The sequence below is a fragment of the Rutidosis leptorrhynchoides genome, chromosome 7 (assembly GCF_046630445.1).
Source record: "Rutidosis leptorrhynchoides isolate AG116_Rl617_1_P2 chromosome 7, CSIRO_AGI_Rlap_v1, whole genome shotgun sequence".
NCBI classification, from domain to species: domain Eukaryota; kingdom Viridiplantae; phylum Streptophyta; class Magnoliopsida; order Asterales; family Asteraceae; genus Rutidosis; species Rutidosis leptorrhynchoides.
This window is the reverse complement of record NC_092339.1, coordinates 28,039,440-28,111,528: the sequence shown is the minus strand read 5'-3', so window position 1 is coordinate 28,111,528 and position 72,089 is coordinate 28,039,440. Positions and strand designations below refer to the sequence as shown.

The 72,089-nt window shown below is 35.3% G+C and overlaps 3 protein-coding genes across 8 annotated transcripts in view; all 3 read right to left on the bottom strand.

The window, feature by feature from the left end:
* Positions 1 to 38,209: 38,209 nt before the first annotated feature.
* Positions 38,210 to 39,224, bottom strand: LOC139858178 ((+)-cis,trans-nepetalactol synthase NEPS1-like). The gene has a single exon (XM_071847035.1). The coding sequence runs from the start codon at positions 39,195 to 39,197 to the stop codon at positions 38,376 to 38,378; it is 822 nt and encodes a 273-aa protein (XP_071703136.1). The 5' UTR covers positions 39,198 to 39,224; the 3' UTR covers positions 38,210 to 38,375.
* A 20,399-nt stretch (positions 39,225 to 59,623) lies between these two features.
* On the bottom strand, positions 59,624 to 63,528 carry LOC139858102 (plasma membrane ATPase 2-like). 4 transcript variants are annotated; one of them, XM_071846955.1, is made up of 5 exons: positions 63,226 to 63,528; positions 62,065 to 62,249; positions 60,346 to 60,509; positions 60,198 to 60,230; positions 59,624 to 60,116 (listed from the first exon to the last, which is right to left on the bottom strand). In XM_071846955.1, exons 2-5 carry the CDS (start codon positions 62,084 to 62,086, stop codon positions 60,060 to 60,062), a joined length of 276 nt encoding a protein of 91 aa, XP_071703056.1. In that variant the 5' UTR covers positions 62,087 to 62,249; positions 63,226 to 63,528; the 3' UTR covers positions 59,624 to 60,059. The 4 variants fall into 4 exon arrangements, with proteins under 4 accessions (XP_071703056.1, XP_071703055.1, XP_071703057.1 ...); XM_071846954.1 differs by having other exon boundaries at positions 62,065 to 63,528; XM_071846956.1 differs by having other exon boundaries at positions 62,142 to 63,528.
* Positions 63,529 to 67,333: 3,805 nt separating this feature from the next.
* The window catches only part of LOC139858248 (plasma membrane ATPase 1), a 6,103-nt gene continuing 1,347 nt past the window's right edge, over positions 67,334 to 72,089 (bottom strand). For 2 of the 3 annotated variants that reach the window (XM_071847111.1, XM_071847112.1), the window contains exons 7-21: positions 71,900 to 72,079; positions 71,592 to 71,798; positions 71,372 to 71,491; positions 71,158 to 71,277; positions 70,941 to 71,063; positions 70,697 to 70,801; positions 70,442 to 70,586; positions 69,430 to 69,935; positions 69,308 to 69,340; positions 69,141 to 69,222; positions 68,700 to 68,860; positions 68,304 to 68,489; positions 68,032 to 68,214; positions 67,695 to 67,873; positions 67,334 to 67,608 (exon numbers count right to left, since the gene is read on the bottom strand). In XM_071847111.1, the coding sequence (XP_071703212.1) occupies positions 67,512 to 67,608; positions 67,695 to 67,873; positions 68,032 to 68,214; positions 68,304 to 68,489; positions 68,700 to 68,860; positions 69,141 to 69,222; positions 69,308 to 69,340; positions 69,430 to 69,935; positions 70,442 to 70,586; positions 70,697 to 70,801; positions 70,941 to 71,063; positions 71,158 to 71,277; positions 71,372 to 71,491; positions 71,592 to 71,798; positions 71,900 to 72,079 (2,427 nt within the window). In that variant the 3' untranslated portion in view covers positions 67,334 to 67,511. The remainder of the gene's footprint in view (positions 67,609 to 67,694; positions 67,874 to 68,031; positions 68,215 to 68,303; positions 68,490 to 68,699; positions 68,861 to 69,140; positions 69,223 to 69,307; positions 69,341 to 69,429; positions 69,936 to 70,441; positions 70,587 to 70,696; positions 70,802 to 70,940; positions 71,064 to 71,157; positions 71,278 to 71,371; positions 71,492 to 71,591; positions 71,799 to 71,899; positions 72,080 to 72,089) is intronic. The other variant, XM_071847113.1, reaches the window with a different exon arrangement.

Below are 72,089 nucleotides of genomic sequence, written 5' to 3'. Positions count from 1 at the left end.
TAATGTGGTGGAATATAAACGGTTCCCCGGTAACGATGATGGAGGGGTAATCTTTATAATAGGGTTTATTCGAATGAAAAACTTGAAGTTGATTTGCTGGAGCTGTCACAAAATTGGCTAATTTGAAAAGGAATTGCAAAGTTATTTTCGATAATAACAACGCTAAAGAAGCTAGCACAGATACGTGTTAAACGTTTACTCATGTTCCGAGTGTTTTCAGGCGCATAACTATATGCATCAATCTTTTCTTTCGTAGATGAAGTGTGGTTGGTTCATCCTCTCGATTGAGGTGTTTTCAAGAATCATGAAAGGTTTGAAAGCAAATTGGAATCGTCAACATACAAATGAGGTTTAAGATGAAATCAATTGGCAAACTGGAAGTATTGTTTAGTTTCATATGTTTATAATCAATATTTTAATTCATTTTAATTGTTCACTGTTGGTAGTCCTCAGTTGATTAGTCCACAGTTAGCTAGGAACAGTTAGCTAGGATTTTGTTACCTTGGATTCTTAACAAAATTTCTCATAGTTAATTTGTTTGTTTCTAACAAATTTTATTCCGTCAAATGTTTTCTTCATTATGCCACTTGTTGGATTCTGATAGGTCAAAATCCAAATATGAAATTTGAATGGAAATGGTTATTCTGTGGTGAACGGATTCGTATATCTGTGGTTATATGTAGGATAGTAAATGGATGTTGAATCGGATTTGAAGAATGTACAGTGTAACTTATTAACGTGAAATCTTAAATATTCCTCGGGTATTACCTACCCGTTAAAATATTTTCATCATTAACAGTTTGTACGAAAGGATTTTTAATTACAATCTTTATGAAAACATATATACATATATATTTTCTTCGGATGTAATCATGGATTTAATGAGCTAATATGATATTAATCTCATTTGCTTTTCGGTTTGAGCTAGAATAAGTAATCTCTAAAACTATTAGGATCCACATATTCTTCGCAGAATATTAATGAAGTTATGAATCAATACTTCATCGTTAATTATTAGGATCTACATATTCTTCGCAGAATATTAATGAAGTTATGGATCAATACTCCATTGTTCATTACTGTTGGTACTCCCTGGTATCTATGGTGTGTATGGTGTTGATGTTCATGGAACAGATTATGAAATTGAGGCTTGAGATGCGGATGTTGTTGTTGGTGGTACTGTTGTTGCCGATGCTGTTGCTGAAGCTGGTAGGTTTTGCACCACGTTTTCCAAATTGATTATTCGAGCGCGAAGCTCGTTGACTTCTTCCATTATTCCGAGATGACTGTCGGTCGGAATGAGCGGATGAATAAGGTTTAGAATCTGAGTTATGATATAGTCATGGCGAGATATTTGGGAGATGAGGGTGAAATGGTGTTACGAACAGGTTCGCCGGTAAGTGCTTCAGGTTATTCGCCAAAAGATGAATTCGGTTAGTGGATGGGATCGCCTTCTGCGCGTCTCCATTGATTAAGTCGACTATGAATCCATCAGATGAATTGGGGATGGATGATTGGTTGATTCATTCTGGTGTCGTTGCATCCGGAGCTTAGATGACTATCCATTCTGAATAACTATCGAGATAACTATCGGAATTGCTGTCGGAATCCGAGGGACTCGATCTAGTTGAGAGATTCATCTCGTACAATCAGATGAAGGATTTTCGATAAGAAATAGATTATAGGATGTAGATTAGTACCCTGCAATACATAATTTACATATGCATATATAATACTAAAATCCCATAAGTTACGGAGGTATCTACGGAAGCTATTAGGCAAAGGTAACAATAACAAATACACTAAGATATGAATTTATCTATACACTGTCTATGCAATAGAGGCAGTAAGACGTGTCTAGATTTTAAGGATGATAATCAAATACTTTTCGACACTAAATGATAAGCAAAACTTTTGACATGCAGACACGGTCGGAGTCCAGACTCACTAATGCATCCTAACGACTTATCGGTTAGACACACTAATGCAGACCTGGTTCGCTAAGACCACCGCTCTGATACCAACTGAAAGGACCCGTCCTAATCCATCCGGACGAAGTCTGTATCGATTATAAACGATTCACAATAGTTGATTACATCGCGAGGTACTTGACCTCTATATGATACATTTTACAAACATTGCATTCGTTTTTTAAAAGACAAACTTTCATTTCAACGAAAGTTGACGTGTATGCATACCATTTCATAATATCCAAACTATAAATGACCTAATCTATCATTTACTTAATAATAATCTCTAATGAACTTCAACGACTCGAATGCAACGTCTTTTGAAATATGTCATGAATGACTCCAAGTAATATCCTTAAAATGAGTTAATGCACAGCGGAAGATTTCTTTTCAAACCTGAGAATAAACATGCTTTCAAGTGTCAACCAAAAGGTTGGTGAGTTCATCAGTTTACAGTAATCATTTCATTTTCATCATTTTTAATAGACCACAAGATTTTTAAATATTATAAAACGTGCAGAAGTCCCATTCCAACTGCACAAAAAAATATCTTTCATATGAAGAACACCTGGTGAGGATTCAAAATATAATAGTAACCATCTGTGCCGGTCTTTCACCTCACGGCTGAATACATGTGCCTTCAAAATATAGAACCTCTGTGCCGGTCTTTACACCCCACGGCTGAACACATGTTTATAAAATATAGGCCAACAGGTGCTAAAATGTCATAAATAATAAACCATCCACCCGGCTCGGGAGCTCATACGCTCTAACGAAAACCGGGGGCTAATGTGTGTCATAATAATCAACCCCAATGCCAGATAATTCTATCATAGAATGCAGTTAAGGTACTTGTGTCTATTGCGTCAAACATTTATAAATGCGCATGTATTCTCAGTCCCAAAATATATATTGCAAAAGCATTTAAAAGGGGAGCAAATGAAACTCACCATACTGTATTTTGTAGTAAAAATACATAGAACGACATTGAACAAGTATATAGTTGGCCTCAGATTCACGAACCTATATCTTTTACATATATATTAACACATATAGTGGTAGTCGAACAAATTTGTATATTATTAGTGATTATTGTTATTTTAATTTGGTGTTTCATTAATAACCTAATTAATTATATTTATTAATATATATTATAAAAGTATTAATGTAGTTATGTTGTATGTAGTATATATGGTTTTATATACTAATAGTTATTTGATAGAATAATATTGGTAATAATATTAAATAAAAAGTTGTTTTATTTTATAATAATAATAATAATAATAATAATAATAATAATAATAATAATAATAATAATAATAATAATAATAATAATAATAATAATAATAATAATAATAATAATAATAATAATAGTTATTAATAAAAATGATAATTTTTATAAGAATGATACTTTTAATAATAATGGATACTAATAATAATACTATAAAAATAATGATATTACTAATAATAATACTAATATCTATATTAATAACTATAATACTAGTAATATTATTAATAATAATAACTATGAAAATAATGATTTTTCTAATAATAATAATAATACTAATATTTCTGTTAATAACTATATTGATAAAATTACTACTAATAATAATACCAATACTCATGATAATAATACTAAAAATAATAATAATAAAAATAGTAATAATAATATGTATTTGTAATATGCTTAATCATACTTCTATATTATTTTCATAACATTATCATTCCTTAAATCACATACTTAACTTAAATCTTATCATTTTAATAATATAACCTCAATATAATAATAATAATAATAATAATAATAATAATAATAATAATAATAATAATAATAATAATAATAATAATAATAATAATAATAATAATAATAATAATAATAATAATAATAATAATAATAATAATAATTTTATTCATAATAATTTAATAATAATAATAATAAAGGAAATAAAATTAAAAGAGTGTACCCTTTAAAACATCCTCTAAAAAGAATTGACCAAGACGGGACTCGAACCCGCGACCTCTCACTCCCTAACCAATCGCCCAACCATCCACTCTGCTTAACATTTCTGATTTTATTCCCTTCTCTATTTTACTTAACCCAGTCTTCTGTCTCGACCCCAAAATGCCAAGAAGAATTCGGCCCAAGTAGCACAACGATCCTAGCCCAAGATTTACAGCCCAATTATAGAAACCTAATTTGTATCTGATATTGATACTGCCACTAGGTTTATTTTATTTATTTTATTTATTATTATCCATATATTCGACATATTAGGTTTACAGCTCATTATATCACTAACTCGAAATCACCATAAATCGTTACAGCAACCGTATAAGGCATAATCAGGACCGTGTCATCATCTCCATCGATTCTTAATCGTGTATCATCACAAAAAAGAAACCTGGATAGCTTCAGTTCATCATCATCTTTATCATCATCGGTTCATCATTATTCATCATTGTTTTGGGAAAATAGTAATAGAATAGAAAATAATCGAGATGGGGGTTGTGTGGATTTTTGGTTGGCTTCGAGACAGCAGCAACAGTATATGTAATTATGTGGTTGGTTTTTCGAATAGGAGATGGAACGAAAACAGTAGGTTATCGACCTCGGCTCTATAGCAGCTAGTTACCATTACTGTTTGCAACTGTAGCAGGTATGAATATGTAGGTTTTCAAAGGTGGGTTGTGGTTCGAACGAGATAGAAGAAAAACGCAGGTGGGTTTGGTTTGTGGTTGTGGCAATCGACAAAACGGAAAAAGTAGAAGCAAGAATAAACGGGTTCCGGTGGTCTTTGGACTGCAACAGTGGTTTTCGAAACAGGAACATAAAGGTGAAGCTGCAGTATCATTTTAGAACGATATAGCAGAAGAGCAAGGTGATTTTAATGGTGTTGTTGTGGATTAGGGTGATGTTTCAAGAGTGACCGATGGTGGTGTTAAAGCTAGCAATTGGTTTGAGTGGTGATAGATTATCAATATGAATAAGGGTTGGGTTTGTGTTCTGATCAACAATAAATCAATGACTTGAGGTGGTTTTCAACAGGAAGTAGGAATTAAAAGAAGACGATGGTATTTGTGGATGTTGGTTCTTGTTTGAGCTCGATCAAATCAGTAACTAGCAGAAGAATTGTATAGTAGTAGGTTAACTAAAGTGATTGAGTGGTGTTCGACAAAGAGAACAGAACTAGAGAAGAAGATGCAGTGGGTTTTCTTGTTAAGTATGTGGTGCCTATGTATACGTAATCATATATATATATTATATAATTGTTAGTGAAAGTGATATGAAACATAAAGGAACTCCTGATGATGAAAGATTAGACATTTGATTAAAGTAGGACAATAACAATCACCCAATTTACGGATGAATTGAAATGGAAACAAGTAGGTATTGGGGCCGGTGGTGTGTGTAAAAGAAAAAGTGATGATGACTTATAACAAACAAGGACATGAATCAATTTAATCAATTGTATATGTGTAGTTATGTATATATAAATATCCAATATATGATTGTAGTGAGTTCTGTTGGTTACACAAAAAGAGAAGTAAAGAAGTCAAGTGATTCTTTGATCAGAAAGAAAACAACAAATTAACAATAGTCTGATTGGTACTTGAAATTGAATTGAATCCAAACAAATCGTACGATTGATTTTTATATTATTATTAATATTTAATAATTATAGTAAAAATATTCTATATACAAATTATAATAATAATAATAATAATAATAATAATAATAATAATAATAATAATAATAATAATAATAATAAAAATTTTAATGAAATTGATAATAAAAATATTATTAATGATAATTATAATAATAATACTAATTATATTAGTATTGATAATAATATTTGTAATTATTATTTATATATCTATATATATATATTCATTCTAATATTATTAAATTATTATTATTATTTTACATTTTTAAATACACACAATTGTTCGTGAATCGTCGGGCATAGGTCAAAAGGGAAAATGCATATATGAAACAGTTCAAACTTTTCGAGACTCAACATTACAGACTTTTGCTTATCGTGTCGAAAACATATAAAGATTAAAGTTTAAATTTGATCAGAAATTTCCGGGTCATCACAATGATCAACTAACTTATAAATAATCAAGGTTGTCTTATACCACCACCAACTGGAGCATGGAGAGATCGGAGAAAGCATGCACCCCCTGCAAAAGATCCCACGACAATTATACAGAGCAAGCAAGAGACCCGTTGCATGTTCATCTTTCAAAGTGATCAGTTCATTTACCTTAGTACGGAGTTTTGGATTCGCTTGCTGGGGTTAGGAAAGGCAGGATATTTGGAGAACTTGGTGTGTGTTCATCTTAATTTTGTGTTTATGGCATGAATTAATTTGTGTTAATATCTTAACTTGTCTTCTTAATTTGTAGCACATTGATGGCTGGGCTACATTTCTTTTAAGATATCGTCAGAGATTTCTCCCCAGAGCAAGCCAGATGTTTAACACTCCCGAGTTTCCACATGAGGTGGTTAAAGCAAGTTCTCGATGGACGATTATGCCATCTGGATTCCTGGCTCAGCTTGCAAACTTTAAAGAATTTTGGGGAGTAAGTCAGAAGGAGAAGGAGGAGAAGTTGAAGCAAAAGGAGGAGAAGTTGAAGCAGGCCAAGGCCAAAGATCCTAATTTCAAAGAAAATGAAGGAATCACTGCCTTTAGGGAACCAAATTACATGTATATAATTGCTCTTGGGGATGGTAGTGATGAAATGTATCCAGTTTGGTCTTCCTGTGATCAGGTACTTACATTCTAATTATCAATCTGGTGTTGTTTATAATTAGTAATCACAACATGTTTTTTGTAAACTGGAACAGGCGCAAGGTAGATATTGCGACCTTGCGTCTGGTAATGTGCTTGGACGCAAGGTAAGTCTTGCGACCTTGCGTATCGTTGTAATTTGGCCGCAAGGTAAGTATTGCGACCTTGCGTATCCGTGTAATTTGGACGCAAGGTACATTTTGTGTCCTTGCGTATGGATGGTTTTGTGACTAAACTTTCTTTCTGTTTCAGATCTTGATCCCAGTACACTTTAGACACCCAGAACATTTCTTACTGCTATCATTAAAGTTAGAAGAAATGAAAGTTTATGTGTACGACAGTTTGCCCGGTCTTGCAAGTGAACAGCTACAACATGTTGTCACAATGTTGTGTGAAAACTTGCTCGTCTACTTGCACGCGATTGACTACTATAATAAGATGCCAGAATCACAGCTTGAAGATTACTACCAAAACAATGAGAGTATGGAGTTGATGATTGAAACTGGGCGTAATGTGCCAGTGCAGGCAGGTGAAACCGGCGACTGTGGGGTTTGGGTGTGCATCCATATGGAGAGACTGGTGTTTGCATGGGAGGGGCTTGATGACATTGGAGATCCAAAAAAGGCTGCACAGGAATATAGGAACAGAATGGCAAGGACGTTCTTCCGTGCACGTTTTGATACACTACCGCCACCACCAGAGGAAAAAGATGCGACAAAGAATGTTAAAAAGGTTGCACAGGTTGTATGATTATTATTACTGTTTAAATACTAATTATTTTGTATTACACTTAGTTGTTAAGTTGTGTAATTTTTTGTATAATTAGTAGTCTGTCATTGGCGCAAGATTGAACTTGCGACCTTGCGTATGTTTTAATGTGGTCGCAAGGTCTATCTTGCGACCTTGCGTATCTGTACAATTAGTTGTCTGTCATTGGCGCAAGATTTAACTTGCGACCTTGTGTATGTTTTAATGTGGTCGCAAGGTCTATCTTGAGACCTTGCGTATATGTATAGTAGTAGTCTGTCTTTGGCGCAAGATTTAACTTGCGACCTTGCGTATGTTTTAATGTGGTCGCAAGGTCTATCTTGCGACCTTGCGTGTATATATAGTAGTCTGACATAGGCGCAAGATTGAACTTGCGACCTTGCGTATGGTTTAATGTGGTCGGAAGGTCTATCTTGCAACCATGCGTATCTGTAAAATTAGTAGTCTGACATGGGCGCACATAAAATAGATAAACTTCGAGAATTTATTATAACGATCGATATGACATAAAAAAAATACAATACGAAAATAAACTGAAACTTGGAGATTGGTTTACTAATTATCGCTCGCTAGATTACATGTTGCATAAAACTGAGACTGATAAGCATGAAACGCTTCTTTGTCAGTGAGTTTCTCCTTACCCTTCTTCGACTTTGAAGTTGAGGCCGATGTTTTTACTACCCTTTTCGTGGTTGGTTCACCAGTTCGATCAACTGAAGATCTGCACGTATCCCTACTATGACCTGGTTCTTTGCAACGAGTACATGTTCTGTAACATCCTCAATCGGGCCTAGTTGTAAGATTACTATTTTTGCCCTTAAGTTAGTATTGTGTTACTATATGCTTTTATTTTTATTCAATATGTATTATTATTTGATGATGTGGTTAGGACCAGTTTGTGACAAGGGTCGCAGAATAGGTTTGTTTATTTAAATTGGATTTCGTTTGGGTTGCCAAATGATGTACGAAAGATATCAGATAACTGATAAATACCCGTGTGTTGTGAGGTGGGGAATATAGCGGCCTTAAGTGATTAAGTGTAGGATAATATTTTCATTTTCCAATTATTCCCAAATATCACCAACCGTACCTAACCTTCATCATACATCAAACCCTAATCCTTAAACATTGATCTTGAGCTCAAATTGGTGTTAGAATTGTGTTTGTTATCATTTACTGAGTCTATCAAGGTATGTAACATGTGTTTTTGTGTTCAATTCGTTGTTAAATTCATAGTTTTGTGTGAGTTTTGTAAAAAGCTTGAATTTGTGTCAAAAAAATTGATTTAAGTGTTGTTATGGTCAAATTGTTGTGGGTTTTGAGTCTATAACAAGTAGTGAACAAGTTGTGGTCGATTTTGGTGTTTAAAACGAGCTCTAGATCGAGATTTGAGAATTTCATCGTGAAGTCCGTAGCCTTTGTTCAGTTTCTGATGAAGATGAATACACTCGGCCGACTGTCGGTCGACATTCGATCGACTGAGGGTTGAACCGGCCGATTGACGAAGACAACCGACCGACTGTTTAGTGAACCGACCGACTGAGATTTACCTTCGGTCGATTGATGTAATACCAAATGAATCGACCGACTGGGAAGGTCAGTCGACCGGTTGTGTCGACAGTCGACCGACTGTAAGATTCAGTCGACCGACTGAGTGTCCAGGGCAGAATATTTTACCTAAGTGTTGATTTTTTAGCCGTTATGCTGCCCATTTGTATTTTGATGATCTGATGTAAATTTTGAAAGCGCATAAGTGTTAAGCAAAAATTTTTAGCGGACACTTTTTCTGACAAAAAATTTCTGTATTGTGTTATTTGGGGTTAACGGACAGAAACTAACGTGTGTATATGTTTTCTCAGGAGAAAAGGAGACAGAGAAGGTTCAGTGATTAGATAGCTGAATACCTTCTCGTTTGCTGGTAATCGGTGAGTGGGACTGACTGGAGAATATAGTATATAGAAGCATGTTATATTATGATTGTCATGCTTGTCAAATATACTTATTGTTGTGATTAGTTAGTTCCTTGTGATGACTGCATGTTGGTTGATGTTTTCCTGTTAGAACCCAGTGCGTCCCTATCTTGTGGTAGCCTAATTCGATAGGAGAGATCAACCTGCGGGTTGGGTTCCTCATGTGGTAGCCTATTTGCATCCGTGTAGTATATGTTTGAATGACGCGTTCGTCGCGTGTGGATGATTTATGCAGCACGGTATGTAGGAGGAACTTCCGGTAAACCCCAGCCTGATCAACTGGAGGTTAATGGTTTGGCCGAACCGCCGGAGTCTCTATAGACTGCACTACTGGGTGATGTTTGTGTGTTAGACTATGTGACATGATTAGTATAACACTTATGTATGCTATGGCCTGTAGTTAGTCGTACTCACTTAGCTTCGTGCTAATTCCCCTCCATCTCCTCCCTGCAGGTTATTAGCTTTTGTAGATAGTGCTTTTGGGAGAAGACGGGCATGATGATGTTATGTTTGACAGGGTTAACTCTGATGTGGTCTTTTAGAATATGAACAGCGTACTTTTGAAAACAGAATGTATTTACGTCTCTTCCTGTTAATATGTAAATTGTTTTAATGACACGTGACATCGGTTTGTACAAATGTTGATATCGTATTTAATTAATATTATGCTTCCGCCACGTAGTTATTATTAAAAAAAAAAAATAGCGGTGTCTCAAGTTGGTATCAGAGCTGAGTTTGGCAGCATGTGCATTGTGATCTACATGTCATGTTCCCAAACTTAGAAGAGTCATGTCAAACATAACATGCTGGGGATGGGTTAAGTGAGTATTAGGACAGGATATGTGTTAGTTGTTAGTACTAATAGAATTTATACTAAGCTTTGGTGTGAGTGTTGTGGTAGTGCAGCAATGACAGATAATGAAGCTAATGCTACTGGCCCTGCTGCCCCTGGAACTGGTACATTCAGAGCCCCTGACGAAGATGGACATGTGTCTTCAGAAGAAGAAACTTCTCAAGAAGTAATAGAACTTCAAAGTCGGTTACTAGAAACTCAGGAGAAAATTAAGGAATTGGAACAAGAACGGGCGCAATGTAACCCTAATACCACTGCATTAAACACAACCTTTCCTCCTAACTTTTATAATCAAGCCGGTGGCAGTTCTCAGTCACAATTTCCACAAAATACCTATCAAAACTATCAAATGCCATTTTCGTTTAACCAGACTTTTCCTAATCAAATGATGTACCCATTTCAAGTCCTTGAGACAAGAAGGAATTGTACCTATAAACAGTTTATGGACTGCAAACCTCCTGAGTACAGCGAACACACGAACCCTACGATGACCCTCAATTCCCTAAGAGAAGTGGAGAGGGCGTTGGAAGCATGTTTTTGTGAGCCAGAATCCATGGTGTTATTTGCTAGTAGGCTTCTCAAAGGTGAAGCAATGGAATGGTGAGACTCTATCACTGCATATTTACCTAAAGAACAGATCAGTTAAATTACCTGGGAACAATTTGCTGCTAAAGTTCGTGAGCAGTATTGTTCTGAGTATGAGATGGAAAGATTGAAAACCGAATTTCTGAGTATGAAGATGACCGAAAACATGACGATTGATGAGGTTTTCAGATATTTTACATCGAAGCTAAGGTTCGTTCAACAGTGGGTGCCAACTGAGAAAGATAAGATTCAGCATTTTATGCGGGTGATTAAGCCGGAGTACAGAACTGTTGCGAGATTTGCAACAACCTTGGCGCAGGCTCATGAGATGGCTAAAGTTACAGAAGGTGATATAATGGCAACAAAAAGAGAAAGTTCGAGAAGTGGATCTTTTGGGGGTAAATCAGAAGGTCAATCGGGTGGACAGTCAAATCAGCAGTCAAGTAAGCAATCCGGTTTTCGTGGTAAAAAGTCAGGCGGGTTTAAACAGAAAAGTAAGTCTGGTATTAGTGGATCAGGTTCAAGTCAGCCTGGGTGGTGTAATGTTTGTAAGTCAACCCATACCGGTCTGTGTTCTCCAATGACCAGAAGGTGTTTGAAATGTGGAGTGTTAGGTCATGAATCAACAGCTTGTTCATTTAAGTCTAATGTTTGTTGGAGTTGCCATCAAGAGGGGCATAGATCAGCGAATTGTCCATCTGCGTCGAGAGCCGGTTCTGGGGCAGGGTCAGGGGCGAGGTCTGTAACTTCTGGGGGATCTTCTGCTTCTACTGCAGGGCAGAAGAGAAAGAATCCTCCAACAGTAGAGGCAAGGGCATTTCAGATGACGGTAGATGCTGCAACCACTACGGATGACGTCATTACTGGTATGTTCTTGGTTAATTCCTTGCCAGCTCGTATGTTATTTGATTTTGGAGCGAATCGATCTTTTATGTCCTTAGGCTTCTGTGATAAGTTGAAGTTGCTTGTTAGGATATTAGATGAGCCTTTGGGAATAGAAGTAGCTGATGGTAAAATGGTTCCATGCACATCATCTGTGTCTGGAATTACCATCGAAATTGATGGCCATTCCTTCCCTTTAACCTGTTTGTTGATGCTTATACCTAGCTTTGATGTAGTCATAGGTATGAATTAGTTAAGAACTAATATGGCTAATATTAAGTGTGATAAGAAGATGATTTCTTTCCGTTTGGCCGACGGATCCCAAGTGATAGCTAGGGGAGAGCGCAGTGGATTTAACTTCCCTATGGTTTCCCTAATGAAAGTTCAGAAGGCAATAACGAAAGGGTGTGATTCATTCTTAGCCTACGTGATTGATGTTAAGAAAGAGAAGAAGCAGGTGACCGATATTCCCATTGTGTCAGAATTTCTAGAAGTATTTCCAGATGATTTACCAGGGTTACCTCTAGTACGTGAAGTAGAGTATAAAATTGATTTGGTTCCAGGTGCTACGCAGTTGCAAAAGCTCCTAATAGATTAGCTCCGTCAGAAATCTGAGAAATGATGTCTCAGATTCAGGAACTTTTAGATAAGGGGTTTATCCGACCAAGTTCTTCACCGTGGGGTGCTCCTGTTTTGTTTGTGAAAAAGAAAGATGGGTCGCTTCGTATGTGTATAGATTACCGCGATTTGAATAAGAGAACAATCAAGAATAAGTATCCGTTACCAAGAATAGATGACTTATTTGATCAGTTACAGGGTGCTTCCTACTTTTCAAAGATTGATTTACGTTCAGGGTATCATCAGGTATGTGTTGCAGAGAACGATATACCGAAAACAGCGTTCAGAACTAGATATGGTCATTATGAATTTTTAGTTATGCCATTTGGGTTAACAAATGTGCCAGCAGTGTTTATGGATCTCATGAACAGGGTGTGTCGTCAGTATCTTGACAAGTTTGTGATTGTCTTCATAGATGATATCTTGATATATTCGAAAATCGAAAAAGATCATGCTACACATTTGAGATTGGTATTAGAACTTCTGAAACAGGAACAGTTGTATGCTAAGTTTTCTAAGTGTGAATTTTGGTTGCGGGAAGTACAGTTTCTAGGTCATCTGATTTGTGAACAGGGTATCAAAGTGGATCAGTCTAAGATAGAAGCTGTAATGAACTGGAACTCTCCGAAAACGCCGACAAAAATCAAGAGTTTTCTGGGTTTAGCAGGTTATTACCGCCGATTTATCAAAGACTTCTCTAAAATAGCAGGTCCGTTGAATAAGTTAACTAGAAAAGATGTAGCCTTTCGATGGACTGATGAACAAGAAAAGGCTTTTCAGACTCTCAAACAGTTGTTATGTCAAGCGCCAGTTTTAGCTTTACCAGAGGGAGCAGAAGATTTTGTGGTCTATTGCGATGCATCACGTGCAGGTCTGGGTTGTGTTTTGATGCAGAGAAATAAATTTATAGCGTATGCTTCACGACAGTTGACGAATCATGAACGAAACTACCCTACTCACAATTTAGAGTTAACTGCAGTTGTGTTTGCTTTGAAGCTTTGGAGACATTATTTGTATGGTACACATTGTGAAATCTATACAGATCATAAGAGTCTTCAATATATCTTTTTGCAGAAAGAATTAAATATGCGTCAACTTCTGTGATGACCCGAAAATTTCTGACCAAATTTAAACTTAATCTTTATATGGTTTCGACATGATAAGCAAAGTCTGCAATGTTGAATCTCAAAATTTTGAACTGTTCAATTGACCATCGACCGTTCTCGACGATTCACGAACAACTATCTGTAAATAGATACATATATATTTAGATATATAAATATATATTAATTTGAAATATAATTTGAATTAATTTATGATTTAATTATAAGAACTAAAATGTAAAATAACAAACGATATAATAAAGTTGTTATTTAAAACGAATCCATACATATATAAAAATATAAAGAGTATATTAAAAATAAATATTAATGATTGATATTACACAAGTTAAATTCAAACTTATATTATTAAAAAATAAACGGTTAGCCGAAAATGAGTTCTATAAGTTATAAGACTTATTAAAAATGTATTTAGGAACAGTTTGTTAAATTTTAGAAATTTTTTTATATTTTTTACCCATGATTGAGAGGGACAGTTGATGTAAATTTTTTTACCATAATGGCCAAATTAAATAAATATAGTTAATCTAAAAATTTGGAGTTTTTCGAAGAACTTTTATCCGCCACTAATTATCAATGGAACACGAATATTACCCCTATTATATATGTCAACACAGAAACACAGTAACTTGATCCGTGAACTAAATTTCTTCATAGTGGATACAGTGTTTGTACAGTTAGATTAAATTATTATAAGATATTTATCATAATTTCTATATGTATGTAAAAGAATATAATCGTTTATCATTTAATTAACTTTTCTTCCTTCTTCTTTTCTTTGCCATCAACCGAACATTTTTCTTTGTTGTTACTATCATCAACCATGAACACCAACGTTAACCACTTCAAATCCACACCATCATATGCATACACATGATCATATATCATCCCCACCATGCTCAAATCAATCGAATACTATTTTTTTTAATCCGGTTACTACCTGCTCGAAAGCCCTTCAAGAATACCACCACTTTCATCTAATCACCATCCTATCAATTATTCTACTTCGCTGTTACATGTTTATGTTTTAATTCTGTCCGAAGGAAACCCATAAAGAACCGTTGCCTGTTATGTCTATTTGCTACTCAAAAACAACCAACACCATGATCCTTGGGTCACCACCATCTACCTACCTATATTATGATTCGAACACACACCACTCCTACTTCCACCTAAGTACTACAGCTTTGGTTAGAAACCGCAACATTGCCATCTCTCTACATCTCTCTCATCGTATCCTTCTTGTGATCTCTGTCCAAACAACCTAACAAAACTACAAACATTGTGCCTTAGTGTGCTGGTGTGAACTCTCAACAAACCACCACCATATCTTTAAAACCCATGTCACCACCTTTCGAAACATCATCAAAAACTGTTGTGCTATTATTTTTTTCTGCCGTCTGTTTCTCCTTGCTATTATTCGACAACCAAAACATTCTTGGTAAGCTACTACTACAACTAAACTTTTCTATTTATGTTAAATGGAAAAGGGATCTAATGTAAAGATTCATTATTAGTGGATTAGTGCTAGTAAGGCCAATTAGAAGATACAAATAAAGGATTAGAATTGCCGACAAAAGAGAATATATAATGACAAAGTGATAGTGGCACACTTGGCTATAGTTTTTGTTTATTTATTTATTGGTGTTTCGGTTTAACATATAGTAGAACAAGCCACCAATAATTGTAGCGGATTACTAGATTGATAAGTGGATTCCATATATTAACATAGAGCTGTAAGTTTTGTTATGGATCTTAAACACTTATATCAAGCTGCTGTGGCTGTGTTGCGTGTCCAACCAGAACCGAGCTACCGTCCTTGATAACCGATGTTTAATGGATCACTATGGTTAACTAGTTGGGCCACCATGACTATCCATTTTGTATTGGGCCGTGAATTTGATTTAATATTTGGGCTGTGAATTTGACTATAGTTAATTAGAACAAATTGATGATAATGAAAGTTGATGGGGAATGGATCATATGATTAGAATTATAATTAGGATATGATATATATGATGGTGATGAGAGATGATATACGAATATGGTATTGAAAATATTTAAACTGTTGATGATGATTAAGAGCATGTTATCACGATGATCATGATGATAATGATGATGATGATGGTATTTGTTAAGATAATAATAAGGAATAAGATATTGGATGATGATGTCGTGATATGGTGGCACGACGATGTTGTTATTGATATTAGGATAATGATACTGATATAGATGATGGTATGATGAAGAAAGATATAAATATTATGGGTGAACTATAATTAAAATGAGATATTAATTGGAAAAAAATGGAAATGGTTGAATGACTGAAAACGTTATCGGGTTAGTGGGACGTCGCGGGTTCAAACCCGGACTTGGGCATTTTAAAGACTTCTTCTTTGAGGTAGTTTACTTATTACTCATTTTTATTATTAATAATAATAATAATAATAATAATATTATTATTATTATTATTATTATTATTATTATTATTATTATTATTATTATCATTTTAATGTAAGTAGTATTATTATTGAAACTAAATTTTTCTATAAAAATTATCATTTTATTAATGGGACTATCATTATTATTATTATTAGAACTATCATTATTTTTAACATTACTATTTTTATTATCATTTTTTTTATTATTTCTAACACTAATATGATTATTTTTATCATTATTATTATTAGTATTATTAATATATCAAATAAAGATTTTCTATATAAAAATATATTATTTACATAAAACATAACTATATTAATATGGTTGTGATAAATATTAATTATCTATTTGATGTATATAAAAATAAATATAGTTAATTTAGTTATTAATTAATCGTACAAGTTACTAAAATAACAATTAATAATAATAATACCTAAATTTGTTTGATTACCATTTTATGTGTTAATAAACATATAAATGATATAGGTTCGTGAATCCGAGGCCAACCCTGCTTTGTTCAATATAGTCATATGTATTTTTACTACAAAATACATTAGGTGAGTTCATTTGCTCCCTTTTACTCTTTACATTTTTGGGACTGAGAATACATGCGCTGTTTTTACAACTGCTTTATTAAATGCCTTTGAAATATATTTTGAACTGCGAATATATGAAATGCTTTTATAAATGTTTGACGAGATAGACACAAGCAAAACATTCCTCGAATGAATTATTATGCAGACAGAAGTTCTGCGGATTATTATTGAATTATGTGGACATGATAATTACCACTATTGAATTATTTGGACATGATAATTGCCACCAATTGATATGAATGTTATGTATCAAGAGAATGATTTTATACACAGGTTATGTGTATGTTATTTTTGTGCACAAGATATGTGTACGGTTACTAAGATTTATGAAAGATGATTTCGTACACAAGAAAGGTGTACTGTATTTAAAAGATATCGCATGTACATTACAGGTGGGTATAGGATTCGGGTCCATTTGTACCATGCAGGATTTAAATCTTGTGGTCTATCAAAATGATGAATTTTATTGTTTTATGATAAACCTATGAACTCACCAACCTTTTGGTTGACACTTTAAAGCATGTTCATTCTCAGGTATGAAAGAAATCTTCTGCTGTGCATTTGCTCATTTACATGGAGTCGTTTATGACATATAGAAGTCAGTTCATTGATATGGTACCAGATGTTATTGTATTCGTTCAGGAAAATTTGGACGGGGTACGACATGTGGTATCAGAGCGGTGGTCTTAGCGAACCAGGTCTTACATTAGTGTGTCTAACTGGTAGTTGTTTAGATGCATTAGTGAGTCTGGACTTCGACCGTGTCTGCATGTCAAAATTTTGCTTATCATTTCATGTCAAAAATTACCTGCTTATCATTCTTAGGGAATCACTTGCTTATTATCTTAAGTCTAGACACGTCTTACTACATTTAGTGCATCGATAGTGTATAGACAAAATTCATATCTTAGCGTATCTGTTACTATAGACTTTGCCTGACAGCTTCCGTAGATTCCTCCGTAACTTATGGGATTTTAGTATTATATATACATATGTAAATTATGTATTGCAGGATACTAATCTACGTCCTATAATCTAGTTCATATCGAAAATCCTCCATCTGATCGTACGATATGGATCCCTCAACCAGTTCGAATTACTCGAATTCCGACAGCTATTCCGATATGGATATCCACCTGAGCTCTAAAAATAGTATAACCAGAATGGATCAACCAACCAGCCATCATCAATTCATCTGATAGGTTTGTAGTCGACTTAATCAATGGAGACGCGAAGAAGGCGATCCTTTCCACCAACTAAATTACCCTCTTGGCGAAGAACCTGAAGCACTTACCGGTGAACCAGTCCGAAATACCATTTTCTCCCTCATTTCCCGAATATCTCGTCATGATTACATACTATCTTAGATTCTAAACCTTATCTATTCGCTCGTTCCGACCGATAATCATCCCAGAATAATATAAGAAGTCAACGAACTTCCACTCGAATAATCAATTTGGAGAATATGGTGCAAAATTTACCAGCTTCAACAACATCATCGGCATCAACAGCACCACCAACAACAGCTCCAGTACTTCCAACAATATCCGCATTCCAAGCCTCAACATCACACACCTAAACCTCTCAATCGGTACCTCGATCATAAACCTCGTTTGACATGGTGACTATGTAATTTCTAAACTTTTAGAGATTATGTATTTTAGTTCTAACGATAAGTCAAATGAGATTAATATTATATTAACTCATTAAATCCATGATTACATCTGAAGAAAATATATGTATAAATATTTTCATAAAGATTGTAATTAAAAATTCTTTCGTACAAACTGTTAATGATGAAAATATTTTAACGGGTAGGTAATACCCGAGGAATATTTAAGATTTCACATTAATAAGTTACACTGTACGTTATCCGAATCTGATTCAACAATCATTTCCTCTCCTACTTACGTCCACAGATATACGAATTCGTTCACCACAGAATAACCATTTTTTTTTCAATTTCATATTTGGATTTTGACTTATCAGAATCCAACAAGTGACATAATGAAGAAAATATTTGACACCATAAAATTTGTTAGAAACAAACAAATTAATTATGAAGAATTTTGTTAAGAATCCACGCTAACTGTTCCTAGCTAACTGGTTACATTTTATTTATCGCAATTTAATTATCGCAATTTATATTCTCGCAATTTTATTTATCGTCATTTAATTTATGTTATTTATTTTACGCACTTTAAATATCGGGACACGTATACAAAGTTTTGACATATCATATCGACGCATGTATATATATTATTTGGAATAACCATAGACACTCTATATGCTGTAATGCTTGAGTTCGCTATACAGGGTTGAGGTTGATTCTACAATAATATATATACTTTAAGTTGTAATCGAGTCTGAGACATGTACACGGGTCACGATACGTATTATTTAATTCGAATATTATAGATAAAACTATATATAAATTATTGAATTGCTAACTGTGGACTATCAACTGAGGACCAACATTGGACAATTAAAATGAATTAAAATATTGATTATAACATATGAAACTAAACAATTCTTCAAGTTTGCCACTTGATTTCATCTTAAACCTCATTTGTATCTTGACGATTACAATCTGCGTTCAAACCTTTTATGATTCTTAAAAACACCTCAATCGAGAGGATGAACCAACCGTACTTCATCTACGGAAGAAAAGATTGATGTATATAGTTATGCACTTGAAAACACTCGGAACTTGAGTAAACGTTTAACACATATCTGTGCTAGCTCCTTTGGCATTGTTATTACCGAAACTAACTTTATAATCCTTCTCCAAATTAGCCAGTTATGTCACAGCTCCAGCAAGTCAACTTCGACTTTTCGTTCGAAATAACCTTACAAAACCTTAATTTATATACGTGCTCTTTTATTGTTACCGGAGAACCTTTTATATTTCACCATATTACCATCAGCGTTTAATCATCTAAAAACACAATTCTCTTGAACCCACTTCAGATTGATAACCGGTGATTCAGATATGGTAGCATTAAATGCAGAGGAAACAGCAAAATGGTAGATGGTCTAAACGGTCAAAAGTTCGATAATAAAGAATGGAATGTTGGGAACGCTCGATAGAAAATTTGGTACTGAAAAACAGATTGAGCAAACTATAAAGGAGACTGTGGACAAATCACAAGGACTAAACCTGTACTTAACGAATTCAGATGATTCTGTATCTGATGAACTTCAGCGAATATCTTACTCCTTATTTATTCTAAATCCTTGCGAAAGGATCTTCTTCATTAACCTTCGATATTAGAAATTCCGAAATATCGTCATAAATATCTTCGATATTTCTGAATATATTTTCAAAACTATCCTTATCTGAAATCAGTTATCTTTTCACGTGATCTGTATTACACCATAAAGAAAACTGTTTAGTTTCTATATTCTGTAAACCTTCAAGTTTAAATTATGAATGATTTTGAAGTAGTGTTGGGAACTGAAGCATGAATTAGTATAATATAATGATACTTGATCAACGTGATTATATTACAGTAAGTTATGCTGAGTTTCTAATGGGACGTGATGATTCACAGATCATAACGTCATCATGTGCCATGTTACACGACTCTTACATTTTATCTAACTTATAAACATATCAAGAACATATTTCTTGATATTTCTATCTTTTCCCGTAAACTTCTGGTAATTTAACCAATCCAGATCGTGCCATTACAATCTCTCTCTTAGAATATTAGTCATGTTCATTCAAAACTCCATATTTATGAATTCTGGACCATTACTTGAGGTACTTAATGGATAAAAGAGAAAACAGGGCATAAAGCTTCGAAGTGTAAATGGGGGTATAAATCGTAGCAAATAAGAGAAAGCATTAACTGTGGATGACAATGATTATAGGATAAAGAAGCAGGGGCTTCGGAATATAAGGGAAGATATAAAACCCAATAACAACACATAAATTACAAACCGTGTATATCAATGCGTATAGCAATATAAAGACACGGGAAAATTAGGAATACTATAACCCCAAGGTAATAGTAGAACTTCTAGATTCCTCCGGTGGTAGATGAAAAATGAGAATGATTGATATGAAAGTCAGAATTATATCCAGAATTAAAACTGGATTAAGCATATTGACTGATAATTTGGAAATATGAATTAAGGTATAGAAAATGAGAGTGGTGGAAAATAATGGAACGGAGAAGCTTAATTTATAATGGAAATATCAGACAGTATAATCGAGGCAGATCACCGTATTTAATTATAGAGATCTTAATCTCCTTATTCACCGAAGAATCAAATCTTTTAGATTTCGAAGATTTTCTTTAAATCCCTTGAATTCCGGAATTCAACCAAGACAATGTCAAAAGTTAAGACGAAACTTTATTTCTTAAATTCACTCTTTTGAGATAACTTCACTCATACGTTTCGAATAATCAAATTGTTTTATCTGTATTACTCAATAACGATGAAACTTTATTTATCAACTCAGATTCGTCATGAAAACATTTTTATTGTTAGCCATGACGACTTCACTCAAATTTCGGGACGAAATTTCTTTAACGGGTAGGTACTGTGATGACCCGGAAATTTCCGACCAAATTTAAACTTAATCTTTATATGGTTTCGACATGATAAGCAAAGTCTGCAATATTGAATCTCAAAATTTTGAACTGTTCAATTGACCATCTACCGTTCTCGACAATTCACGAACAACTATCTGTAAATAGATACATATATATTTAGATATATAAATATATATTAATTTGAAATATAATTTGAATTAATTTATGATTTAATTATAAGAACTAAAATGTAAAATAACAAACGATATAATAAAGTTGTTATTTAAAACGAATCCATACATATATAAAAATATAAAGAGTATATTAAAAATAAATATTAATGATTGATATTACACAAGTTAAATTCAAACTTATATTATTCAAAAATAAACGGTTAGAAAATGAGTTCTATAAGTTATAAGACTTATTAAAAATGTATTTAGGAACAGTTTGTTAAATTTTAGAAATTTTTTTATATTTTTTACCCATGATTGAGAGGGACAGTTGATGGAAATTTTTTTTTACCATAATGGCCAAATTAAATAAATATAGTTAATCTAAAAATTTGGAGTTTTTCGAAGAACTTTTATCCGCCACTAATTATCAATGGAACACGAATAATACCCCTATTATATATGTCAACACAGAAACACAGTAACTTGATCCGTGAACTAAATTTCTTCATAGTGGATACAGTGTGTACAGTTAGATTAAATTATTATAAGATATTTATCATATCATCTATATGTATGTAAAAGAATATAATCGTTTATCATTTAATTAACTTGTCTTCCTTCTTCTTTTCTTTGCCATCAACCGAACATTTTTCTTTGTTGTTACTATCATCAACCATGAACACCAACGTTAACCACTTCAAATCCACACCATCATATGCATACACATGATCATATATCATCCCCACCATGCTCAAATCAATCGAATACTATTTTTTTTAATCCGGTTACTACCTGCTCGAAAGCCCTTCAAGAATACCACCACTTTCATCTAATCACCATCCTATCAATTATTCTGCTTCGCTGTTACATGTTTATGTTTTAATTCTGTCCGAAGGAAACCCATAAAGAACCGTTGCCTGTTATGTCTATTTGCTACTCAAAAACAACCAACACCATGATCCTTGGGTCACCACCATCTACCTACCTATATTATGATTCGAACACACACCACTCCTACTTCCACCTAAGTACTACAGCTTTGGTTAGAAACCGTAACATTGCCATCTCTCTACATCTCTCTCATCGTATCCTTCTTGTGATCTCTGTCCAAACAACCTAACAAAACTACAAACATTGTGCCTTAGTGTGCTGGTGTGAACTCTCAACAAACCACCACCATATCTTTAAAACCCATGTCACCACCTTTCGAAACATCATCAAAAACTGTTGTGCTATTATTTTTTTCTGCCGTCTGTTTCTCCTTGCTATTATTCGACAACCAAAACATTCTTGGTAAGCTACTACTACAACTAAACTTTTCTATTTATGTTAAATGGAAAAGGGATCTAATGTAAAGATTCATTATTAGTGGATTAGTGCTAGTAGGGCTAATTAGAAGAAACAAATAAAGGATTAGAATTGCTGACAAAAGAGAATATATAATGACAAAGTGATAGTGGCACACTTGGCTACAGTTTTTGTTTATTTATTTATTGGTGTTTCGGTTTAACATATAGTAGAACAAGCCACCAATAATTGTAGCGGATTACTAGATTGATAAGTGGAATCTATATATTAACATAGAGCCGTAAGTTTTGTTATGGATCTTAAACACTTATATCAAGCTGCTGTGGCTGTGTTGCGTGTCCAACCAGAACCGAGCTACCGTCCTTGATAACCGATGTTTAATGGATCACTATGGTTAACTAGTTGGGCCACCATGACTATCCATTTTGTATTGGGCCGTGAATTTGATTTAATATTTGGGCTGTGAATTTGACTATAGTTAATTAGAACAAATTGATGATAATGAAAGTTGATGGGGAATGGATCATATGATTAGAATTATAATTAGGATATGATATATATGATGGTGATGAGAGATGATATACGAATATGGTATTGAAAATATTTAAACTGTTGATGATGATTAAGAGCATGTGATCACGATGATCATGATGATGATGATGATGATGATGGTATTTGTTAAGATAATAATAAGGAATAAGATATTGGATGATGATGTCGTGATATGGTGGCATGACGATGTTGTTATTGATATTAGGATAATGATAATGATATAGATGATGGTATGATGAAGAAAGACATAAATATTATGGGTGAACTATAATTAAAATGAGATATTAATTGGAAAAAAATGGAAATGGTTGAATGACTGAAAACGTTATCGGGTTAGTGGGACGTCGCGGGTTCAAACCCGGACTTGGGCATTTTAAAGACTACTTCTTTGAGGTAGTTTACTTATTACTCATTATTATTATTATTATTATTATTATTATTATTATTATTATTATTATTATTATTATTATTATTATTATTATTATTATTATTATTATTATTATTATTATCATTATCATTTTAATGTAAGTAGTATTATTATTGAAACTAAATTTTTCTATAAAAATTATCATTTTATTAATGGGACTACCATTATTATTATTATTAGAACTATCATTATTTTTAACATTACTATTTTTATTATCATTTTTTTTTATTATTTCTAACACTAATATTATTATTTTTATCATTATTATTATTAGTATTATTAATATATCGAATAAAGATTTTCTATATAAAAATATATTATTTACATAAAACATAACTATATTAATATGGTTGTGATAAATATTAATTATCTATTTGATGTATATAAAGATAAATATAGTTAATTTAGTTATTAATGCATCGTACAAGTTACTAAAATAACAATTAATAATAATAATACCTAAATTTGTTTGATTACCATTATATGTGTTAATAAACATATAAATGATATAGGTTCGTGAATCCGAGGCCAACCCTACTTTGTTCAATATAGTCATATGTATTTTTACTACAAAATACATTAGGTGAGTTCATTTGCTCCCTTTTACTCTTTACATTTTTGGGACTGAGAATACATGCGCTATTTTTACAACTGCTTTATTAAATGCCTTTGAAATATATTTTGAACTGCGAATACATGAAATGCTTTTATAAATGTTTGACGAGATAGACATAAGCAAAACATTCCTCGAATGAATTATTATGCAGACAGAAGTTCTGCGGATTATTATTGAATTATGTGGACATGATAATTGCCACTATTGAATTATGTGGACATGATAATTGCCACCAATTGATATGAATGTTATGTATCGAGAGAATGATTTTATACACAGGTTATGTGTATGTTATTTTTGTGCACAAGATATGTGTACGGTTACTAAGATTTATGAAAGATGATTTCGTACACGAGAAAGGTGTACTGTATTTAAAAGATATCGCATGTACATTACAGGTGGGTATAGGATTCGGGCTCATTTGTACCATGCAGGATTTAAATCTTGTGGTCTATCAAAATGATGAATTTTATTGTTTTATGATAAACCTATGAACTCACCAACCTTTTGGTTGACACTTTAAAGCATGTTCATTCTTAGGTATGAAAGAAATCTTTCACTGTGCATTTGCTCATTTACATGGAGTCGTTTATGGCATATAGAAGTCAGTTCATTGTGATGGTACCAGATGTTATTGTATTCGTTCAGGAAAATTTGGACGGGGTATGACAACGTCGATGTTTAGAATTGATTAAAGACTACGATTGTGAGATTAAGTACCATCCGGGTAAAGCAAATGTGGTCGCAGATGCTCTGAGTCGCAAGAAAACCATCGAAAATGTTAGATTTATGAGAATTGAAATAGTTTTAGACTTGATTGATCGATTGAAAACCGTTCAGTTAGTAGCTTTGAATGACAAAAACCTAAAGACTGAGCTAATGACTAAAAGAAAATTTGACCTATGCAATGATTCTAGAGGATTAAAGACCTATAATGACCGTATTTGGGTGCCGTTGCTTGGAGATTTGAGGGATTTAATCCTTACTGAAGCGCATAAATCGAGATTATCAGTGCATCCAGGTAGTACAAAGATGTATAGAGACTTGAAAACATTGTATTGGTGGCCGACAATGAAGACAGATGTTGTAAATTTTGTCGAAAAATGTCATATTTGTGCGCAAGTTAAAGCAGAACATCAGAAACCGTATGGATCTCTACGAGAGTTAGAAATTCCTCAGTGGAAATGGGATCATATAACGATGGATTTTGTAACCAAGTTACCCCAAACCCAGAAAGGACACGACATGATCTGGGTGATTGTGGATCGTCTAATAAAGAGTGCTCACTTTTTAGCTACTCGTGAAACAGCTTCGTTAAGTGATTTGGCAGAATTGTACTTGAAAGAGATCGTTAGTCGACATGGTATACCATTGTCAATAGTTTTCGATAGAGATACTAGGTTTGTATCAAACTTCTGGAACAGTTTACAACAGAATCTGGGTACGCGTGTGAATTTAAGTACATCATATCATCCACAAACAGACGGTCAGATTGAACGAACGATTCAAACATTAGAAGACATGTTGAGAGCGTGTGTCTTAGAATATGGTGGTTCTTGGGATTCGCATCTTTCATTGATAGAGTTTGCTTACAACAATTCATATCATTCGAGTATTGGAATGTCGCCATATGAAATGTTGTATGGTCATAAGTGTAGAACTCCGACATGTTGGTTAGAAGCAGGTGATAAACAATTTGCAGGTCCCGAAATTGTTCAGTTAACTGCAGAAAAAGTCGAAATTGCACGTGAGAAGTTAAAAGCAGCCAGAGACCGACAAAAGATGTATGCTGATCCACGCAGACGTCCGGTAATTTTTAATGTAGGTGATCGTGTATACTTGAAGGTATCACCGTGGAAAGGGTGATCAGATTTGGTAAACGTGGTAAACTAGCTCCGAGATTTATTGGGCCATTTTCTATCAAAGAAATTTTGAATGATCAGACTGTTGTTTTAGATCTTCTATCAGAGTTAGCAGGAATACACAACACGTTCAATGTTTGTTATTTAAGAAAGTGTAAAGTAGACGATGAAAGTCAGATTCTTCCATTGAAGGATTTGAAAGTTGATTTAACTAAGAAGTTAGTAGAAGAGCCGGTTAGAATAGTGGACAAGAAAGTCACAAAGCTAAGAAAGAAACAGATTCCTATGGTGTTAGTGGAATGGCGGCACAGTTTAGGTTCTAACTTGACGTGGAAAACCGAGGAGTTAATGAGGGCGTGCTATCCCCATTTGTTTGACCTTGACCAGATTCCGAGGACGGAATCTTCTTAAGGGGGTAGATTTGTAACATCCTCAATCGGGCCTAGTTGTAAGATTACTATTTTTGCCCTTAAGTTAGTATTGTGTTACTATATGCTTTTATTTTTATTCAATATTTATTATTATTTGATGATGTAGTTAGGACCAGTTTGTGACAAGGGTCGCAGAACAGGTTTGTTTATTTAAATTGGATTTCGTTTGGGTTGCCAAATGATGTACGAAAGATATCAGATAACTGATAAATACCCGTGTGTTGTGAGGTGGGGAATATAGCAGCCTTAAGTGATTAAGTGTAGGATAATACTTTCATTTTCCAGTTATTCCCAAATATCACCAACCGTACCTAACCTTCATCATACATCAAACCCTAATCCTTAAACATTGATCTTGAGCTCAAATTGGTGCTAGAATTGTGTTTGTTATCGTTTACTGAGTCTATCAAGGTATGTAACATGTGTTTTTGTGTTCAATTCGTTGTTAAATTCATAGTTTTGTGTGAGTTTTGTAAAAAGCTTGAATTTGTGTCAAAACAATTGATTTAAGTGTTGTTATGGTCAAATTGTTGTGGGTTTTGAGTCTATAACAAGTAGTGAACAAGTTGTGGTCGATTTTGGTGTTTAAAACGAGCTCTAGATCGAGATTTGAGAATTTCATCGTGAAGTCCGTAGCCTTTGTTCAGTTTCTGATGAAGATGAACACACTCGGCCGACTGTCGGTCGACATTCGATCGACTGAGGGTTGAACCGGCCGATTGATGAAGACAACCGACCGACTGTTTAGTGAACCGACCGACTGAGATTTACCTTCGGTCGATTGATGTAATACCAAATGAATCGACCGACTGGGAAGGTCAGTCGACTGGTTGTGTCGACAGTCGACCGACTTTAAGATTCAGTCGACCGACTGAGTGTCCAGGGCAGAATATTTTACCTAAGTGTTGATTTTTTAGCCGTTATGCTGCCCATTTGTATTTTGATGATCTGATGTAAATTTTGAAAGCGCATAAGTGTTAAGCAAAAAAATTTAGCGGACACTTTTTCTGACAAAAAATTTCTGTATTGTGTTATTTGGGGTTAACGGACAGAAACTAACTTGTGTATATGTTTTCTCAGGAGAAAAGGAGACAGAGAAGGTTCAGTGATTAGATAGCTGAATACCTTCTCGTTTGCTGGTAATCGGTGAGTGGGACTGACTGGAGAATATAGTATATAGAAGCATGTTATATTATGATTGCCATGCTTGTCAAATATACTTATTATTGTGATTAGTTAGTTCCTTGTGATGACTGCATGTTGGTTGATGTTTGCCTGTTGGAACCCAGTGCGTCCCTATCTTGTGGTAGCCTAATTCGATAGGAGAGATCAACCTGCGGGTTGGGTTCCTCATGTGGTAGCCTATTTGCATCCGTGTAGTATATGTTTGAATGACGCATTCGTCGCGTGTGGATGATTTATGCAGCACGGTATGTAGGAGGAACTTCCAGTAAACCCCAGCCCGATCAACTGGAGGTTAATGGTTTAACCGCCGGAGTCTCTATAGACTGCACTACTGGGTGATGTTTGTGTGTTAGACTATGTGACATGATTAGTATAACACTTATGTATGCTATGGCCTGTAGTTAGTCGTACTCACTTAGCTTCGTGCTAATTCCCCTCCATCTCCTCCCTGCAAGTTATTAGCTTTTGTAGATAGTGCTTCTGGGAGAAGACGGGCATGATGATGTTATGTTTGACAGGGTTAACTCTGATGTGGTCTTTTAGAATATGAACCGTGTACTTTTGAAAACAGAATGTATTTACGTCTCTTCCTGTTAATATGTAAATTATTTTAATGACACGTGACATCGGTTTGTACAAATGTCGATATCGTATTTAATTAATATTATGCTTTCGCCACGTATTTATTATTAAAAAAAAATAGCGGTGTCACATGTTCTTACTGTTTTTTCAGTGTCTTCACCCGTTGACGGATGACGTTTTATTGATTTTGTGCGTCCGGGAGCTCTTTTCGGCTTAATGGGAGGATTTACAATTGGTAGGACGTTGGGCCCCGGATCCGACCATTCAGACTGATGGGGCAAAGGAAGGATGTGCTCCATATACGTACTTATATAAGTTTCTGTCATGAACCAATGAGATACAAATTGAGTAACATCAGCTACTCCAAAGAGTCGTGCTGCTGCAATAACATGTCCGCATGGTATGCCTGATCCTTGCCACTGCCCACATGAACAAACTTTATCTGCTAGATTAACGAGGCCATTTTTCGCCCATCGCGCACTTCTACTAGATTGTTTGTCGATGGAATTGCTTGCCATCTTCTTGACTTTTTCGTCCTCTTGGCTAGTTTATGTTCAGCATATGGAGTAACAGTTGAAGTAAGACTAACCGATTGGTTGCGATGTTTGAAATACCAATCTTGTACCGAAGCGCGAAAAAATTCCAATAACATGCAAACATATAGTTTTCGAGCGTGTACGAATACTGCATTAACAGACTCTACACTGTTGCTAGTAAGGTATGAATACCTAACATGTTCAGCTCTACTTCTAGACCATTTGTGGAACCCAACATCACTTAAAATTTTGTAAGACGCTTTCAATCTTCTTCGAAATACATTAAGATGATCCTCAAAATCTGACGCACGATAAGCTTTGACCATTTTCCAATAATGCCATTCAAAATATTTGAATTTGTTGGATTTACTTTTAATGCTTGCAAACAAATAACGAGCGCAGAAACAGTGAAACGCTTCGGGAAACACGGTTGAAACACCATGTGCTATTGGCAAACCTCGATCGGAAATAAAAGTAAGCTCTGACATACAATCACCCATTCCACAAGTCATTAAATGGTCTCGTAGGTTGCCCAAAAACCAATCCAAAGACTCGTTTGTCTCGCCGCCAGCAATTCCATAAGCCAATGGCAAAATTCCATTATTGCCATCCATCGCAACAGCAACTAAATTTGTACCCAAATATCCTGCCTTCAAATGCGCTCCATCGACGATGATTATCGGGCGACAATATTGAACAAATGATCGAACCTGCAGGAATGAACAATGTTAAAACAAATATTTTTTAATAGATACGCAATGAACGCAAGGACGCAAACAAATGGTAATGGTGATACTTACAACTACGCCAAGGGAATAATAACACATCAGAAATCTATTTTCTTTATCTGTGATCAAATTCGTTACGCTTCCGGGGTTGTGAATCTTAATGTTATATAGGTAAATAGGAAGCATTTGGTACGACTCTTCACTACACCCACGAAGCATCTGTAATGTATGACATTTGGCCCTCCATGCTTGATTGTAAGATATGTTGACACCGAATCAGTTGCCTATATCCGCACGTATATCGTTTGCTTTATATTCCCGGTTTGCAGATTTGAATGAATCCACAAGCATACTACCCAACACCTTTTTGGTTGCATGTTTATTGTTTCCCATAATTAGTGTGCGTGAGCATGTGTGTACGTCATGCAGTTTCTTTACCATAAAGTTTTCAGTGAATCGTATTATGTAAGCACTACATTTCCACTCACAGTTTGGCAACACACATTTAGCGGTGTACCGAGATTTGTCTGACTTTACAGGCTTTATTTGGAAGTTTTCTTCAAGACATTTTGTAAAAAGGGTGTTTATAAACTCTTCTTTATTTAGGAAAGTTTGACGAACTTTTATTAAATCTGACACCCTATACGTGGTTGGTATTTCAGTCGTATGTCCGCGCTCTTCCTCATGCTGACTCAAAAGAGTTGGCATATTCCAGAACGGATCTTGCTTTTCTTCTTCATATTGGAATTCTGCATCTCCGTCTTTTCCTCCATCTGAATCACTATCTTCGACCAGAGGTACCTCAAACGGGTGGTTTAATTCTTTAATTTTACATACGTTTTCAAGACCATAGTTATGCAAATCAAACTCTTCTGTGTTTGGAAGTGGCAATTCAGGTTCTTCCACTTCGAAATTGTTACTTGCGAGGTTTTCTTCGGTATCATGTTGTAGTAACAATTGTTGTGGTTGGTGTTTTGGTGTTTTGGTGGTTTTGGTTTTTTTGGTGTTTTGGTGGTTTCTTGGTTTTGTTGTAGTAGTGGCTGGTTTGTCGAGTATTTTGTTTCTGGATTTCGTTGTGGCTGATGCATTATTACTCTATCGACAATATAAATATCAATAGGAGCATTTACAATTGCATATTGTAAAAACTCTTGAAAGTCTTCATCATCATCAGTAATATCAAAAAAATGATTATTAAAAACATATCTCATTGAAACAGCTGCATTGGGTGAGAATTCAATCTTTTTAAGAACATTTTTTAACAATATTCTCCGATTCATTGGTTTTACGGGCGCAATTGGGAGTCTTAAACCGAATTCTAAAACAATCTCGTGGCATATATATGGGTATGTTGTTAATGTACTCAAAATAACCCCCACAACATTTATTAACAACAAATTTATCATCATTAACACAATTCATAATGACAAAAAATAGTGAAAAAATAGTTAAAATAGTATATCAACGTGGGTATAAGCTCTGCATTGAAAACTTTTGAAATTGTTATGAGACTGTGATTTCAAAGTCTCATGGTCAATCTAAATATAGGGACAAAATGTTATCCGTAAAAATCTAGGATATCTGACGAAATCTTATCCACAAAATCATATTTCTGATCAGATAAGGTCGCAAGCTCGCAAGGCGCAAGGACGCAAGCTTGCGCCTTGCGAGGGCAAGACGCAAGTCTTCTTGCGTCTTGCGAGGGCAACCTGACAAATTTTTTTTTTGGGCTCCAGCGCAAGACTTTGTTTGGGAATGGGCATTTTGGCTATAATCCCATTACCAAATGATTTTGACGAGTACTTGCAGAAGTTGAAACAAACATCAAGTGAATTTTTACTAAATTTTACATAGTGCTTAATTGATTTATATACAGACGTATATATGAAAGAACTGATATAGATAATCAACATCCTTACTCGTTATTGCTCTATAGCATTGATTGTGTGTATTGGTCTTGGGCAAATGTTCAAATGCGTAGATAGGGCAATACACTCGATGTGATCACGGTCATCTGACGGTTATGCTTGAAGTCGTTGCCTAATACGGCATGTGGATTTGACACGCATACACTGAGTTAGCATGTTCAATCAATGAACATCCTAAATACAAGTTCGTTGTTCCACAACTTGTTAAATGACTCGGTAGGATCGTATAACTCCTTTGGGTATGTTTCATTTTTTATTCCCATATGTATCTCCATGTGTGTTTTACAACTGTTTCATTTATTGGCCGAAAGTTCTTTTGAGAACCAACATTTTGCCCTCGAGTAGTGATCATGCATATATTTTCCGAGGGAAAATACATCCACAAACAACAATATGAGATGGGTTTTTTAGGCGTCATCGTCGTTAACCTCCGGTCCGGTTACCGTGATAACCCGTACCCGAGATGATGATCTCGGGAGGGTGGCTAACGAATTGCCCGCCGATCGATAGTCGGAACCTAACGACGACAAGAGGGAGAAAAACCCTACAAGATCCGTAGGTAAAAACCCTAGATCGTGAGAGATCGTGTAGTCGCCGTAAAGAGGCATTTAGCGTGAGATGCGGAGAGCCGTATGCGATGGATGCCGAATGCGTTGCGGTGGAGGGGCGTGTGAACTTGATGTAGGTTTTCCCCAATATTTATAGATGGGAATTAGGGTTTAGATGACTTGTGGACTAAGTCAATCTTAAGCCCTAATTAATAAACCCTACGCCATCAAGTCCCCCAAGTTCGGTATGATATTTTTGCCAAGTATCGTATCGAACTTCTCATTATGCTGCGGAAAATAAGTTCACATGATCCTGCGCAAACAACTGTGCGTAAACCCGCGAACAGATGCGTGTAAAACCGCATGCAGAGTGCGCGGGGAAACCGCGTGAACCACCATGCGTAAAACTGCATGAAAATTGCGTCTAAAGCTGCGGACACTGTGCGCAAAGCGCGCGAACAGTTTTTTGGGGTTAACGGACAGAAACTAACTTGTGTATATGTTTTCTCAGGAGAAAAGGAGACAGAGAAGGTTCAGTGATTAGATAGCTGAATACCTTCTCGTTTGGTGGTAATCGGTGAGTGGGACTGACTGGAGAATATAGTATATAGAAGCATGTTATATTATGATTGCCATGCTTGTCAAATATACTTATTATTGTGATTAGTTAGTTCCTTGTGATGACTGCATGTTGGTTGATGTTTGCCTGTTGGAACCCAGTGCGTCCCTATCTTGTGGTAGCCTAATTCGATAGGAGAGATCAACCTGCGGGTTGGGTTCCTCATGTGGTAGCCTATTTGCATCCGTGTAGTATATGTTTGAATGATGCATTCGTCGCGTGTGGATGATTTATGCAGCACGGTATGTAGGAGGAACTTCCAATAAACCCCAGCCCGATCAACTGGAGGTTAATGGTTTAACCGCCGGAGTCTCTATAGACTGCACTACTGGGTGATGTTTGTGTGTTAGACTATGTGACATGATTAGTATAACACTTATGTATGCTATGGCCTGTAGTTAGTCGTACTCACTTAGCTTCGTGCTAATTCCCCTCCATCTCCTCCCTGCAAGTTATTAGCTTTTGTAGATAGTGCTTCTGGGAGAAGACGGGCATGATGATGTTATGTTTGACAGGGTTAACTCTGATGTGGTCTTTTAGAATATGAACCGTGTACTTTTGAAAACAGAATGTATTTACGTCTCTTCCTGTTAATATGTAAATTATTTTAATGGCACGTGACATCGGTTTGTACAAATGTCGATATCGTATTTAATTAATATTATGCTTCCGCCACGTATTTATTATTAAAAAAAATAGCGGTGTCACATGTTCTTACTGTTTTTTCAGTGTCTTCACCCGTTGACGGATGACGTTTTGTTGATTTTGTGCGTCCGGCAGCTCTTTTCGGCTTAATGGGAGGATTTACAATTGGTAGGACGTTGGGCCCCGGATCCGACCATTCAGACCGATGGGGCAAAGGAAGGATGTGCTCCATATACGTACTTATATAAGTTTCTGTCATGAACCAATGAGATACAAATTGAGTAACATCAGCTACTCCAAAGAGTCGTGCTGCTGCAATAACATGTCCGCATGGTATGCCTGATCCTTGCCACTGCCCACATGAACAAACTTTATCTGCTAGATTAACGAGGCCATTTTTCGTCCATCGCGCACTTCCACTAGATTGTTTGTCGATGGAATTGCTTGCCATCTTCTTGACTTTTTCGTCCTCTTGGCTAGTTTATGTTCAGCATATGGAGTAACAGTTGAAGTAAGACTAACCGATTGGTTGCGATGTTTGAAATACCAATCTTGTACCGAAGCGCGAAAAAATTCCAATAACATGCAAACATGTAGTTTTCGAGCATGTACGAATAGTGCATTAACAGACTCTACACTGTTGCTAGTAAGGTATGAATACCTAACATGTTCAGCTCTACTTCTAGACCATTTGTGGAACCCAACATCACTTAAAATTTTGTAAGACGCTTTCAATCTTCTTCGAAATACATCAAGATGATCCTCAAAATCCGACGCACGATAAGCTTTGACCATTTTCCAATAATGCCATTCAAAATATTTGAATTTGTTGGATTTACTTTTAATGCTTGCAAACAAATGACGAGCGCAGAAACAGTGAAACGCTTCGGGAAACACGGTTGAAACACCATGTGCTATTGGCAAACCTCGATCAGAAATAAAAGTAAGCTCTGACATACGATCACCCATTCCACAAGTCATTAAATGGTCTCGTAGGTTGCCCAAAAACCAATCCAAAGACTCGTTTGTCTCGCCGCCAGCAATTCCATAAGCCAATGGCAAAATTCCATTATTGCCATCCATCGCAACAGCAACTAAATTTGTACCCAAATATCCTGCCTTCAAATGCGCTCCATCGACGATGATTATCGGGCGACAATGTTGAACAAATGATCGAACCTGCAGGAATGAACAATGTTAAAACAAATATTTTTTAATAGATACGCAATGAACGCAAGGACGCAAACAAATGGTAATGGTGATACTTACAACTACGCCAAGGGAATAATAACACATCAGAAATCTATTTTCTTTGTCTGTGATCAAATTCGTTACGCTTTCGGGGTTGTGAATCTTAATGTTATATAGGTAAATAGGAAGCATTTGGTACGACTCTTCACTACTCCCACGAAGCATCTGTAATGTATGACATTTGGCCCTCCATGCTTGATTGTAAGATATGCTGACACCGAATCAGTTGCCTATATCCGCACGTATATCGTTTGCTTTATATTCCCGGTTTGCAGATTTGAATGAATCCACAAGCATACTACCCAACACCTTTTTGGTTGCATGTTTATTGTTTCCCATAATTAGTGTGCGTGAGCATGTGTGTACGTCATGCAGTTTCTTTACCATAAAGTTTTCAGTGAATCGTATTATGTAAGCACTACATTTCCACTCACAGTTTGGCAACACACATTTAGCGGTGTACCGAGATTTGTCTGACTTTACAGGCTTTATTTGGAAGTTTTCTTCAAGACATTTTGTAAAAAGGGTGTTTATAAACTCTTCTTTATTTAGGAAAGTTTGACGAACTTTTATTAAATCTGACACCCTATACGTGGTTGGTATTTCAGTCGTATGTTCGCGCTCTTCCTCATGCTGGCTCAAAAGAGTTGGCATATTCCAGAACGGATCTTGCTTTTCTTCTTCATATTGGAATTCTGCGTCTCCGTCTTTTCCTCCATCTGAATCACTATCTTCGACCAGAGGTACCTCAAACGGGTGGTTTAATTCTTTAATTTTACATACGTTTTCAAGACCATAGTTATGCAAATCAAACTCTTCTGTGTTTGGAAGTGGCAATTCAGGTTCTTCCACTTCGAAATTGTTACTTGCGAGGTTTTCTTCGGTATCATGTTGTAGTAACAATTGTTGTGGTTGGTGTTTTGGTGTTTTGGTGGTTTTGGTTTTTTTGGTGTTTTGGTGGTTTCTTGGTTTTGTTGTAGTAATGGATGGTTTGTCGAGTATTTTGTTTCTGGATTTCGTTGTGGCTGATGCATTATTACTCTATCGACAATATAAATATCAATAGGAGCATTTACAATTGCATATTGTAAAAACTCTTGAAAGTCTTCATCATCATCAGTAATATCAAAAAAATGATTATTAAAAACATATCTCATTGAAACAGCTGCATTGGGTGAGAATTCAATCTTTTTAAGAACATTTTTTAACAATATTCTCCGATTCATTGGTTTTACGGGCGCAATTGGGAGTCTTAAACCGAATTCTAAAACAATCTCGTGGCATATATATGGGTATGTTGTTAATGTACTCAAAATAACCCCCACAACATTTATTAACAACAAATTTATCATCATTAACACAATTCATAATTACAAAAAATAGTGAAAAAATAGTTAAAATAGTACCTCAACGTAGGTATAAGCTCTGCATTGAAAACTTTTGAAATTGTTATGAGACTGTGATTTCAAAGTCTCATGGTCAATCTAAATATAGGGACAAAATGTTATCCGTAAAAATCTAGGATATCTGACGAAATCTTATCCACAAAATCGTATTTCTGATCAGATAAGGTCGCAAGCTCGCAAGGCGCAAGGACGCAAGCTTGCGCCTTGCGAGGGCAAGACGCAAGTCTTTTTGCGTCGTGCGAGGGCAACCTGACAAATTTTTTTTTTGGGCTCCAACGCAAGACTTTGTTTGGGAATGGGCATTTTGGCTATAATCCCATTACCAAATGATTTTGACGAGTACTTGCAGAAGTTGAAACAAACATCAAGTGAATTTTTACTTAATTTTACATAGTGCTTAATTGATTTATATACAGACGTATATATGAAAGAACTGATATAGATAATCAACATCCTTACTCGTTATTGCTCTATAGCATTGATTGTGTGTATTGGTCTTGGGCAAATGTTCAAATGCGTAGATAGGGCAATACACTTGATGTGATCACGGTCATCTGACGGTTATGCTTGAAGTCGTTGCCTAATACGGCATGTGGATTTGACACGCATACACTGAGTTAGCATGTTCAATCAATGAACATCCTAAATACAAGTTCGTTGTTCCACAACTTGTTAAATGACTCGGTAGGATCGTATAACTCCTTTGGGTATGTTTCATTTTTTATTCCCATATGTATCTCCATGTGTGTTTTACAACTGTTTCATTTATTGGTCGAAAGTTCTTTTGAGAACCAAAATTTTGCCCTCGAGTAGTGATCATGCATATATTTTCCGAGGGAAAATACATCCACAAACAACAATATGAGATGGGTTTTTTTAGGCGTCATCGTCGTTAACCTCCGGTCCGGTTACCGTGATAACCCGTACCCGAGATGATGATCTCGGGAGGGTGGCTAACGAATTGCCCGCCGGTCGATAGTCGGAACCTAACGACGACAAGAGGGAGAAAAACCCTACAAGATCCGTAGGTAAAAACCCTAGATCGTGAGAGATCGTGTAGTCGCCGTAAAGAGGCATTTAGCGTGAGATGCGGAGAGCCGTATGCGATGGATGCCGAATGCGTTGCGGTGGAGGGGCGTGTGAACTTGATGTAGGTTTTTTCCCATATTTATAGATGGGAATTAGGGTTTAGATGACTTGTGGACTAAGTCAATCTTAAGCCCTAATTAATAAACCCTACGCCATCAAGTCCCCCAAGTTCGGTATGATATTTTTGCCAAGTATCGTATCGAACTTCTCATTATGCTGCGGAAAATAAGTTCACATGATCCTGCGCAAACAACTGTGCGTAAACCCGCGAACAGATGCGCGTAAAACCGCATGCAGAGTGCGCGGGGAAACCGCGTGAACCACCATGCGTAAAACTGCATGAAAATTGCGTCTAAAGCTGCGGACACTGTGCGCAAAGCGCGCGAACAGTTACGCAGGCGCACGAACATCTGCGCGAAAGATACATGTACTTAAAACCGCATATAACGAATTAAAAGCTCAATAAGATAGATAAACCTTTGATACCCGCGTGATTGCGAGAGTATGAGACGTCATGTTGCGTCTCTCAACGAGAGCACCACTTGATCATGCATATATTTTCCGAGGGAAAATACATCCACAAACAACAATATGAGATGGGTTTTTTTAGGCGTCATCGTCGTTAACCTCCGGTCCGGTTACCGTGATAACCCGTACCCGAGATGATGATCTCGGGAGGGTGGCTAACGAATTGCCCGCCGGTCGATAGTCGGAACCTAACGACGACAAGAGGGAGAAAAACCCTACAAGATCCGTAGGTAAAAACCCTAGATCGTGAGAGATCGTGTAGTCGCCGTAAAGAGGCATTTAGCGTGAGATGCGGAGAGCCGTATGCGATGGATGCCGAATGCGTTGCGGTGGAGGGGCGTGTGAACTTGATGTAGGTTTTCCCCCATATTTATAGATGGGAATTAGGGTTTAGATGACTTGTGGACTAAGTCAATCTTAAGCCCTAATTAATAAACCCTACGCCATCAAGTAGAGAGATAATATTCCCTATCTGCAAGTGTAGAAACAATTTCTTGATTTGTGGGTGGAAAAATGACTTTCTTTTTATTATAGGGTAAGAGGAATGATTGTGTACGTTGCATCTGTCATATATCTCACATTAGTAGGATTGAGTGTTATTGTTGTTGTAGGAATCATAAATGCCCGTAGCTGCTTAAAAAGGCTATTTAATGAGACATCATTAAGACATTTACACTAGTAATTTATACTTGAATATGATATGATAAATCATGGGACATCATCAGGACATGTATACAAATATTGAGTGATGGCACAAGCAATATAATCTTGACTTCAACACGTTCAAGCATGTCACATGGGCGACCCTGAACTTCAATCATTGTACCTAATCATATCATCCGAATCCGGTATTTTGGTTAACCCACCATCCACCACAAGATCTTGCCCGGTAACAAACCCGGAATCATCCGATACCAAAAACAACACACTTTTCGCCACATCCTCAACCCTCAACTCAACCCCTTTCAAACTCGATAACGCCCCGTACACATTCATCGTCCTTTTCGCTTCCTCAACCCCCCTTTTAGCCAACGAAGTCACAACAGCAGAAGGCGACACACAATTCACTCGTATTCCATACTCGCCCAATTGCTTACTCGCTGACCGTACTAACCCCAACACCGCGTGCTTCCCCATCACATAATCCGTACGCATGCTCGCACCACGTGACGCCACAATACTCCCTGTACAAACAATACATCCTCTCACGTGCTTCTCCACCATCGCACGTGCGGCATATTTTACACAAGCAGCCATTCCACGTACGTTGATACCGTACAAATGGTCGAATTCTTGTAAATCGAGATCGAGAATCGTTTGACTGGATTGACTTACGATTCCTGCGTTGCTAAACATGATGTCTAGCTGTCCGTACGTTTGAACGGTGAAATCGATTAGGGAGATTACTTGTTGTTCGTTAGATACATCGCAATGAAAGTAAGTGCAGCAATTAGAGCCAATTGAAGAAGCTACTTGTTCGCCTTTTTCATTCTGGATATCTGCAATTACGACGAATGAGCCGTGGTTAGCTAAAAGACGAGCGGTTGCTTCTCCGATTCCGCTTGCGCCGCCGGTGATTATGGATATTTTTCCGGCGAGTTTTTGGGTTGTTGATGTAGCTATTTTAGCTTCCATAATTCTAGTAGTAACAGAAATGATGTAATTAACTGATGTAATTTAACCGTACCACTAGATAACTAGTGGTTGTATTTAAAGTTAGAAATATTGGTAGTTGGCTGCAAAATGAGTGGGACCATGACTCATTCATTTCAACTTAGTTACACGTGGTAGTCACCATTTTTATAGTACATGCTATATCACAAAATGTGCATTGCAAAGTTATTTTTTTTTGAAAAGCCAAACAATATTATTAAAATAAAGAAAAGAGTACAATCGGGATGTCCAGGGGACATAATTACAATCGAATAAGACGTAAATATCTACATGTAAACTCGAAAAGGTATGCTAAAAACTAAAGATTAACACGAAGAAATGGACAATAGGGTTGGTTAAAATGATGGTAGGAAAAAGCCTTCATCCACCGGTCACTACTTAGGAGGATCAACTTGAAAAGACAAGCCGGACTAGACTCGAAAAACAGTGCTGATCAAGCAGCGACAAAGCAATCGAGCCTAGCACCACTTAGACCCCACTAAATAATAATTCGGCGGAATCCGGCATAAAAAACCTACGTTAACCAACACCTACTCGAGAATTCGAGGCATCGAAAAGTTTGGGATTCGTAATCCATGTTAGCCAATTCAACGATCCTTTTTTCCAGCGACAATTTATCCACTCGAAGCATTTACTTTGGATATCCGCGATAATATTTGGGGGGCTGAGGTGAGAATTACCAAAGGTGCGGGAATTTCTATGAGTCCAAATATGATAAGCAGTGACCCAAACCACGGCTTGCCAAATTGTGAAACCAAGATTCGAGGAAATAAAAGGAGAAGTGCTTTTAGCTATTTCTGAAGTGTTGGAAAAAATTAAAAGATCGAATTTCCACCATTTTCGGATTCTTTCCCAAATGTCTTTGGCGAAGGAGCAAGAAATTAGCGTGTGCTGCAAAGTCTCAATATCGTCGTCACAAACCGGGCATCTTAGAGAGTGAAGATCAATACCCTTTTTATCGAGGGCAGCCCTAACCGGGAGTTTGTCTTGTTTCATTCTCCAAATAAAGATGCCAATCTTTTGCGGGATAAAAGGGTTGATATCGGTAGGTTGGGGGGGCAGCATAGAGGTGAAGAGATTTCCAGCTGCTACGATGTTAAGCAACTGAACGATCGAGCAGGTAGTGAACACTCCGTTACCGTTGTGTTTCCAGGACCAAGAAGAAGAAGTGCTATTCGAGAAATGATGGCATCTGATTTCGGCAATAAGTCTATCTAATTCATCCGCCGTCCTCCATCTAGGCTCAATGTTCCAAGCCCAAGTGAAATCTAGCGAAGAATCAGAGAAATGAATCCGATATGGAATCAGGACGTCTTTGGAAGATTCAATCCTAAAAAGTCGAGGGAAAGCGTCTTTAAGAGGAACGTCGCCAAGCCATTTATCTAGCCAGAATCTCGTATCGGCACCTTTACCTACATCTTTAACAAACGCATTAGAAAGATTACACCCTAACTTGGTTAGGGTGTTTTCAATTTTGATAATGTTAAACCACGTACGACCCGATAGTTTTTTCATTTTGCTGTCGGGTAAAGGAGAAGTGAAACCCAAACCCCCCCCCCCCCCCCCCCCCCCCCCCCGTTACCATAAATGCTTTTAATAATACGAATCCACAAAACATTGTCACCCGAAAGAAATCTCCACCACCATTTGGCGAGGAGAGAAAGATTTTTAAATTTTAAAGAGCACACATTTAGGCCACCGAATTCATAAGGTAAAATGATTTGGTCCCATTTAACCCAAGCCATTTTCTTTTCATCATGAGAACCCCCCCAAAAAAAATCACGGCGAAGACCTTCAAGTTCTTTGATTACACTTACCGGTGCTTTAAAAAGTGAGAAGTAATATAGAGGTAGGCTTGTTAGGACCGCTTTAATGAGAGTGAGTCTACCACCGTAAGAAATGGTTTTTGCTTTCCAATCCGAGAGTCGTTTTTTAAATTTTTCAAAAATGGGGGACCAATTATTATGTGAGTTTAGGTTTGCCCCGATTGGAAGTCCAAGATAATTAAATGGAAACGAACCTTCTTTACAACAAAACCAAGTAGCCAAGCTTTTTAGTTCGGAGTTAGAGGTTCCAATACCATAAACACTGCTTTTATTAAGATTAATTTTAAGACCGGAAAGCTCCTCAAAACACTTAAGTATTTTCAAAATATTTCTAACCTCAGATTTGTTCCATTTCCCAAAAATAATGGTGTCATCCGCATATTGAAGATGCTACACAACAACCTTATCACTACCAATCTCAACACCATTAATGAATTTTTTGTTTGTTGCAAGTTTTAAAAGTTGGTTTAAACCTTCCCCGGCTAGGATGAAAAGAAAGGGAGATAATGGATCTCCTTGTCTTACACCCCTTTTAGGGAAGAATTGGTCGGTGGGAGAACCATTAATTAAGACCGAGATCGATGTCGAGTTGAGGCAAGACATAATCCATTTGACCCATTTAGCCCCGAAACCCATTGCATTCATAATTGAACTAAGGAAATCCCAATCTAAACAATCGAAAGCCTTTTCAAAGTCAACTTTAAAAATAAAACTTTTTTGTTTTGTGGATTTGAGGTCATCAATGGACTCAAGTGTGATTAAAACTCCATCAAGAATGTATCTATTAGAAATAAATGCACTTTGTTCATCACCTATTAGTCTCGGGATAATTTTCCTGATTCGGTTTGCAAGTAATTTTGAAAGAATTTTATAATAACTACCGATGAGACTAATAGGTCTATAATTAGAAAAGTTGAGAGGATCATTGACCTTTGGGATAAGTGTGATGAAGGAGGCGTTGCATCCATTAGAAATGGTTCCCGAATCCCAGAATCCGTTTATAGCATTAAGGAGGTCACCTTTGATTATGCCCCAGAATTTGATGTAAAACGCTATGTTAAAACCGTCCGGGCCCGGTGCTTTGTTTCTACCACAACCTTTGATCGCATCTAATACTTCTGATTCACTGAACATAGATTCTAAAGCTACGGTAGAAGCAGGGTCAATTTTTGGCCCTTCCCAACTATTTAACATCCAAGCATCCGAGGTGTTTTTCTTGAAGAGACCCTGAAAAAAATTAAAAGCTTCATTTTTTATAAGTAACGGGTTAGAATTCCATACCCCACCGATGTTGATGCCATGAATATTATTTTTCTGATTTCTTCGGCGTATGTAGGAGTGAAAGAATTTACTGTTCTCATCCCCTTCTAAAGCCCACTTAAATCTAGACTTTTGTTTGAGCATTTCAACATGAGACTTATCTTTACTAAGAAGAGATTCCTTGTCTTTCATCCATTTGGTGTAATCATCCACGCTAAGGTCGGTTAACTCGGCTTTCCTTTCCCAATCATTCACGACACGGGACAATTCCTCTATTTCAGTTTTCAATTTTCCATGTGAGGTAGAATACCATTTTCGAAGTTCTTGTTTGACTAACTTGAGTTTATCACGAAAAATGCAGTCAGGTTTAGTACTGTTGACGGTTTTCTCCCAAGTAGATTTGATGATGTCGTAGGATTCTTCATGATTTAACCATTCATCAAAAACCTTAACCGGTTTAGGACCAAAATCAGCATTACCATCTTGTAAAATAAGAGGGCAATGATCCGTATGCTTTTTATCCAAAACCAAAACATTAATATTCGGCCATTGAGATAAGAGATTTTCAGAAACAAGAAATCTATCAAGTTTGCTGAATTTTCTTCCGTTATCACTAATTCGAGTATAAGTTCTTCCTCCCAGTGGCAAGTCAAGCAAGGAGTTATCTTTAATAAAATCGTTGAAAAGTTTTGCTCTTCTTTCACAAAATTCCGTGTTCTTTCTTTCAGAGGAGAATCTGACTTCATTGAAATCACCAAAAATGGCCCACATTGCACCGTCATAATTCAAAATATCATTAAGATCGTTCCACATTTTCTTTTTTTCCGGATCGGTTTGAGGCCCATATGTGTTCACGAGAATGAGTTCCGTACCTACATCTTTCCAAAATCCTTTTATCGCAATAAAGGAGTCACGCTCAACAACACGGTTAGTAATAAAAATATTTGGGTCCCAAATCGTGATAATCCCGCCCGAATTACCTTTTGATTTTTTGAAAGCGTATTTATAGTTGTTGTTACCCCAAACCGATTCCACCCAACGTTCTGAAATCCTATCGGCTTTAGTTTCCTGAAGAGCAATGACATTAGGGTTTTGAAGGAAACACACACGTTTGAACCAATTGAATTTGTTTTTGTCATCTAGACCTAAGCCTCTAATATTTAGTGATAAAATCTTCATTATTAAACGGTTTAAAAAAATCTCGACAAAAAAGGAAGAGTACAGAAAGTACCTCAACATGTAGATTGAACAGATTTTCTTGTTAGCCCGAGAAGTTTACCAATGTCCTCACAATGCATCGAACTTTCAGAAAGCGAGTGAGAGTCTTATAGATGTATGCTTTCCATATATATATATTTATATTTATATAAAACTGAGACATCATCAACTAGTTTAACCAGTCATTACTTAAATTGTTATATAGTTAAAGACACACGCATCCGATATTTTTATTTTTAATAAGTATATCAGCGGAGCTCTATGAATAGTAAACGCATGCATTTCCGTCATTTTACCCTATGCAGAAGCTCCACATGTTTCCATTCTCACATCACTGTATTACCACCTAGGTTTCTATCCCTCTCTCACAACAAATCCCCAACACCATACGCCTCTCCATCTTTTACTCTGACGAATCCGTCTTCTCCAACCTTTAATATTCTCTTTTTTCACTGACAATACCGATGTGTTCTATCAACGATTGCGGGACTTCGAAGCTGTCGATTAAATATTAGGGTTTTCTTCATCTACTAAGTCGATTCTATTAATGCATCTACTCACTAGATTACATCGGTCGTTAGCTGTCGTACATCTGCTCGTAATCGATTCGAACAGGTTCTCCGTTCGGAGATCAAACCGGTGGACGGCGGTTGCTTGAACAGGAGGTGGACGACAGCTGGTGGTAGACTGCAGCTGTTTGAGATGCAGCGGATGGACTGCCAAATCTTCTTCAAAATCCCTAATAAGGTAAGTGCAGGTGGTTGTTTTTGTAAAATAAATAATTTTTATTACCAACAAATGTCGGTTTATACTCCTATTGTAGTCAAGTGTTTGATTAAATGCTTCGATAAATATTGAAATAAAAATGCTTGACATTAGTACTCTATTAATTTTTGTAGTGTTGAAAGCATGTATTTGTATGCCTTACTGCTGTTGAAATAGTGTAATTTTTTGAAATTATGTTGGTTTTATGATGTATTTGTGTAGGTAGTTCATGGAAATCTATAGTTATGGAGGTTGGATATTCTTTGGAAAACGAGTGAGTTATGGAGGTTGGGTAAAAGATCAATGTGTGATTGGATCAAAAGAGATAATATGGGGTACGGGTCAGAATGTGTTGGGTTGGCCAAAACATATTCTCTTCTTTAATAGTTCCAGTACGGGTAGGCCGGTAATCGGTCAAAGCAATTATGTTACTAGCCATATTAGTAGATTACTGCTTCTTAACGATATTAGTATGTTACTGCTTTTGTTCAACTCTTGGCTTACTTGGTTCTTATTTTGCAGTATGTTGAAGACCTTGAGATGTTTGTGTGTTGTTTGAAAAGAAAATATAAAGGTTCATTAGTTATGCCTAAAAAGTGGTCCCATTTTAGGTCAGCTGTCCTCTAATTTTTATAAATACAATACGCTAATAATGTATTATTATGAATATAACTTTTCATGTTGCTTAACTCATGGTCATATTAAAGTATCCTAATTAGAAGTTATTCGCCTTCGTAATTCATTATCATCATTATTACCGATAAAATATTGATTATTATAGGTTCCGAAGCATCAAAAGTTCGATTTTTATGCAATTGTGTGCCACATGAGCCCACTTGGTAAGCACAACAAAACTTTATGGGGATCCTTACTATTTTAGATGGCTTTTAAAATAAAGGTTTGTATTATACGTATAAAAAGTGATTGTTTGCTTTAGGGAACTAGGCTTCTAAAGATTGTAGTAGGTAGGCGATTTGATGAGAAAACAATTTTTAAATGGTCATTTGTGTTGTGTAAATGTAACTTTTAACGTTGCACTGATTCTCCATACCACAACATCACATGGGTGTCTGCTTGTATTTTCACACCTTTAATAAGTACTCTGTAGTATACATTGCTGAGTATAGGTGACAATGGTGGGTCGACAGGTTATCCCTCTAACCGTTCTTACACTCTTACTTAGAAGGTACGTTGCATTGATTATGCTGTCTTATTACTATCATTTCCAATATGTTGTTCTGTTTAGGAATTGTTGATCTATAGTATATCTTTGTGCAGTTATTTGTAGTTCCATGTACTTTATTAATTTATTCTGAATATCCACTAATTTAGAAATGGTTGCTGTATCTTATTTCTTACCCATTTTGTAATTGGTCAAATAAATCCCACTAAAAATATTGTATTTTATATATATACTGTAACGATTTTTTACTTTTGTACTGTTTTAAGGCGAATTAGATGTGATAATGAATGCGAAGCTGGAGATGATATTGGTTTATCTAGAAAAAATAAAGAAAAAAAAATGGGATTGTGAGATATATTTTCTGTAATTTTAGTTATTAAAAATGTTTTCTTGGTTTATGTTGTTCCAGGATGTTTTTGTGGTAAGATGGCTGTTGTACAGGAATAATGGATTGCTTATGTGATGAAGAAATATTATGTTAGCACCAAAGATTGCTTAAAGGTAAAAAGGCCAGAATATATTCACACTAACTCATTACTTATATCAACACATATACCATTTTCAGACAGACAGATTCACATTCACGGAACAATACAACGACTTAATGAAACCAGGTCTTGAACCTCGATCCGTCAGGTGTAGACTCTGAATATCAGGTTTGAAAATCTTTTATGTTATACCAAGTAAGAATGACGTAGTTGACTTTAATAGTTTAAGAGGACAATTTGGTGGGGATGCTAAGCTCCATCGTAAGATTGTAAATGGATCCATCGGTGCAATTCATTAAGGTTTTGCTTTTTAATTAACCTTAGTTGTATACATCATGATTTTATTGAAGTTCAAATTAATTTTATGTTTTTAGTGTTTAAATTAATTGGGTTTACAAGTATCACCTCTAATCTGCATGTTTATCTATTGTTTCATGTTAAATAGTTCCTTCTATGTAAAAATGATATATATGTTTTTATAATCACTTGCAGTCGGTATACCTGTCATAAGATGGTCCATAAGATGGTCCGGAATAGATAGTGAGGGTAACATTTTACTATTCGACTTACTGAGACCAAGTCTTGAGGGCCTGTTTTGCTGTTTGTATATTATGATTTATGAGAGAGATTTTGGGTTGAAATGATCAATTGTTAACTATATTTCTACACCATACAGCTGCAAGTTATATACTACGAGTATTATTCGTATTTGTGCTTGGTAGCATATTCAGTGTCTCAGTTGTGAATTTCTTTTATAGTTTGCAAATAGGTAATTTGGGATTTTGTATTCTACTATGCATCGAGTATTTCAGTTGTGTTTGCCACTTTGTTATGTTCAGTAACGACGCATGTGCTATGATCCTATTAGAAACTGGTTTAGATTCTTTAGCAAAACTTTTTATCAACCTCTCTAATAAGTAATCTTTTGTAATATAACAAACATATTCTCTAAATACATATAGTAATATTAAAGTATTAACAATCTTTGAACACAATCTAACGAATTAATTGCAGCATCGCGCGAACCTGGCCTCTTTCTAGCTGTATATATTCACTTACAAAAAATTAGCTACAGTAACAGTCAAAATTGGCCAACTGATTTTGACTTTGAAAATCAAGATATTTGGAGGGGTATATATTAAACAAACCAAAAGTAAACAAAATCGAATTGGTGGATCAGTTGGTGAGGTTGCTTGGTGTAAGCTGATGGTCGCAGGTTCAGGCTCGACTCTTGCTGCAGCATCTTCTTTTTCTTCGGGCTACCGATTTTGAGTCCAGTGAAGCGGGCCGACCCGAATACTTGTTTATATAAAATTGAAACATCATAAGTACTAGTTTAACCGGTCATTATTTCTATTAACATCATCCGATGAAACTTAAAACCTAACTATCGATAAGAATCTTTATTATGCCTACAACCAATCAATTGTAATTATTAAAAGACGGAACGTTCTAGACTTTCTTGATGAGTTTCTTAGAGTGCTCCCAACCAAGACTAAATTTCTTTCAGGACTAACCAACCATTCAACGCCACATCAGTACCTCCATCCCACTTCCTTCACAGGACTAAACCAGGACTAAATACTCCAACAATGACACTCCTTCCCCACCTACTATATTAATTAATTAATCAATTGTACAAGATTAGTAGCAAAAAGTACCACAAAACTTGCAAGCCTTCCGTCCTCAAATGTGTTGTAAATGGACGGAAACATGGACGAGATACCTGGGCGCCATCCTGGACTAAAGCTGGGCTAGGTGGTGCCAGTGGTGTCCTCCTGGACGGGACCATTGGGAGCACTCTTAGAGCGGTTGAGTTACTACTATCATACTCCGTATATTTTATGTAAACTGTATATCACGAAATTACTACTATAAGACTATTTCTAACTCTGGCGGTGATGTCAGAGTCGGATTATGTACTTTTTGGTGAAAAAGTGGGTATTTGACTGTGACTGTATTTGACAACCGTTAACCCAAAATGTCAAATTATTGTGTCAAATATTGATAGGGTGAAGTGGTAAAATCTGATTGGAAGTTGGGTGAAAAATAAATAAATTAAATATAAATAATAAGTATATACTGTGAATGGGATCACGAGCCAACACGAAACGGAAAAATTAAGACAATAACCTCACGAAAATATACTGTTCTGTTCCAAAGGCAACTCACAAACATCAGCTTGCGTCCTAGACAGTGTATGCTTGTTGAATTGTTTCTATGTTTAGACACAGAGTCTAACCACCGATCCAACGTGACCCTTCAGCGTATGCAATTCTCTCAACCTAACAAATACCTGAACTCAAATCAACATTCATGAAATGTTGGGGAAAATTTGAATCGAAGCTTTAGAAATATTTGAAAAGAAATAATAAACCATAGCATGCGATATCTGCTCTCCGTTTGGCTTCATATGGTTAAGTTCAGTGACATTCGTGCGATTAACAAACCGAGCTGACACAAGCACAAATAACATATAAAAATTGCACACGCGATGACACAGCATAACTTACCACAATACGAATTGTGATTGAAACCACGTACATGTGCCAAAAAGCAGATACAGTATAGGTCAACCAAAATTTTCCCATTTTATATATGTTATATATTACATATATGTTCTCATTAGGATGAATACCAGCGAAACCACTGATTTCTCTATAAGTTCATCAATTGATTCGTCTTTATTTTGACCGAGTAAAGCAGAGGAAGGATACATGTTGGTTCCCATTCCAAGGCGTAGACCTGTTTCTTTTCCTATGGCCAACTAATCCCGTGTTAAAGGTCACAAAGATTAGTATTCGATTAGAGTTCACAAATCGATGGTTCGGGTACCGGGTCAACACTAGTAATTATTATTTTTTATTTTTTTTATTTTTGAAAGGCAAACTCACACACCCACCTAAATCTAACTCGAATATATACACCACGAATTTTCCTAAACAGGATTCGAACCCTCAACCTCAAGGTTGTAAGGGTGACATCGATACCGCCAAGCCATTGGCTCTTTGGTCACTAGTAATTATTATACAGGGTATAGAAAAATTCAAACACCGAATCTGGAAGTTAAGCCTAGTACAATTCATTCCTGAAACCTGAAAGGAATGTAGTTGCCAATTTCAAGTCGCTACTTTCCAAATCCATAATATTTTCGTTATCTTTGTGAATCGATTCGTATTGGCTCAAGTAAACTCACGATGAACAAAAAACCTAACTTAAAAAATACCTGTGACCATTAAAACATTCACTCCAAGATTCAAAGCCCTTCGAATAGTCTCAGCACTATCATGTCGAGGTGGATCAAAAGCTGCATGAACCCCATAAATTGCCACAGCCCTCCAGGACTCTCTTTTCGTCCCTCCGGAACTTCCTATTTTTATAACATAAAAAGGCGCATATTAAATAATACATTATACAATCAACAATTCACAAAACACACAAATAAAAAAAACGTAAAAGAAGACAAAATGAATTACCTCAAGTGACTGTAACCCACGGTCTCCATACTTGTCAATCACAGCAAGCGACTATAACGAGACATATGTTCGCCTATTGCTCCTGTTAGAAGAGTTGAGGCCCTTACGGTTGACAATGTAAGGAGACGGGGTAAATCTAGATGATGGTGAGAGTATACACTTAAGCTCGACTTGCGGAGCTTTTATTGACCTTGAAGATGACTTCTGATGGAGGAAGGATACCATCATGTTTAAGAACTTAAGAAAAAGGTCAATATATGTAATATTATCATTGTCTTATAAGGGTTTTTTCCAAATGTTACTCTAACCTGTTGCTATTATTTTGGCTGATTTCTATACAAGAAAGTAAAAAACGTGAAGAGTTTCGAAAGTTGATGGACATATTGAGTCTGGTATGCTTACTTCTAAAAGTCTCTGGAGTGAAGATTATGTCATAAGGTCGATGATTTATCATTTTATCCTTTTTATTTACCAAATTTTTCGAAGTAAGACCACTTACGCAATTATATCCTTTCGGTCTGATTCACCTGCATATTTAGCTGTGTTATCAAACAAAACTGGTGCCACACCAAGACAACTGTCTGAAGATGTAAACAAGAGACTTGAAAAGCAGGCCAGTTCAACCCATTAACTTTTACTGTGCATAATATGGAGCTTATTGCGCCAAAATAAATGAAAGTCAATCAAATACAATTAAAGTCAAAGTTGTTCAACTCCTAACTTGTTCCCGACTAACACTTTTATAGCTTTGGCATGCACAATACAAGTTAATGGGTTGAATTGACATGCTTTTCAAGTCTTCCGATTATAGCTTATCTTTTGGTGGCATCAGCTTTAACATAGCCAAAATACTTAGGTGATACATTTACCTGTAGAACGAAAGGGATAGAATCGTATAAGTGGTCTTATTTTGAGAATTTGGTAAACAAAAAGATATAATTATAAATCACCGATGCTCACCCTAGAGACTTTTGAAAGTAAGCATACCATCCATCAACTTACGAAGCTTTTCACGTTTGATAATTTCTTGTGTAGAAATCAATTAAATAACAGTAAAAGGTTAGTGTAACATAAAAAAAAAAAAATCCTTTCTCTGATTACATTCGCAAGATTCGCATGATATTACAGACAATACTATAATACAACCATAAAATGCATTGGCAACATAAGAATTAAGAAGTGAAAATTTCGTATCCAAAAGCCTTTCTCCATAAACAGTTGTTCTGTTCCAAATGTAACTTATAAACTAACGTTAGCTTGTGTCTTAAACAATGTATGCTTATTGTTTCTATGTCTAGACTTTGAGTCGAACCACCGATTCAACGTGACCCTTCAACCATTGCAATGTTCTCAACCTAACAAAACCAAACACAAATTCACAAATTGGGGCAAAATGGAAGCTTTGGAAATATATATACTTTTAAATTAATAGACAATACCTTGCAATTTCTACTCTCCGTTTGGCTTCCTCTGCCATCTGGGGTTAAGCACCAAAGTCCTTTTGTCGCGTGAAAGCAATCTTTAAAATAATAAAAATTTATCAATGATTCGACGTTTTAACAAATAATACGAATTTTGAAGCTATATATCACAAAAGGTCGACCCTTGACACATACCCTCCTCTCATTAACAAGGTCCCACGCCCGTCCACTAGGAGCCTATCGGATAAAAACTTTATAAGATCAAGTGGGAAGTAAAAGACGATATTGTAGATCCAAATTACACCGATCCATCCCTACGTGATTCCTTCCATCGCAGCAAAGGCTCAATTGGCATAAACTTCGATCGATGGCAGAGATCTTATACAAAAAAAAAGTGATGTAATGGATATAAAGCTTGTTGCAATGAAAAGCATACTGGTAATTTGTACCAATTGGGCAACCAGAAAACGACAACAAGCAGCCAGCCCAACCAGGACGTTCCACAAACGACCAACTACGGGACATCGTCGCGAAAACTTAACAATGTCTGACTTGAAGATATTTCGCTAAAGCCATCTTTCAGAAGTCATCTTAAGCTGCTTTCTCAAAAGTAGGCATGCCAAATGTACGTTGACTATTAAGTTTGATGAATTGGTCCAGTAAAAAAAAAACACTAAATATGTATACAGTTACATGCAGGTACAACCCTAGTCGTGAAAATTTCGGCAAGTTTCCAGCTATCTAGAAGTGGAGATGGCTTCACTCGATCCTCTACTGAAACGAAATCGATATGTATACACGTAGCAAAATAACATGGGAATATATACAAAATATATGCCACGTAGAACATAGAAAAATGCACGAACCGTCATTAATAATTGCGATGATAAGAACCATGAAAGGTGGGAAATCAAATCTCCATAACAAAGCGAGCAGCATAAAACCGATCTGACACAAGCACAAATAACATATAAGATCAAGACCTAGTATAAACATAAAATACGCATACATGATGACACAATAACTTACGACAATACGAATAGTGATTGGAACCGCATAGATCTTCCAAAATAGCAGATACAGTTAGGTCAACCAAATGGAAAAAGGATCGACTGGTAAAAACGGCACTGATGATGACACTAAGACCCTGATAACTACCACGACCCTCTAGAACTCTCTTTCGTCCCTCCGAAACTTCCTATTTTTTTAACATTAACGACACATATATAATTATACATTATACAATCAACAATACACAATACACAAAATATGACACAAAACAAAAATATAAGAGAAAATGAAATAAATCACCTGATGTGCTACAGCAAGTGACTGTAACCCACGGTTAGCAAACATATCAATCAAAGCATGAACTTTGCATTCTATATCCGATTTGTTGTGTGAAAAACTCAAGATTTAAACCAAGGTACCTAACTAGTTACTCAACCTTCAATGTTCACAAAATACGATCAGGGCTAGAACGCAAGTTTGTTATGGATAGAGATGATAGTTTTAACCCCCTATTTATAATGGTATATGAACATCAGGTCTAAAGTACTCAACCTGTCTTTAAGCTTACAACCTCTCAAAGTGTTTACTCTATTATTCTTGACAAAAAATTCCATTACTTCAACAATATAAGTATAGGAATTAATAACAGGTAAAAATTAGAAACCTCAAATACTGGGTACTCAAAAGTTTCAGTTACACCACTTGACAAAAGTTATCAATCTTATCAATCACCTACCCACAATCCATAAATAGAATAATCAACGTTTTCCTAGTAAAATAAGCTTAATAGATTTCTAATTACTGCTATTAGATAACATAATATTCTTAACATAGCAATGTAGCATAACAATAAGGAGAATTAATAAGTAAGCTAAACTAAGGAGAATAATCATTAACACCTTAGCATTGTAAACATGCATGGGATGATTTTACGTTCTAAACCAAGAAAAGCAATGAAAATTGTACGATATCCAACACTAGCTACCTTGGGCCGTTAATTAGGCGCATCCTCCATATTTTCATAAACAATTGCTAATTTAGTGTCTGTTGGACCGAATCTATCACTATCATATGTACGGACTGAACCCTTGTAATTGATGTAATTTCTTATCAATATTGGTAGCTGAGAAATCAATTTTCTATTGTAATGAGGAGTCTCCTCTGTTTATACATTGTAAGAAGGATAATTTGGTGTTTCCTACTGGGAATTCTTTTATTTTTAGTGGTTCTCCATCTCTATAATCATTTTATTGGAATACAAGACCTCCATTCGTTATCTTGGAGTTTATAATAATTACTATATTCCTTTTGAAAGTTAAATTGAGAACTAATGTGTCGCTTAAATCTCTCAGAAAGCTGACAATGCTTTCAGCTATCCAAATTAGTGGATGGTTCAAGAGCTAGCAAATTTTAGTATCTTCCCGAAAAATTAGTTCTATCATCAACAACTTTCATAGCTACTATAGGATCCTCGAACTTCCTTTACACACTTCTTATTTTCGTCCAACCAATTTCCATCATCTATTTTTGTTTCATTAAATCTAATAGTTCGCATAAAGAGGAATTCATCAACAAATTAATTGTTAAAGTTGTTTAATTTATGTCAAACTTCTAACAATTGTTTATATTACTTTCACTATCGAAAGCAGTTAAGTTGTTATTACTAACAAAGTTTGCATAAAAAAAGTTAAAATCAATATAATAAGATTTTACTGCTATTTTATAATCACCACTTTTATATCTAATGAAATTGGACTCGTTTATGTTTTAGTTGATCGAGTAATCAGCAACATCAATATGTTTCAAATCATAAAATATTGTGCGATCTTCATCTTTCACACGTGTCTCCAAGATATTTTACTCAATTATTAACTGAAAGGAGAGTAATTGTTTGGGCTAATACTATTATATTACTATTAATTAACTAAAACAAATATTTTTGCACGTCATAATGACAAAACAACGACAAAGATACCTCCTCTGTAATGCCATTTTTATTATAAAAAAACATGAATCATTCAGAGTTTTCTTCACCTTGAACAAGTTATCTTTTTACTATTAACGAGATTTCTTTTATCTTGAACTCCTGAAAACACTATATGTTTGCTTCTTGCGATAAGTAATATAAAGATTTTCAAATCTACCTTGGTTGGTGCTTTATAACCATTGACACATTTCATGTTACTACTTTATCGAATGTGGAAAAAACTGCGAAATTTAAACAAAATAATAATATGAGATGTGTCAAATTGTTTAAAAGCAACCGCCAAGGTAGACTTAAAAATCTTTGTATTGTCTATCAAAAGAAGCAGAGAAAATGTTTATTGGAGTTGAAGATATAAAAGACTCATTGATGGTGAAAGAAAACTCATTAAAGTTAGAAGAAAATTCTGAAAGGATTTGCATGTTTAACATAAAAATGGTACTACATTAGAGGTATCTTTGTTATTACTTTATCATTATGACGTTAAAAAATATATTTGTTTGAGTTAAATAACAATAATATATTAGTATTAACCTAAACAACTTTTCTTTCCGTATATAATCGAGCAAAATAACCTAGAGACACGTTTGAAAGATGAAGATTGTACAATATTATATGATTCGAAGCAGATTGATGTTCCTGATCACTAGACCAACTAGAATATAAATGAGTTTAATTTCCTTATAATTAAAGGGGGCTATATTATAGAATAGTTGGAAAGGCTTGGTCTACTTATTTTAGGTTTTTCATTCGAAACTTTGTGAATAATAACAGTATGGATGTTTTATCGAAAGTGAACGTGACACAAAAATTAAGTATTGACAACTTGTTAGAAGTTTAGCATAATTAAGATATCTCTAACAATATATTTGTTGATAAATTGTTATTTGAGCGAACTATTAGGCTGAGCAAAACAAAAATAGACGACTGAAGTTAGTTGGACGAAATTTAAAAAGTGTGTAAATGGAAGTTCGAGAATCTTAAAGTAGCAATTAAAAATTCTAAAATTGTTGATATTATTAAAACTAATTTTTCAAATTATACAACAATTTGCAGGCTCTTGAAACATCAATGGATTGGGAAAGCTAGAAGTATTGTCGGTTTTCTGAAAGATTTAAGCTACACATTATTTCTTGATTCAACTTTGGTGAAGGATATAAATAATTGTTATGAACTCCAAGATTACGAATCGAGTTTCTGTATTCCAGGAAAATTGATTACGGATGTTGATGACTACCAAAATCAAAAGAATCCTCAGTATCAAACACAAACTAACCCTCCTTAGAATGTACAAACAAAAAAGACTCTTTATTGCAATAAAAAGTCGAGTTTCTCGACAATTAAGATTGATAAGAAACTACATAAATCACATGGGTTCGGTCCGTAAATATAATTGTGAAAAATGCAGTCCAACTGACACAAATTGGCAATTGCTATTCAAAGAACTTTTTCAAAACTATTATCATCCTTGTATGTGATGTGATAATAGAGCAGTTTGTAAAGTAAAATAAGTTACCGTATTGATCGAATCTATTAAGCTATTATGAAAAGAGAGAAGAGGAGCCTATTTGACAGCCGAATGTAGCAAATATCTTATATTGATCGGGATGATTTAATCGAGGTAATTTCCCGCAAATCCAACGGTTCTAAGGAGCCAAATTCATTCCTGAAAAACAAAACAATGGCACCTTGTGTTTGAGTTATTAATAAGACTTTGAGATAAATAAAGATAAAGATTACTATTAATTATAACTATAACTATCAATATTTAGTAGAAAGCCCATATAACCTCTACGAATACAAGCATCTTATTTTAGATTTTTCAAGAGAAATAATCTAATAAGTCATAAGAAAAAAGATGCACTCCAACTAGGAAATACATCAGATCAAACTAAAAACAAAAACATAAGAAACAAAAACTTAACAATGTCTAAAGAAATAATTAGACTAATTTTGAAAATATAAAAAAAAAAATCCGGAGTGTGTACTTTACAGAACACAAGAATCTCATGAATTTCGATAAACCAGAAATGAAAATAACTATGTAAACACTTACAGAATTAACTCAATTAGAATAAGAACAATCATCACAAACAGATGAAAATAACAATCTCCATATCAACAATCAACAAACAAACTATTAGAAAACATATTCTAATAAGAAACATGGAATCACATGATTCATCACAAGACAGAAAAATGTATGCCTGGCAAATGGGTCAGGTTGGGTCGGTTTGGGTAACGGGTCAAAATAGTTTTGAGTTGAAATGGGTCATAGGTCAAACGGGTCAATTTTTTAAACGGGTCAAAATGGGTCAGGTTGGGTCGGTTTGGGTAACGGGTCGAAACGGGTCACAGGTCAGTTGGGTCAAATAGGTTACATCGCTTTTTTTACATTTATTACATTATTTTAGTTATTATTTATTATATATACATAAGAACTATTAATATACATAATAAATGAGATAACCATGAATGCTTTCATAAATTTTTGACGGATGAAACTTTTTGTGCTCGACCCATTCACAAAAACCATTAGACTCATTTCTATTTATTGATCTTTGAGTATTGATACCCATTAGACCCGTTCCTTCATTTTTTGTATAGGACTCAATAGGTCGGAGAGAAACTCATTTGAATTTTTTATACGTTTTAATTTACATTGTTAGGCTTAATTTTTCTCAAGACCCAATTGACCTGAAAGCTTGACCCATTTGACCCTAATTTGAGTGTATGGGTCACAATTGCCAGGTCTAGAAAAATGTCATAATAAGTCCTGAGAAAATTAAGACATCTTGTCAAACAATTAATAAGCCTAACACGAAGACTCATGATGTATCAGAGGAAAGAGACAACATTTCACGAAGACACAAATCATACAGTAACAAACAATTTCTAATTGAACTATATATTTTTAATCTACATTCAAAGAGATCAAGATAGATGCGTAAATGATAAACAACATATCTAATTAATACACAAATCATGTCATGTGTTACAACAAAGTACATGAGAAGCAAAAGATTATACATACCAGAAAGGCATATGACAAACATAACATGTGATAAAAAAAATAGTTTATTAAAAAATACATACCAATTCGTAACAACAAGCTAACACACAAGGATTATAACAAAATTAAAACTTGCACAAACCTCAAATTTAGCCATAAAATCAACTCACTCTTAGAAACTACATATTCCATATGACCAAGAACAGAATACCATACATACAAAAATAAAGTAATCTTCCAGCTTATTAAAAAAATTGTTTGACCATTTTGACTCAAAAAAGTCAAACAAACCAACACCATAAACTTTACTAGCAATATCTTTTATTCATTCTTTATTTATCAACCATCCACCCAATCATTTATCATTTAACTCGCAGAAAGGAGTATTATTAACATTAAGCAAGCAAAACTTTCAATTCTTAGCAGCTAATCTGGTCTACTTAGATGCAGTGATTATCAATATTTAGCCAGACTGAAATTTAGACAACTTTGTAAACGACATTGTTAATGAGCCAAATAAAATATTTGTAAATGACAATTTTTTGTTCATTAACAAAAAATTGGTAAAAAATGAACGAACGGATTTTTCTTTAAAAATATATTATTTTCAGAGAATGCACAAGCATTCGTCGCCTGCAAATCGGATCGAAGAGATCGGGAGGAGAATGGAGATAAGCAATAAAAAGAAAAAAAAAGAACACGCCGGATCTCCGACGAGATGCCGAAGGTCGCTGGCGGCGCCGCCGGGGAAGTTTTAAGGGTTTGGGTGGGAAGACTTAGAGAGGGGGTCGGAACGAAAGTGGGATGGAGTGTCCGATTGTGTGCTACCACCATCTGAGCCTCTTGCTGCTGCATTTTATGGGCTGGATGGGAGTGCTGGTGGGCCGAAGGTTGTCAAGGATGCAGGGATGATCGATAGTTATAGTGGGCCTAATGATGGGCTTGGGCCAGGTGGTTTATCATCTCTTGCTTCTGTTAATAATGGATTTATGTCGTATCGATAAATCATGTGGTGTCAAGTGCAAGTTTAGTTGTACCAATTTTCAAAAGAAAACATTAGCGGTGTCTTGTTCGGGTTTGGGTTCAAAGAAAGTGGATGTATCGGTGCGCGAGAGCTCTTCGGCGGTTGAACGTGCTTTTCTCGAGTCAATTCTGGGTCCCTCACCACTAGAAGCTAAATTGGAGAGATCATCGCCGGAGGCTTCTTTTGGTTCTCCAAAGGCTTAAAAAAACGAGTAAGAACTTCTCCGTGGAAAAGGTTGAAGAGAAGGTATCGAGGACGGGTGAGAGAGGTAAGAAGCCTTAGTTCGTCGTAGTTGTTTTGATGGGTTCTAAATTTGTTTTGATGGATGAACTTTTATATCTATCATCTTATTTTTTGATTTCATAATGGTTTATTGGTTTGTTTGTTAGGTTCTTGTTGAGCGGTTTTCATTGTTCATGTATTTCGTCCTTTTTGGTTGGACGCTTTGTTCGTTTGGTTGGTTTGTCTCGGCTCTCTTTGTTAGGCTTGATGTTGGTTAGTTCGGTTAAGTGAGTCGAGATTTCGCTTATGTATCGGTATGATTGCTTCTTTCCTCATTAGATGAAAGTTTATGGTATAAAAGTGTAAATTTTTTTCGCTAAAAAAGGGGTTTCATATAGTTACTTTTAGAACTTCTTTCTACAATAACCTTACCCTATCATAAACGCAAGTATTCCATATTTATTAGAAATGTAACATCATCACTACTAGTTCAACCAGATTGAAAGTCGCTTTGTCGATTCGGAGGGCAGACAAATTCAAAGTATAGAGCACATAATTGTTTATTAGCAGAGTTAACTCCGGCATCGCATTTGTTCGCTAGGAACAAAGCTCTTTTTGATGGTGAAGTCCCGTGTTGGATGGTTATCGTTTGTCTCATCAAGCTCAAAGTATTTCAATGGGCATTATCTTCAAAGTTATGCCGGAGTCATTTGGGAGAATAATCTATGCTTATTAATTCGATAAGCATGAGTTCATGGGTCTCTGTTTAGCGTATGGTGCCTGCCCCACCTTTTGTTTTATCATTTCATAGACGTTTATAGTCTCAATTACTTGTGTTTTCGGAAAGAGTAGTTTTTTCTCTTTGCCTTGTTTTGTATTTCGTCGATTTAATGAAACGGTCCCTTTTCAATTTATTTATTTTTTAGAACGGCTTATTTCGGCATCGAATATTCTCATTTGTTATCCACTCACGCGTTGGGAGGAAACTCATCACACACCATCGCCGCATTGGGTACCCGGTGTGCTTTGGATTAAACCGAGTGACTTGGAGCATACACCTTTATCACCACAACCCTTGAGAAAACCTCCCCGAGATTCGAACCCTCGCCAAATAAAGGACAAGGGACCGGCAACACAGGCTTTGTACCACTCAAGCAACTAGGCTGGTGGTCCCCTTTCAATTCTAATTTCCGTTTTCGCAAATAAAATTACTACTTCAACCGGCCACTACTATTAATATCATCAGATAATCCAACCAAATTCATATTATGTTAACCTGTCAATTAGAATCCTAATTATGCCTTACAATCAATCATTATCATCACAAGACTACACGTTCAGGACTTTCTTGATCGAGTTTCTTAGAGTAGTTGAGTTGTTACCATCATATATCTCATGTTCAGCTTTTATCACCAACGGCCAATGGGATTGCAAATTTATATTCACATGATCTTAACGGACAATACTAGACTGCAACCATGCAATGTGTTGGCGATCATAAGAATTTAAAACTGAATAACATCATATCCAAAAGCCTTTCTTTATATGCACAACAAATTACGGCATAAAAAAGGTTCTCATTTTTCCCAGTTCACAGAGTATACACTGGATCACGAGCTATCAACAAAAGAAAAAATAAGACAATCACCTTACGAAAATAAACAACTGTTGTGTTCCAAAGGTAACTTACAAACTAACGTTAGCTTTGTTTCTTAGACGGTGTATGCTTGTTGAATTGTTTCTATGTCTAGACCCTTGAGTCTAACCACTGATTCAACGTGACCCTTCAACGTATGCAATTCTCTCAACCTAACAAAACCAAATAAAAATAAATAATACCTTGCGATTTATACTCTTCGTTTGGCTTCTTCTGCCATCTGGTTAAGCACAGTCACATTCGTGCGATCACCAAACATTTTTGTGTCAGGAACTTCAAGCCCGTGAAGGGAAATGGAATCTCCAAATTAAAGCAAGCAGCAAAAAACCGAACTGACACAAGCACAAATAACATATAAGATCAAGACCTAGAATAAACATAAAATACACACACGGGGACACAAAATAACTTACCACAACACGAATAGTGATTTGAACTGCATATATCTGCCAAAAAGAGCAGATACAGTTAGGCCAACCAAAATTTTCCCATTTAATATATCTCGATTATTACATAAATTTTCACATTTTATAAATCCAAATTTTAGAATAAAAAACACACCAGGGAAAACACTGGCGAAACTAAGGCTTTCTCGATAAGTTCATCAATGGGTAGAGCGGCGATTGACTCGTCTTTATTTTGACCGAGTAAAGCAGAGGAAGGATACATATTGGTTCCCATTCCAAGGTGTCGACCCATTTCTTTTCCTACGGCCAATTGATCCCCTGTTCAAAGGTCACAAAGATTAGTATTCAATTAGAGGTGATAAATACATGGGTTGGGTAACAGGTCAACACTAGAAGCTATTATACAGGGCATAGAAAAAATTCGAACAATAAATCTCGAAATTAATCCTAGTACAATTCATTCCTGAAACTGAAACGAATGTAGTTGCCAAATTCAAGTCACTACTTTTCCAATTTCTTGAAATTTCGATAAAGAGCAGCATGAGCCTGATAAACTGCCACGGCCCTCTAGGACTCTCTTTTCATCCCTCCAGAACTTTCTATTTTTATAACATAAAAAGGCACATATACAATTACAATCTACATTCACAATTATACATTATACAATCAACAATACACAAAATACAAAACACGCTCGCAAAATAAAAGATATAACAAAAAGAAATGTAAAATAAAACGAAATGAATCACCTGGTATGCTACAACTAGTGACCATAACCCACGGTCTGCTAACTTATCAATCAAAGCATGAACTTTGCGTTCTATATCCGATCTGTTGTGTGCAAGACTCGAGATTTAAACCAAGGTACCTAACTAGTTACTCAACCTTCAATGTTCACAATACACAATCAGGGCTAGAGCGCAAGTTTATTATGGATAGATATGATAGTTTTAACCCATTTATATCAGGACATGAACATCAGGTCTAAAGTACTCAACCTGTGTCTTTAAGCTTACCTCAAAGTGTTTTTTTTTCTTGACAAAAAAATTTCATTACTTCCACAATATAAATCCAAGAATTAATATCATGTAAATAACATATAACAGTTCATAAGAGGCGACATGATCCGTAAGAGTTGGTAAACGAATCGTACGGGTTAAGGTCATTTAAGAGTTGGGTTTTGAGTCACCTCGCTTTTAGGCAATTAGACTCTACTACTATGGATATAGAAGAAGTCGTTACATCTCAATATAAATTGCAATCTTTCTACATAATGTTTAACATTTCCACTCTACATCTTCAAAATTCAAACAATGATGGCAAACATTTTATGAGAATATGAGTATATTGAAACAGCATGCATGAAAAAGACAGCATTAAAACGAGAGAACATTAGATTCAATGACACATAGAAAATGAAAACATATTATATTATACGAACCAAAGTGAATCTAACCAACATTAAAACTACATGGGAGGTATAGTTATGTTTTTTAACTTCAACTTTCCAACAAATTTTTTCGCATTTCTATATTTTGGATAAGTAGTTTCCCATTAGAGCAATCAGACATATCAAATACTGAGTATTCAAAAGTTTCAATTACACCACTTGACAAAAGTTATCAATCACCTACCCACAACGCATAAACAAAATAATCATAAATGTATCTAACTTTAATTGTTTCATTACTTCAATCAATGTAAATACGGAATAAATATGAATATTGTTTTTTTAGTAAAATAAGCTAATAAAAGATTTCTAATTACTGCTATTAGATAACATAGCAATACATAACAACAGTAAATATAACTAATAATTAAGCTCAATTAATTGACTAACACCTTAGCATTGTAAACATATCAAAGATTTTACCCTCTAAAACAAGAGAAGCCATGGAAATTGTAAGATAAATACGAAACTTGTTGTGCAAGCTAGAGTTTATTAATCACCTCGATTAATATCAAATACTTGTTGATTTGGGCCGTCAGCTCCTCCTCACTCGTTTCATAATGGCTTGATAGATTCGATCCACACGGTAACTTATTTTGAATTACAAACTGTTTTATTGTCACATACAAGGATCAAGGATGGTATAGGTTTGGAAAAGCTTTTTGAAAAGCAATTGTCGTTGAACTCAATTTTTCACAATCATATCAATGGTTGAACTCTGTGATTGATGTAATTTCTGAACAATTTTAGTAGCTAAGAAAACCGATTTTTTTAATGTAATAAGGAGTCTCCTCTGTTTGTACATTGTAAGGAGAATTATTTTGTGTTTAGTACCGAGAATTCTTTTGGTTTTAGTAGTTCTACATCTATGTAATCAATTTTGCTGAAATAAAGGAACTCCGTTCGTCATATCTTGAAGTTTATAACAATTCTTTATATCACTTTCGAAGGTTGGATCAATAACTAATGTGTCGCTTAAATCTCTCACAAAGCCGACAATAATTCATCTTTCCAAATCATTCGAAAAATCAGTTCTATTATCAACAATTTTAATAGCTACTTTAAGATTCTCGAACTTCCATTTACACACCTTATTTTCGCCCGACCAACTTCCATCGTCTATTTTTGTTTTACCCAGCCTAATAGTTGCTCAAAAATCAATGCATCCACAGATTTATTATTAGAGATGTTAAATTTATGCCAAACTTCTAATAAGCCAACAAAACGCAGTGTTTGTAACACTTTCGATAAAACATCTCCACTGTTATTACTCACAAAATTTGCATCGAAAAAACTAAAATAAATATAAAAAGTTTTTTTCTAATATTTTATAAGCGCCCCTTTAATTTTAATGAAATTGGACTCATTTATGTTCTAGTTAGTCCAGTGATCAGCAACATCAATATTCTTCGAATTATAAAAATATTGTGCAATCTTTATCTTTAAAACACGTCTCTTAACTTATTTTTCTCGATAATTAACTAAAAGAATAGAAGTTGTCTGGGTTAATACTAATATATTACTATTAATTAACTTATACAAATAATTTTGCACATCCTAATGACAAAGAAACAATAAACATACCTCATCCGTAGTGCCATTTTTATGATAAAAAAACATGAACCATTTAGAGTTTTCTTTTATCTTCAACAAGTTGTCTTTCTACCGTTCACGAGTTTTCTTTTGTCTTAAACTCCATTAAACACTTTGTCTGCTTTTTGCGATACGCAACATAAATATTCTCAAGTCTATTTTGGCTGGTGTTTTTAAACCATTTGACAAATTTAACGTTACTAACCATCCGGGCATAGCCTGGATGGCCACTGAGGTATCCCCATGATAGCATCCACCCGGGTTCGAGTTTGAGTTCCGCCTCGGCTTGTTCAAAAAGAGAGATGACTGGAGGGATGTCGAAAGACAATTCACCCGGTAGAGGGATGTCGAAAGACAATTCACCCGGTAGCGGGTATGGCACTCAGCGGGCTCGTTCCCCCAGGTTTACCCTCTGCAGGGGAGTCAAAGATTCGTTCGTAGGGGGGGTTCCTGAGTAACCAAAAAAAAAAAAAAAAAAAAAAATTTAACGTTACTACTTTTCTTAAATTTCTCAGTTTCTACACATTTGATAATTTGCTTATGTACATACGCGCAAGTTTCATTGGGGAAAACATAATAGCAAATTTCCCAGTTTCAACACTTCAAAAAAGAATATAATAAAATATCATAGAAGGTGTGGTGTATATTATATTCCAAAACAATTCTTTTAAAATGTTTATCAAGGCAACAATCTTTTAATTGTTAACCCGATGGAACTTGCAGCACATGCACCTAAACAAATTGTCGAATGTGGAAAAAATGGGAAATTTAAAAAAGTAATAACATGAGATGTGTCAGATGATTCAAAGCCACCAACCAGAGTAGACTTTACAATCTTTATGTTGCATATCACAAGAAGCAGGAAAGTGTTTTATAGAGTTAAAGATAGAAAAAAACTTGGTTGGCGGTAAAGGAAAACCCGTTGAAGGTAGAAAAAAACTTGGTTGGCTGCTTGTTTATCATAAAAATGACACTAAAGACGATGTATCCTTGTTTCTTTGTCATTATGACGTGAAAAAATATTTATTTGAGTTGATTAATAATAATATATTAGACAACTTCTTTCTTTCAGTTAACAATCGAATAACTAACCTAGAGACGCGTTAGAAAGATGAAAATTGCACAATATTTTATAGTTCGAAGTATTAATGTTGTTGATTACTGAACCAAATTGAACATAAACGAGTCCAGTTTTCAATTAAAAGAGGCGAATATAGAATAGTAGGAAAATCTTGGTATACTGACTTTAGCTTTTTCAAAGCAAACTTTGTGAGTAATAAATAGAGATGTTTTATGAAAAGTAAAAAAGATACAAACACCGAGTGTTGATGACTTGTTAGAAGCCTCACATAAATTAAACATCTCTACCAATAAACCTGTTGATAAATTACTCTTTGAGCGAACTATTAGGCCGAGTAAAACAAAAATATACGATGGAAGTTGGTTAGCCGAAAATAAGTGGGGCAAATGGGAGCATGGGAATCTTAGGGTACTATTAAAATTGTTGATAATAGAATTGACTTTTCGAAATTATACTACAGTTTGCAACTCTTGAACCATCCATGGATTTGAAAAGGTGAAAGTATTGTCGATTTTCTGAGAAATTTTAGCGACACATTAGTTTTCGATCCAACCTCCGAAAGTAATATAGTTAATTGTTATAAACTCCAAAATGACGAATGGAGTTCCCCTATTCCAGCAAAAGTGTGAAACTGATTACAAAGATGCAGGGCTACCAAAAACAAAAAAAAAATCGTAAGTACCATAAACAAAATAATCCTCCTTACAATATAAAAACGGAGGATACTTTATATAATAGAAATTTGATTTCTCATCTACTAAGATTGATCAAAAATTACATCAGTCACAATGGTTCAATCCGTAGAAATGATTATGCAAAATTTAGTCTAACGAACACAAAATTGGCAATTGTTTTTCAAAAAACTTTTCCGAACCTGTTATCATCTATGTATATGACAATGAAAGAGTTTGTAATGCAAAACAGGTTACCGTATGGATCGAATCTATCAAATTATTATGAAAAAAGGAGAGCAGAAAGAACCAAAACTGATGGTATAAGGCAGCAAGTATTTGATATTAACCGAGTTGATTTCCCGAATATACGATTGTTCTTCAGAGCCAACGCCATTCCTGAAAAACAAAACGATGACACCTTGTGTTTGAGTTATGAGAATATGCTATTGATAAGTAAATTTCTAATATGGAATGGCATAATCTGGTGAGGCATGAGATTATGCAATAAATAAAGATAAAAAGATTATTAGTTATAACTATCAATATTTAGTAGAAAGCGCGTATAAAACCTCTACGCATACAAGCATCTTTATTTAGGATTTTTCAAGAGAAATAAACTAAGTCATAATAAATAATATGCACTCCAGCTAGATACATCATATCAAACAAAAAAACAGAAGAGACAAAAAACTTAACAATGTCTATTCATGAAATAATTAGACTAATTTTTAAAATAGACAACGTAGTACTATCATACAACAGATTATGAACTTTAACACAATCCTGGAGTAACACTTACATTTTCAAACTAGATTTTATAACACGAGTAAGAAGCTAAGAGAATAAATACAGATTGATGGCAAAGCAGTTATAAAAGAGACATCATAGATCTAGAAAACTTGGAACGCAACAAAAAAAAAAAAAAAAAAAAAAAAAAAAAAAAACCTTTTATAAGACCATCAACCACACAAGTTACCAAAAAAAAAAACTTTAAACACCCAATGATAGACTAAGAACCTTTTAATAACAAGATATCAACAACAACAATAAGAAAGTCTGAACACACTAGTGCTCAAAACATAGAAAAGAGCACAAACAATAAACTGTGCAATCATCAACAAGTTGAACTGAAGATGTAAACGAAAAAAATAAGGATTTAAATCGATTACCTGAAACTTTGGATGAGTTCAAGAGAAAAAGAAGGATCGAGAGAAATAGCGGCGCATATGATCTATACTCCGTAGTATTAGGGTTGAGGGTATCATGGTCTTTTTGAATGTGAAATGAAATTAGATTAATGTTTTGCGTATTTGGCAGCTTGAATATGTTTACAAGAGTTTAAAACTTTTTAAGAGAGAGAAAACTCAAAAACTAACCGAACTAATGTTTATGATAAAACCTGTAACTATTTGTTATTTTACTTTTTATTTTAACAGTTTTAGCTATTATGTCAAACACATAAATACATATAACAAGTTACCGACTACCAGTTATCAACTATCAGTTACCAGCTACCATCTAATTTTGCCAAACATACTCATAGTTAGAGTTGGAGCTGGAAGTTGAAGCTTATTTTGAAAAAGTGGAAATTGGAGTTTATTTCTCGTCGGATTTGAGTCTTTTGAGCTCTCTGAGTGGTCTAGCTACCCGCTGGGATTATGTTCATCAATGCCAAATTCTCACTTTTCGGTTTCCTTTAGCTCGGAAAATCAAGTGGCGAATGAATGGAGTTCTGGCTTTTAGTTAGTGAAGGTTTGCCATTTTTTGTTGTGGTTTGTCTTTGCAGGTGACGGTAGGGTGGTTGTCGGACCCTTTTTCTAGCCAGAAGTTTATTATCGTCGTCCTAGCCGTTTGTTATGCTTTCTATGTTGTTTAATGTCAGTGCAGCCGCTATTTAAGTTTCACGTTGTTGGAATCTTTTGTTTCCCATATAGTTGTTGATCTTCCGATCCTTTGGCTAAAAAAGATATATTTGTAACATCACCACTACTAGTTCGACTGGTCACTACTATTAATATCAGATAAAACTAAAGAATCTAATCAAAATCATATATTATGTTACTTGAAACGCTATTTATGCCTTGCAATCAATCATCAATCATAATCATCACAAGACCACACGTTTAGGACTTTCTTGATCGAGTTTCTTAAGAGTAGTTGAGTTTTTTTTTTTGGATAAAGTAAGAGTAGTTGAGTTGTTATCATCATATATCACATGTTCAGACTTTTATCACAAAGGGCCAATGGGATTGCAAGTTTACATTTGCATGATCGTAACAGACAATACTAGACTACAACCATGAAATGCGTTGGCGGTCATAAGAATTAAGAACTGAAAACATCATATCCAAAAGCCTTTTTTCATATGCACAACAAATTACGGCATAAAAAGGTCTCCCTTTCCCAGTTCTCAAAGTATACACTGGATCACGAGCCATCACGAAAGAAAAAAAAAATAATACACGAAAATAAACAACTGTTGTGTTCCAAAGGTAACTCACAAACTAACATCAGCTTGTGTCCTAGACAGTGTACGCTTGTTGAATTGTTTCTATGTCTAGACCCTTGAGTCTAACCACCGATTCAACGTGACCCTTCAACGTATGCAATTCTCTCAACCTAACAAAACCAAATAAAAATTAACAATTTGGGCCAAAAATGGAAGCTTTAGAAATATTTGAAAATCAATAATTAACAGACAATACCTTGCGATTTCTGCTCTTCGTTTGGCTTCTTCTGCCATCTGGTTAAGTTCGGTCACATTGGTTCGATCACCAAACATTTTGGTGTCGGGGACTTCAAGCCCGTGAAGGGTTCGTTGTGCATGGGCCCATTGAAGCTCACGTTGTTCCTTACCAAAATCCTTTTGCCTCGTGAAAGCAATCTAAATTATAAAAAAAAACAATAATTAACAATTTGCAAAATAATAAAATTTTTAAATAAATAAAACTATATAGCAACACACACACACACACACAAATATAGAATAATAAAAATAAATGCACAAGTTTGTATTACAAAAGGTAGACACGTGACACATACCCTCCTCTCGAGGACAAGGTCCCAGGCGCGTCCACTAAGAGCGTATCGAATAAAGAACTTGAGAAGATCGAGTGGGAAGTAAAAGACGATATTATAGAGCCAGATTACACCCGCCCATCCCCACCCGATTCCTTCCACTGCAGCAAATTCCCAATTCGCATAAACTGCTATTAATGTAGCAATCTGGTACAAACAAAATATAATTAATATTATATATTTAATATTTACTAATTAAAAGTTAAAAAAATACTAAAATAACTACTAATGTGTACCAATTGGGCAACAGCAAAAGCGATAACAAGCAGCCAACCAGGTCGTTCCACAAATGACCAGCTACGCGACCTCGTCACAAAAATTAGGGCTTGGCTTATTGTGCTGACTTGAAGATATATTGCTGAAGCCAGCTTTCGGAAATCGTCATGAGCGGTTTTCTCGAGAGTAGCCACACCAAATGTACGCTGCATATTACATTTCAAAAATGGTTCAATAAATGGGTAATCAGGTAAACGGGCCCACTACAAGATTTGCTTACAGTGAGGTTTGAACCTGAGACCTGTTGGAAGGAACTCAGGGCCTCAACCACCACTAGGTTATCTTGAGATGGTTTAGTTAAGTACACGGAATCCGTAAATAAGTATACGGTAAGATGCGGGTATAAATGTACGTACCGGAAAGAAATCCGTTTTATAAGCCGCCCAGAAGAATATAACGGTCATCATGGCTAAGTAAGTACCGAGTACGACCCCGGTAGTGAAAATTTCGGCAAGTTTCCAGCTATCCGGAAGTGGCGATGGCTTCACTCGATCCTTCGATATGGTCATAATGGTTCCTAAAATGAAACGGTTATGAATACGGGTAGCAAATAAGACGAGAAAAGGATATTGTACTGGGAAACGCGAAACTGAAAACTAGATATCGAATTGCAAGATTAGAAACTAAGACGCGAAACAGAAAAAGAAACGTGAATAATGAAACTTTGAGAAACGTGCCTCGACCCAACCCATTTAGTCATAAAAAAATGTGGCACGTTTCGGCCCAAACCCATTAGATCATTGACCCAACCCGACCTGTTTCCAGGTGTAACCATAAAACACAAAAAATGCACGAACCATCGTTAAGGATTGCGATGATAAGAACCATGAAGGGTGGGAAATCAAATCTCCATATCAAAGCAAGCAGCATGAAACCGAGCTGACATAAGCACAAATAACATAAAAAGATCATTACTTTAGAACAAAATTAAAACACGAACACATGATGAGACAAAATAACTTACCACAATACGGATAGTGATTGAAACAGCATAGATCTACAAAAATTGCAGATACAGTTGGGTTCAGCAAAATGTATTTTCTTTAAAATAAAATAAAAAATAAAAAAGATATGGCGAGACATTACAGTGTAATTTTTCATTCTTTGGAAAATGGCTCGACTGGTCAAAACGGCACTGATGATAACACTAAGACCGGGCTCGGTTAGGACTATATCAGAAGCACTACGGGCTGCATCGGTTGCATCGGCAACCGCAATCCCGATATCGGCCTTTTTAAGGGCAGGAGCGTCATTTACTCCGTCACCAGTCATTCCACATATATGTTTCCTAGCTTGCAAACGCTTTACTATTTCATATTTGTGTTCTGTAAAAAAAATTACAAAAAAACATTTCAAGTATATTAATAATAAATTACAGATCTTTTTCATTTTTTTATTAATTTTGAATGAAGGAAAAAAAATCACACCAGGGAAAACACCAGCAAAACCATCGGCTTTCTCGATAAGTTCATCGATGGGTAGAGCGGCGATTGACTCGTCTTTATTTTGACCGAGTAAAGCAGAGGAAGGATACATATTGGTTCCCATTCCAAGGCGTCGACCCGTTTCTTTTCCAATGGCCAATTGATCCCCTGTTAAAAGTCACAAAGATTAGTATTCGATTAGAGGTGACAAATGGTTGGGTCGGGTAACGGGTCAAGCCTAGTACAATTTAAACCCAAAACTAAAATGAATGTAGTTTCCAATTTGACACGACTTTTCCAAATTCATAATATTATCGTTATGCTTGCGATTTAGAGGAATCGTATATGTTCAGCTATATTCGACCTCAATAGTTAAAAAAAAGTGTTGCAAAGTCGGCCGCGACAGAAAAGTGCCCAACCCGGCCCGTTCTGCTCAAAATTGGTTAAAAAAAACTCGGGTCAACGGCGGCCTGAGTCGGCCAATAATGTCGGGTCAACGATTAAAACTCGGTCAATCTTTTATCTTTTATACCTATGAATAGAAGATCAATATTTTTATAATTTATGTTGGATTTATTCTTGTTTACTATATTTAGATTTGAAATGTATATGTCTAAGATATATCTACATTTAAAAGTCAACGTTAGTCAATGTTAAAAATTAGAAATATGGACCTGTAATCATTTTAACATTCACTCCGAGATTTAAAGCCCTTCGAATAGTCTCGGCACTATCATGTCGAGGTGGATCAAAGAGCGGCATGAGCCCAATAAACTGCCACGGCCCACCAGGACTTTCTTTTCGTCCCTCGGGAACTTCCTATTTATAAAAAACAAAAAAAAAGCAAATTTAATTATATAACTCAACAATAAACAAAACACTCACACAAACTGAAAAAAAAAAATGTAAAAGAAAACGTCATGAATCACCTGGTACGCTACAGCAAGTGACCGTAAGCCACGGTCAGCAAACTTATCAATAACGGCATGAACTCTGCGTTCTATATCTGATTTGTTGTGTGCAAGATTCAAGATCTAAACCAATACAAAAATATATAAAATTACAAATGTAGTAAAAAGTTAATCTTTTTGTGTAATATTGTTTTGGTTGTCATTAAATTGATACTCATATACATATACATATACATATACATATACATATACATATACCAACCTGCTCAGGGGCACCTTTGCTGACTCTATGCATTTTACCCTGATTATCCAAATAAGTCAACGCTGTGCGCTTATCGGTAGGATTAAATGGCAGAAAATGCAGCTCTTGGATTTCAGCACGCGCCTATTTTTAAAAAATAAATAAATAAAATATTAACAAGATAAAACTTTCTCCCATCCAAATTAACTGATATCTTTAGCTATATTATAATTATTACCTCTTTTGGATCAGCCAGCATATTGACTATAGCAGCATCAATAGCATCCTGGTTTTCAGTTCTTGAGGCTCGTGCTGACATCAGCACAACAGTATCTGCATCTACTCCCTTTGCAAACACCTAACAGATTAAGCCAACACAAATGTCAAATACCTTGTCAACCCACAAAAAAAAAATATATTAAAAAACAATTGAAGTCAACAAAAAAACTTACTTCAATAAGATTCTTGTCAACTGTAAGCTTGTTTAAAGTCAACGTTCCAGTTTTGTCACTGCAAAGCACATCCATTCCAGCCATTTCTTCTATCGCTGTCATTCTTTTTGTAATTGCTCCCTGTTAAAATAACAAACATATAAAAGTATAAGACAATATATCATAAATCACTAAAAATAAAGTATCTATTAAAAGAAAATTATCGATTAGGTCAACGAACCTGCTGAGCCAATCGATGAGACCCGATGGCCATTGTCACCGATAAAACAGTAGGCATAGCAATTGGGATTCCACCAATAAGGAGTACTAATAGATTATCAATTCCAGGCCTATATTGCCTATCTTGAATCGGGAACATTACTATTATCTCGATCACCATTCCAGCAGCAATCGAACAAATGCAAAAATTCCCAATTGCAGTCAAAACCTAAAAAGATGTATATAAGGGGTAAAATAATCAAAACCCAATTCCAAAAAACTAAAAAGTCAACACCTTTGATATGAAGTTTGAATCTTTTTCATCTTCACCTTTTGAAAGTGTCCAACTTGGTTCGTGCTGTCAACAAGATGGGCTGCCTTTCCGAAAAACGTGTGGACCCCGGTTGCAATCACAACTGCCTCGAGCTCACCCTGTTTGCAAGTCGAACCGGAATAAACACCGTCCCCGGGACCTTTTGTTACCGGAAGTGACTCACCTGTTAGAGCCGACTATACCCAA

Excerpts from the sequence above, each read along its gene's own strand:
- LOC139858178 (XM_071847035.1), bottom strand. The coding sequence starts at position 39,197 with ATGGAAGCTAAAATAGCTACATCAACAACCCAAAAACTCGCCGGAAAA.
- LOC139858102 (XM_071846954.1), bottom strand. The coding sequence starts at position 62,086 with ATGGCTTCTCTTGTTTTAGAGG. Across the intron at positions 60,510-62,064 it reads GGCTTCTCTTGTTTTAGAGG|GGGATCAATTGGCCGTAGGA; the intron begins GTAAAATCTTTG and ends ACCTTTGAACAG. Across the intron at positions 60,117-60,197 it reads AAATCACTATTCGTGTTGTG|TTCGGTTTTTTGCTGCTTGC; the intron begins GTAAGTTATTTT and ends TGCTTGTGTCAG.